Raw genomic sequence first — 72,089 nt, 5'->3', positions numbered from 1 at the left:
TTCTCCTTCTTTCCAACATTGTCCTCCTTCCCACCATTGTCCTCCTTCCCCACCCCCTCTGGTCACTTTCAGTCTGTTCCATGTTTCCTTGCCTGTTTGTTTTATTTTGTTCATTAGTTTATTTTGTTGAATAGATTCCACGTACAGGTGAGATCATATGGTATTTATCTTTCACCAACTGGCTTATTTCATTTAGGATAATATTCTCCAGTTTCATACATGATGTCACAAATGGTAGGAGTTCTTTTTTTCTTTCTTTTTTTAAAATGCAGATTTCATTTATTTATTTAAATGGCAAGATCCATTATAAAATATTAAAAAATTTAAATCCATTATAAAGTCTCAGCAATGAAAACAACATGACACCAGCACAGAAATAATCAAGTAGATCAGTGAAATAAAATGATCATTCTATAAACTAACAGTGTAATATATGATTAAATTGATACTTCAGATCAATGGGGAAAATAATGTTTATTCAACAAATAAGGTGCATGGACCACTATTACTTGAAATAAAACAAATATAGAGCCCAATTTCACACATTATACAAAAAATATTCAGGTGAGTTAAACATCAATATGTAAAATCTAAGGAGTTTTAGGAGAAAATACAAACTAATATTTTTCTTACCCTGAAGTAACATATTCAAACCCAGAAGCTATAAAGTAAAATATTGACAATATATAAAACACTTAAAACTATAAAGTAATATACATATAAAAAAAGTTAAAGGAGAAGTAAAAAATAGGAAAGTATTTGTAACACATCTAAAAAAGGGTTAATAGGTTTGTTTTTTTTTTTCAGGGAAAAAATTCTACAAACATTTAATCAAAAAATGGATAAAGAATACCAAAAAAGTCATTTAAAGCTTTTTAAAAATAATAGAAATAGGCAAGAAATATACAAAAACAGGTTTAGTTTCAACAAATAATAAAGGAACAATTAAAATTACACATCCTTGTCACAATCAGATTAATAAGTATTAAAAATATGGGTAATGTCAAGTATTGGTGACTGTGAAAGGAACTGGGTATTCATAGACTCTTTTTCTTCATCTTCTTAAAGCAGTCCCTTTAGCATATCTTGTAGTGCTGATTTGGTGGAGATGTATTCTTTGGCCTTCTTTTGTCAGGGAAACTCCTTATTTTGCCTTCTATTTTAATTGAGAGCCTTGCTGGGTAGAACAGTCTTGGTTGCAGGCCTTTGCTTTTCATTACTCGGAATATTTCTTGCCATTCCCTTTTGGCTTGTAGTGTTTCTGTTGAGAAGTCGGCTGCTAGCCATATCGAGGCTCCCTTGTATATTGCTACCTGTTTCTCCCTTGCTTCCTTTAGGATTCTCTGTTTGTCTTTGATATTTGCCATATTAAAGATGATGTGTCTTGGAATGGGCCTCATTGGGTTCCTTTTGAATGTGACCCTCTGTGCTTCCTGGACTTCTGTGACTTTTTCTCCCTTCAAATTAGAGAAGTTTTCCATCATCACTTTTTCAAACAGGTTCTCTATCCATTGCTCCTCTTTTCCTTCTGATATCCCTATTATAAGGATATTATTATGTTTCAGGTTGTCCTGCATTTCCCTAAATGCTTCTTCATTCTTTTTGAGTCTTTTTTCATTTTCTTGCTCTTTCTGGGAGCTTTTTTCTACCTTGTCCTCCATCTCACTGTTTCAATCCTCTGCTTCATCTAGGCTGCTTTTGATTCCTTCCACTGTGTTTTTCAATTCAGGAGTTGTATTCTTCATTTCCTCTTGTCTCTCATTGATAGTTTCTATGCCCTTTTTCATGCTGATATAGTTTGCAGTAAGTCCCTCATAGTTTTCCTGTAGTTTTTTTTTAATTCTCTCTGAGCTCACTGAGCTTCCCTAGAATCATCCTTTGGAACTCAGTATCTGATAGTTTACTTGCCTCTATTTCATTTATTTCTCTTTCTGGGGATTCCTCCTTTCCTTTTGACTGGAAGGTGTTTCTTTGTCTTCCCATTATTTGTGAGGCTCTTCTCTTCTGTGTCTTAAATTGATCTGTCTGGAATTCCTATGGTAGGAGATCGCTTTTTTTTTCTTTCTGGATCTGCCTCTGATGATATCAGATGTTGACCCTGTCTGCTCTTAGGCAGTCTGTTCAAGACTTCCAGGAATGTACTGTCTGTGACTGTCTCCTTCAGCTGCTAATCTAGTCACTCTGCACTCAGCAGACTGGCTTAGAAACACCACAGGGCAGAGCAGAGTCCCTCCTGGGGGCAGGGTTATTGGGTCCACTCACGCTGCTGCCGCTCAGGGGAGTGGTCTGCCTGAACCAGATGGCTGCTGTCATATTGGGGAGGAGTCAGCACTGGGATCCAGCCAGGTACTCTCTCCATTCTCTCCCCAAAGCCTCCCTCTCCAGTCTCTCCTCAAGTGTCTCTAGACCACTCTGCTCCCCTTTTAGCCAGGGATCTATTATCTGTGGCTGCCACTCTGCAGTCAGCAGGCTGGCTTAGAGACACCACATGGGGAGGGCCGAGGCCCTCCTGGGGGTGGGGCCATTGGGTCCTCCCACACTGTTGCTGCTCGGGGGATTGGCCTGCCTGAGTAAGATGGCTGTTGCCATCTGGGGGATAAGCCAGCACTGGGATCCCCCTGGCTACCCTCTCAGTTCTCTCCCCAAAGCCTCCTTCCCCAGTCTCTCCTCAGGCGTTTCTAACCCACTATGTCCCCGCTTTTGCCTAAGCCCAGGGTAAGTGGCTGCAAATAAAAATTTATGTGTTGGCCCTATAAATGGCTTTTTGCATTTCCAGCCTCCTGTGTCTGGCAGAGAGCAACCCTGATGTTTTTTGCAGCTGGCAATTATCTGTGTACTTTTTGGGCTCTGGTGCTGTAGGCTGGAGATCCCTTCCTATGGTTTAAACCCCACTCTTCTCAGGAAACAGCCAATGGGCTGTTTCAATATCCATCCGGTGCTGCTGCCTGTGGGCGCCCTGCCACCTTCTCGAGTCTCTACCGCACTCCTTGCCAGTTAGATTGTGCTAAAGCTGATTCTTCTGTCTGTCCGAGCTTATAAGGTTCCTCTCTCGCTATTGTTCAGTTGTTTGTTCCAGGTGATTTCTACACAATTTAGTTGTAATTCCAGGTTGGTCCTGAGAGGGGGTCAGTGTGACTTCCCTTCACTCCTCCACCATCTTGATTCTCTAATAGATGAGCTTCACAGCAGCTTTTTTTTTTTTTTTTTTTCCCTGCAGAAGAGTGAACGAGTAACTTGGAATGTCCAACGAAGTTTATCTATCAGAATACAACTTATAGAGATAACAAGAATGGAAATATTAAAGAAAAGTTTAAGGACACATCCAGACCCTTCAATATATTTTTAATAGAACTTCAGAAGCAGAGGATAGAAGTGAAGAAGTAATACTGAAGCAGTTCAAGCAAGAATGTCCCAAAACTGAAGGGGAACGATTGAATGTTCAAATGGAAAATCCCATTAAATGGGTAGCAGAATAAATTGAGAACACACTCTTAGATATATCATGTAAAATTCCAGAGCATCGGAGAAAAAGCAAACATTCTAAAAGCTATTGGGGGGAAAAAAAACATAGTATCTACAAGGAATGATAATGAGATTATCAGCAGATTATTAAAGGCCTGAGTCAATATGCTAAAGGAAAGTAATTTTGATAAGTAAATCAACAAATAAAGGAAAACACTTTGGGACTCAAAATTCTATATCTAGCTAAATTATCATACAAGTATAAAGGCAAAATAAAGACATTTTCAGACATACAAATACTTTGAAGGTTTACTATCCAAAGATATCTGAAAGAACTACACTGAGGTGTATTCTAGTAGGAAAAAAAAGGGGGTGAATCTAAAGGAAAGATGCAAAAACTCACAATGAGCAAATAAATCATTAAAAATATAGTAGTAGCGACTTCTGGCCAAGGTGAAAGTATAGGTAAACATGCTTTGCCTCTGTGCACTATTACAGCAAAACTTACAACCAGACTACAAAACAGAAAACACCTAGATTCACCAGAAAACTGAGCTGTATGAAAGTCCAACAACCAAGGATTTAAAGAAATCACATTCATCCACACAGGTGCTTTTTCTACAATAGTCTACACTACTAAGACAGGGAGTCAAAGAAGCTCTACCTAGTACACAGAAACACACAGAAAGGCTGCCAAAATGGGAAGACAAGGAAATATGGCCCAAATGAAAGAACAGAACAAAGCTCCAGGAAAAGAACAAAATGAAATGGAGATAAGCAATCTGTCAGGTGCAGGGTTCATAGCACTGTTATCAGGACGTTCAAAGAAATCACTGGGTACTACAAATGGCATAAAAAAGGTCCAAACAGAAATGAAATTGTATTAAGTGAAATAAAGAAAAATCTACAGGGAACCAACAATGGAGGGATGACACTGACATTTAAATCAATGATTTGGAACATAAGAAGGAAAAAAAGCATTCAATTAGAACAGCAAGAAGAAAAAAATAATTAAAAAACAACAAGAATGGTTTATGGAGCCTCTGGGGCATCTCCAAATGAACCAACATCCGAATCATATGGGATGCCAGAAGGAGAGAGAGGAAGAGCAAGAAATTGAAAACTTATTTGAAAAATAATGAAAGAAAACTGCCCTAATTTGGTGAAGGAAATAAACATACAAGTCCAGAAAGCACAGAGAGTCCCAAACAAGTTGAACCCAAAGAAGACCACACCAAGACACGTCATAATTAAAGTGCCAAAGGTTAAAGATAAAGAGAGAATCTTAAAAACAGCAAGAGAAGTTCGTTACCTACAGGTGAGTTCCCATAAGACTGTCAGCTGATTTTTCAAAAGAAACTTTGCAGCCTAGAAGAGACTAGCAAGAAGTACTCAAAGTGATGAAAAGTAAGGACCTATAACCTAGATTACTCTATCCAGCAAAGCTATCATTTAGAATGGAAAAGAAGATAAAAGGCTTCCCAGACAAGGTCAAGTTAAAGGAGTTTATCATCACCAAGCCATTGTTACATGAAATGTTAAAGGGGCCTATTCAAGAAAAAGAAGATCAAAACTATAAATGTTAAAATGGCAATAAATTCACAACTGTCAGCAACTGAATCTAAAAGAGAAACTAAGCAAACAAGCAGAAAAGGAACAGAATCATAGGTATGGTAATCATTTGGAGGGTTATTGGTTGGGAGGGGGAAGGGAAAGAATGAGGGAAAAGGTGCAGGGATTAAGAAGTACAAATTGGTACATACAAATAGACAGGGTTGTTAAGAACAGTATAGGGAAAGGAAAAGCCAAAGAACTTATATGCACGACCCATGGACATGACCTGAGGTGGGGCGATTGCTTGAGGGAATGAGGGTACCAGTGGAGGGAGGCAAAAGGACAAAATTGGGACAACTGTAATAGCACAATCAATAAAACATATTTAAAAATATAGTAGTAAATCAAAATGAATAAGTTTTAGAAATTATGTGTTCAAATACAAGCTGAAACCAAAATTTCAGAGAGTAATAACATGGGCTTTGAAAGGGAGAGTGTGGGGAGAAGTTAAGGTAGGTTAAGTGTCTTACCTTTTATCTTGGAAAACATAGAGACTGAGTAAATTTAGACGTTCAACGAAGTCTAAATATAATTATGTGTTTAAATATTCAAAATTTCCCACTTATACACACATATACATAAAACAGTAGAGGAGGAAAATGTGGAAAGAGAGAAAATGTAGTCAATACCATATAAGGCAGGATGAGATATGAAGAAAGAGGGGAAAAAAGAGGCAAGAGAAGAAAAGACGTAGCCCCAGTGACATCGTCTGAGCCCCTGGATTTAGCCTTGCCTGAATCCCAATACGCTTCTGCACTTCTTATCTACTTGAGGCAATAAATCACCCTTTGCACTAAAGTTAGAGTTGATGGGTTTTTACCACATGCATCCAATTCAGCTTTCCTATTCATTACCCATATTTTTACATCAATTTCTTTATTTCCATGTTGAATTAAATGCTCACACATTTACATAATGTGTTAAAGTCTATTTTTGAAAACTTCCAGGATATAAATAATGAAAATGGAAAACAACCATTCACTGCCTTGCTAGATTCCTCACTCCCCTGACGTTTCAACATCCCAACTTCAGCACCCCCAGCCCTGCACAGAGGTGCTATTTATTTTCCACTTCAGTGTCTGGGCCATCAGAAGCTTACTGGGGGGAAAAAATCACAAAATCTATTGCTTCCAATTTAAATTCATGCAATTTGACCTTTTTTGACCCTGTTTCCTACTAGAGTCACACATGGTGTAAATGTGTGACGTCTAGTGGCTTTACATTTGTGAGCTTTGGTGTCACAAGCTGCTTAATGTCTGTGAACCTTAAATGTATATCTGTGGAATGATGTGGTTCTTGGCCCTTTCCATTAATGCAGAATCCTCAGTATCCCACAATCATTTTGATCTTTCCGGACTTCTTACAGATCTGTTCACCGTTTTTGCTAGGTGTATTAGTTAGCTATTCTGCATCACACTTGATTCCAAACCTTAGCAACTTAAAGATCCTTTATTTACTCATAACTTCTGTGTGTCAGGAATCTCAATGCTTTTGGCTCAGGCCCTCTCACAGGTGTCTGCCAAAGCTACAGTTATCTTAATGTTCCACTGAGGGAAGATCTATTTCTAAGCTCACATGTGTGCCTGATGGTGAGCCTCAGGTTCTTATTGGCTGCTGGCTGGAGATAGTAGTTCTTGCCATTCCCTTTTGGCCTCTCCACGGGGCTGCATATAATAGAGTGGTTGGCTTTCCCTACAGAGAGAGAGAGAGAGAGAGAGAGAGAGAAAGAGAGAGAGAGAGGAGAGGGAAACGGGAGACACAGTCTTTTTATAACATAATCTCAGAAGTGACATCTCATTATTCCTGCCATCTTGTTTAGAGAAGCAAGTCACTAGGTCTAGTGCACACTCAAGGGGGACATTATTACATGAAGGCCTGAAAACCAAGAGTGACCTGGGTTTATTCCAACAAGCCTCTTCACTACTGAAGAGTGATTGAGGGAACAGGTGCCATTTAGGCTGCCTAACAGGCCAGGCAAACCTAAACACATCTGGGAACATGTTAACAGACAAACAAACAACAAAAGCCAGCAAACAGACTCTCCCCTAAAACCCACGTCCCTCTGAAAATAATGACCAGAAGATAACAGGGGCACCAGGATACGAATATGCATGTGGGTGCTTTAAAGTTAGGGACTGAAGTTCCAACCTGACAAGGTGAGTGAAGTCAACAACCAACAGAGAAAGGAAGGGTCAAGGGGACTGTCCTGCAGGCAGATCAGCCAGCCGCAGGCTTTCAGGTTAGATGGAAGTGATGGAGTAAGAGAGCTAAGAGGGTGCCAGGAGGGCTCCCTGTGTTCATCTGGTCCTTTCCCCGGTTTGGCACGCGTACTGATGACCTTTACATTGAACTCTTTATCAGGTAAATTACTTATCTCTATGTCATTAAGGTTCTTTTTCTGGGATTTTATCTTGTTCTTTCCTTTGGAACATATTTCTCTGTTTCCTCATCTTGATTGTCTCTGTCTTTATTTTTTTATATTAAGCCAAGCAACAACCTCTCCCAGTCTCGAAGGAGTGGCCTTATCGTTCAACCTTGCCTTAGTTCTTCATTGTTACTGGAACTTTGTGGCTAACTAAGCAGTCTAATTCCCATAGATCCCAGTTTTCAAGGTTGTGCCAAGCCCTGGCAGTGTTCCAAAGGGTGGACTCTCTGTCAGCATCTAGTTTCAGGCTGATCGGAGGCCAGATGCTTTGGCAGCAGCTTTTCAACTACGCAAATACAGGGTCCAGCAGAAGTAAGGCCTGCTTGAGAGTGGTTGGTAGGGTAATAATATGGGTGTAATAATTTTTAGTGTTAATTTGAACATTTCACCTAAAATGTCATATGGTGTGCCTCAGTGTGATATCGTTACCTTACAGAATTACATGCTTATGATTTTGTAATAAAAGATTTTATAATAAAAAAGATTTGTGCCAGACCCTGTATATACAGTCCTGTGGAACCACAGTCATGATCCATGCTGGCCTCTCGACCTGGTGATGTGGCAGTGGCCCCTTGGTGACAGTTTGAAAAAAATCGGGGCTCCATATGAGTGAGGGCATGGAGATGGTGTCCACCCACCTACATTCCCCGAGAGCGCCTCGGTAGCCTCCGGATGTGAGGTAGACCTGGAGACTGCCGTTCAGGCTGACGTTCCCTGACAAGTAAATAGGCCTTTTTTCCCTCAGGAAGACTGGGGGTATGTTTCAGTCTGCTGTCTGAAGCGTGCCCTGGGGGTGATAGCCTACCAAGAACTGACTCTCTGGTTGTTTCTGTCCCATTGGGTCCAGCAACATGGACCGCCCCGAACCCCCGACACCCACCACCAGAGCCAGGTACTCAAGGGGCATCTCCCTGTGGCCTGCAAATGCCCATGGCTTTGGCTGGTCCGTGGGGATGTCAGGGGTTCAGGGTAAACCCTTTGGTTTTAGTGAGGCTGAGCGGGTAAGGCAGGACCAGAGCAAGCCCTCCTGCTTCAGTGGGCTGAGGCCTTCCCTTCTTGTAATCACTACATGGTTCTGGCAATTCTAGGTCCTTTCATTTCAGCCTCTCCCATTTCCCATAAGATGAGAATCAGGTAATACTAGGACTTGCAGAATTCTACAAACTAGTTGACAATGCCACCTAGGAAGGCCTCTATTGTTGTCAGAAACATCTAAACATGTCCAGAATTTTCATAAGAGTTTATCTGAGCCAAACCGACACACCAGGAAGCAAGATCTCCAGTGTTCTGAGAATGAGAGTTTTGCAGTTCTTTTTACACATTTGAAATGAAGGAAGTTTACAAGAATGTGGGAAAAAGCAAGGCAGGGAAATCTCTATGCTTGGATTACAGGATAGGTAACAAGATTATGTGGTAGCTGCTCTGAAAGGTCTGGAAAAGAGGTGTGTTAACCTAGAAGCACAAGAACAAGTGACAGGGCTTGTTTAAAGCAAAGATAAACTTTTTATAGGCCTGCGATGTGACTAACCACCATAATATGACCTGCCCAGTGAGGAATTTATAATCAGATCATCCTGCGAGGTTATGTTCCATCACTAAACCTGTCAACTTTATCACAGGGCCTTTTTTTTAATTTGTTTACACTATCCTGTGATATTAACACTCTTATAATAATATGAAGTTGGCATTTCAGACTGGATTTGAGGTGCAAAATACAAACCTAGAGTTGGGTGAAGTTGGCTCAGACATTAAACTTTTGACTTCAAATATACTTTGTCTGATCATCTAGTGTGGGTGGGATTCATGATTTTGAACTGGGTCCCACAATTATTGGGTTGATTTGTTTCCTGGATCCATTAAATTAATATTACCCAATGTTATACAGCTACTTCTCCAAAAAAAAATTCAGCATAGATCCAGGTTGGCAATGCCCTTGATGCTTCAATTATATTGGTGTCTGAGTAGCTGCCTCTTCATGCATCTCCACAGTTAAATTGTATGAAAATTCCATTAATTTCTCCTCATCTTTAAATAACTAATGAGTCTACAAGAATGAATGCTGAGTCCTGTTCAGCTGCTCTATACCAAATGATTGTGAAATCAGTTGCCCTCTCTTGTCTTTCATTGAAATAATGAGAAGAAATTCTCTGACATTTTACTTTGAGGATATAAAATTAAAGCAAAAATAAAACATAAGATATGCCATTTATAGTGTCTTCATATCCAGATTGATTTGAGACAATAGCCTGGGGACAATTAACCGTGAAATAAATCAGCTTCAGTGAATCTATTTTCCAGGTTTAATGTCCAAAGTTTCCCAAGCACAGAATTCCCTAATCTGTTTTATTTATATAGGAAGACGCTTCCATTCACATTCATTTTTTCCTGCTGCACTCACCAGCCAGGATTACCTCCTCACCATCTGGAGAATGAAGAATAGTGCCTCTTTCACTGTTTATAGAGACCCTAAAGGCTTTTAAACATCCCACCCTCAGCATTTATCTTAGTGAGTGTGACTGCTGGTTTCTTTCTCTTACTAGATTTTCGCCCCCTTTGGCCAGAGTCTGTAACATGGCGAAGTTTTAGTCCCAGGACAGCGTAGGGCCTGGCTCCCAATGGTTCTCAGGATGAACACTTGCTAAATGGATGAACTGGGCCACATGCTTCCCCCTAAATATACCTCCACGCGTTCCAGCGTCTTTACCTCTCTCTGTACCTCACATGTCCTCGTCACTCCTCCGTACTTACTTACATGTCCAAATCGAACCTTTTCTTCAAGGCCCAGTTCCAGACTTAATTTTTTTCAGGAAGACTTAACAGCCCCACCTCTTCATGACAATAGTTCTTTGATATTTCTCACCACTTAATTCTTGCTTTATTATTATGATTTATTTTATGATGAGGGCTATCTATCGCTAGGCTACCTGCCACCTTTGTGCAGATTAGAAAAGGTGCCCTTTCTGGGCAGATGCACCCAAAGGTGCACTAAGGCACATGGCTTAGTGCCTTAGAGAACAGATTAATTTTAGCCCTTATTCACCGTGCTAGCACCCTGGTGGCCTTGTGCAGTGAATCCCGTGCAGGTCCACAGGAGGAGGCCCTGATACAGAGACTCCTTCCCGAACCAGACCTGAACCAGCAGAGACTTTGTTTGACAACCCCCACACCTTTTAAATTTGCTTTGTTTTGTTTTAAGCCCCTTTTTACACTCTCAGCCTTTCATCTACCACATGCTCCACTATGAGAGAAATGTTGTTGCTGATGGTTATTATACTAATTTGCTGATTCTTGCTAATTATTAGTTTTCCATTAAGTAGGATAGTTAAATGAAATACTGACATCTCAAACACAAGGACAAAATTACTGTGAAGCAAGCATGCTTAATTACTTTTAATAACAGCTTTATTGAGATATGATTCACGTAACATAGTTCACCCTTTTAAAGTGTACAATTCAGATTTTTAGTATATTCATATGGTAATGAAACCATTACCACCATGCAACTTTAGAGTAACTTTCTACCCCCCCAAACCCCCCATACCCGTTAATATCCCCTCTCCTTTCTCCTTTCCTTCCAAGCCTCTGGCAACCATTAATCTTTCTGAGTTTTCTCTATGGGTGTGTCTTCTGAATATTTCATATAAGTGGAATCATACAATATGTGATTTTTTGTGACCATCCCATTTCATTTAGTATAATGATTTCAAGATTAATAAACATTGTAGCATGTTTAAGTACTTCACTTCTTTTAAGGCTGAATAATAGTCCATTGTATGAATTTGCCACATTTTGTTTGTCCACTCATCAGTCGATAGATATTTGGATTGTTTCCATCTTTCGGCTCTCATGAATAATGCTACAAACATTCCTGCAGACATATGTTTCCAACCCTCTCAGGTACACACCTAGGAGTGGAATTGCTCGGTCATGCAGTAAGTCTATGCAAAGAACGGCCCCCCACCAATTCTGTTGTCAGCTAGTGAACCATTACATCTTCAAAACATTTTACGTTCAGTGACAACCAGGCCACCATCAAGTTGACTGCTCTGAACTCCACTGTCATCACATTTTTGAGGCACCCAATTGGCAGAATTATCTGTAGAGTGATTTTTTTTTCATTTTGTGGCCATAAACAGAGGAATTAATATTGTTGCTATAATATTTTAGCACTAACTTGGTGGCTTAAAACAACTCAAATTTATTATCTTACAGTTCTGGAGGCCAGAAGTCTGAAATGGGTCAAGATGTCATTCTGGGGTTGTACTCCCTTCTGGGGGCTGTCAGGGAAAGCCTGTTTTCCTCCTCTTTCCAGCTGCTTGAGGCCACCCACATACCTTGGAGCAGGATCCCTTTCCATCTTCAAAGTTAACAGCATCCGACTGAGTTCTATCACAGTGTATCACCCTTCCACATTTATGGACTTGTGATCGTACTGAGCCCACCTGGGGAATCCAGGCTAATCTGCCTCTCTTAAAGTCAATTGATTAGCAACCTTAACTCTATCTACTGGTTTAATTCCCCTTTGCCATGTAACCTAAGAAGTTTCAGGGTAAGAACATGTCCATCTTTGGAGTCCATTACTCTGCCTACCACAACTAGGCTTCTCTAGATTTGTTTCAGACTATATTAACTTTTCATTAGCACTTCCAGAGAAGAGTGGTGTTAAAAAGAGTAAAATGTTGACATTCATTGATGATTGATAAAAGTTTGGTAAAGAAATGGGAAACACCCAGCAAAAATGGAAACTTGATATTTAATCAATGGCAATTGAATCAAATAGTGTATATGCAACTCTCTACCCCAAGGCACACTCAGTTAAATATTAGCAGAATCTGAAACTGATCTCTGACGTCCTATCTGAGCATGGCTACAAGACTGCAGTCTTCATCTACTTTTGTACAAGTTTGGTTATTTCATAAAATTCCCACTGTCATATTCCCTTCTCTTCCTCATCATCCTTAAAATATTTTGTATTCCTCCTCTGGGCACCAAGAGGAGGAATTTTTTTTTTTATCAAAAATAATTTTTTTTTCAACCAATGTAGTTTATTCAACCAATGCCTTATTGATATACATTTCTGTTACTTATTCTCTTTTGCTATTATAAGTAATGCTGCAGTGAAAATCTTGAGTGTATGTCATTATATTTCGTCAGTGTGTCTTTGGGATAGAGTCCTAGAAGTGGGACTGCTTGTACAATGGGTATGCATGTGTAACTACTGGAGATATTGACCAACTTCCCTCTGCTGAATTATTTTGCATTATACCAGCAGTGTCAGAGTGGCTGTCTCTCTTTAGTCTTGCCAATAAAATACGTTGTCAAACTTTTGCATTTTTCCCATCTGATAAATGAAAGGTGATATCGGTATAGTTATAATTTCCATATCTCTTATTTTGAATGAGGTTGAGCATCTCTTCATATGTTTAAGAATCATAGAAAATACATTTTAATTCAAATATATTTGTTGCTTATGCAGGTATTTTCTCACTTTTTAAAATAAACTGTTTTAAGCTGAGGAAATTCTGTGCAGACAAGACTGAAGAAAAAATGTGCTGCTCAATAAATATTTTTGAGTATCTACTAAGTGCCAGGAATGAGTTAGGTGGTGGCTGAGAATAGGAAGGGTACGATTGGGTATGAAATACTTTCGATGAAAACAGGAAGGGTATGATTAAGTATGAAACAAGTTTATATAGCGGTAAATGTTATAGCCAATGTGTTCCTTAGGGTGGTTAAAGTTCTACAAAGCTTTATTTGAAAAATTGCATGGAGAAAATTTTATTCATGAGATTTTAATTCTGGGACTTTTTAAAAAATTGATTTTAGAGAGATTTTGGAGGTGGAGGGGAGAAAGAGAGAGAGACACTGCTTTGTTATTCTACTTATTTAAGCATTCATTTATTGATTCTTATATGCACCCTGACCGGGGATCGGGTTTGTCCATCAGATTTTAACATGGATCCATATAGTTTCCTTTACAGTGACATAATCCTCACTGAAGCTTTCATCTTCAGCTGAGCATCAGATTTACATACAGATTTTTTTTTTTTTTTAAGAAAACCAATAACTGCCACAGTTGTTATGTTCAGGGCTGTACCAAGAATATTGATATTTTATAATTGTGAGAGGAATGGACAAGCTCTTGAAGTTCCATAAACACAGCCCTATACAACGCCGAGAGCTGGAGCCATCTGTCCCTTCTTACCATGTGTGCGCAACTGGGCCTTCATGGTTCAACTTGAAGGTTACCTTGTTGAGGAAGCTTCCTGACCATCCCAGGCAGACATGAGCATTCTGTGCCTTATTTCAGTACTTGCACAGTGTATTGCAATGATATTAAGGATCTGTCTTCCTCAGAAGCATGTTTCCTGAGATAGGGATTATGTCATTTTTCCAGTGCCTGGCATAAGAGTGGAGCCTTAGTAAATGGTTCGTAGGTGCTTGAAGGTTGAAGCTCAAATTCTAGGCATCATATTCAGATGCATTCTGCTAAAACATGTGTGGGATTACCAACTAGGAGACAATGGATCTCCTGGCTCTCTTTGAAAAGTGCCATCAAAGAAGAGATACTAGAAACTAACCTCTATCTAGAGATCAAAAGAAAACCATAACCCTTTACAATTTAACTAGGGAACAACTCTACCCATTGCTATTTTTTATGATTTTTATGTTGCTGTGATCTTTGACATGGTTGTAACTTGAGTTATTGCACAATTACGTTAAATGCAGCATCTAGGATGAATCATCTTTTGTTAATATTCATAAATAGCTGCAGGGGAAGAAGAGTGAAGAAAATTTGAGCCCCACCTTCCTAGTTTAGCAATGTTCAAACCAGTCATTTAAAAAAGCCAGTTTTGTATGAAAAATGAAGTCACTTTATAAGCTAAAGATACATGTGCTTGGCATATAAGAATATTATACCTTAAAGGATTTCCTTGAATATATTCCAGAGACCTTTTTTCATTATCTAAAAGTAAATAATAATTCCAGTGAATACAGCATTTCTCCACATTTTCCCTCTTTTTTTTGGACAGACCTAGTGATTTCCAAGGGTATCCCATTAGATTGTTATAAATAAATGTGGTATTCTTGTCCCTTGGCTGACCTGCTGTCATCCTGAACTGAAACTCATTTTTAGTGCCAACAAAGCACTACTTCACTGAGAACAGAAATATACCCATTCCCTCTGGTTTTGAGTCGTTTTACCATATCCAGGTTCTTTAGCAATTTTCTTGAAATACCCCAGTAAGGATAATTATGGGTCAATGTCCTTTCCAAAATAACATGTAAATGGCACATGCATAGCTATTTTATTAGTCAATAAATATTTTAGGAATGACTGACAAGCTCAGATTTAGATAATTTCTATTAAGACAAACAATTACCAGATCCAAATGGTAACTCTTCTTTGGTGGAAGTACAAAGGTATAACAGTCCACTCAGGAAACATCTAATTTATTCTTTCATGCTGAGAAAATGACTGATGCAATCTGACGTGTCACTGAGTGCACTGGATAAAACTTTAAGTCAAAAGGAAGTCTGCCTAACAGTGGAATCCTGAACTTCAACCATGCAGTGTGGGTGGTGTCCTGGGAGGCAGAGGAACTTCCTTTCCCTTTAGAAGCAAACGCTTCTTGTGCCTCAACCAGGCTGGGCAGTGGTAAGCACACTGTTGACTCCCTCAGTATGCATGCGGGGAGGGAGGCACATATCACAGGCAGGAACACTGGCTTCAGAGTCAGATTGCTGGAATTTGTCTCCTAGACCTAATCCTCCCTGACCCTGGACAAAGGACTTCTCTCTGAGCCTTACTTTCCTCATCAGTAAAGTGGAAATAATAATAATAATAGCCCCTCATGGGTTACTCTGAGGGTCAGTGAGATTATAGTGAATGATTTAGTCCAGGGCCTCGCGCAGTATGCCCACAATCTGTTAGTTCCTCTTGCTTTTCTTTCTTGCCTGTCAGCATGTCTGAAATCAATGGAACAGTAAGTTGGCATGCAGATGGACAATGTTTCAGCTTCTGATCACAGCTTTCTCCAGGTAGAATTACGTAAGTCCTATTAAAAAGGAGCAGAGATTTACACAGAGAGGGAGGGATGGCAGGGAGTCAGGATTTCAAATGCATTTCTTTTGCCCCTCTCATCCTCTTGGCCCCCTTTCCACCTTAGGTTCTTACGGGAAACAAAAGCACAAAAGACAAAGCCAAGCAAATGCTTATTATAAGACTTTGCCTCCCAGGAGAAACTCCCAACCTCACATGAGAGTTCGTTGGAGAGACCCACAGGGTCCCAGAATGTACACAAAGCCACCCACCAGGGAATCAGCACCAGAAGGGCTTGATTTGCTTGTGGGTAGCGGAAGAAGTGATTGAAAGCGCAGTGAGAGCTGAGCAAGTGGCATAGTTCCCTGTTGCATCCCTCTCCCACATGCAGCATCACAACGCAGCAACCCGGGTTGCCCTGCCCTGGCAAACACCTACAGCTCCACTCCTTACAACTAAACAGGAGTGCCAAGAAAAAGAAATATGGCCCAAATAAAAGAAAACATCAGAACTCCAGAAAAAATACATCTAAGTGATGAAGAGATAGCCAACCTATCAGATTCAGAGTTCAAAACAGTGGTAATCAGGATGCTCACAGAAATGGGTGAGTATAGTCGCAAAATAGAGGAAAAAGTGAAGGCTATGTAAAGTGAAATAAAGAAAAATATACAGGGAACCAACAGTAAAGGGAAGAAAACTAGGACTCAAATCAGCGATTGAGAGCAAGAGGAAGAAATAAACATTCATCCAGAACAGAATGAAGAAACAAGAATTCAAAAAAATGAGGAGAGGCTTAGGAACCTCTAAGACAACTTTAAATGTTCCAACATCTGAATCATAGGGGTGCCAGAAAAAGAAAAGGAAGAGTAAGAAATTAAAATATTATTTGAAAAAATAGTGAAGGAGAACTTCCCCAATATGGCAAAAGCAGTAGACTTCCAGATCTAGGAAGCTTAGAGAGTCCCAAAGAAGTTGGACCCCAGGAAGCACACACTAAGGCACAGCACAATTACTTTACTCAAGATTAAAGATAAGGAGAGAATCTTAAAAGCAGCAAGAGAAAAGGAGACAGTTACCTACAAAGGAGTTACCATAAGACTATCAGCTGATTTCTCAAAAGAAACCTTACAGGAAAGAAGGGGCTGGAAAGAAGTATTCAAAGTCATGAAAGACAAGGACCTACATCCAAGATTCCTCTATCCAGCAAAGCTATCATTTAGAATGGAAGGGCAGATAAAGTGTTTCCCAGAGAAGGTAAAGTTAAAGGAGTTCATCATCACCAAGCCCTTATTATATGAAATGTCACAGGGACTTATCTAAGAAAAATAAGATCAAAACTATGAATAGTAAAATGACAACAAACTCACAACTGTCAACAACTGAACCTAAAAACAAAAACAAACTAAGCAAACAACTAGAACAAAAACAGAATCACAAAAATGGAGATCACATGGAGGGTTATCAGTGGGGAGTGGGAGGGAGGAGAAGGGGGAAAAGGTACAGGGAATAAGACGCATAAATGGTAGGTACAAAATAGACAGGAGGAGGTTAAAAACAGTATAGAGAATGGAGAAACCAAAGAACTTCTACGTACAACCCATGGACATGAACTAAGGGGGAGGGGAATGCTGGTGGGAGAGGGGGTGCAAGGTGGAAGGGAATAAAGGGGGAAAAATTGGACAACTGTTAATAGCACAATCAATAAAATATACTTTAAAAATAAAAAAATTAAGAAAGGAAAAAAGAAAAAAAATGACTTTGCCCCCAAACCCCCAACCGTAGTAAGCTGGGTGGGCCCTTGAGGAAGATCCCTTCTACATGGCTAGAGGCAAGCCTGGGGCCTAAGAGCAAAGGAACTCCTGCAGCCCTTTCCTCCCAAAGCCCATACTCAGGTCGCTCTAGATCTGACTCTTATGATGGCACAAAAAAGGGAGAGCAGAAAGAACTAGCAAGTCAGCAAAGAAGGAACATATTTAAGAAAGGATGTGTTCCTCACCTAGTGTTCACTCCCGGCTTTCTCAGGAGGTAAGTGTGAGCCCGGCATTGCTGGCCCATCAGAGGGAGAGAAAAAGTCAGAAGGCAGAGTCAGAAGCGACCACCACACTTGGCTCAGAACTGTAACTCATTCAGTTCATTCAACATTAATTTGCTGAGCCTCTATTATGTGCCAAGCCCCTGTTCCAGACACTAACATCCCACCATCATCAGTTTAGAAGTCAGTTAGTCACAACCTTGAGAGGATTCAAGGCCTTGACCCAGGCACCTCAAACGTGCCCTCTACTCTCTCAGAGCTTGGCTCCTTCCCTTCATGGTCATGGCCTTACCCTCTAGTCTGACTCATTGTGAGGGCAGGGTGTGACAGAGGGGAAGGAGGGGAGCAGAAGACAGATTTTCGCTTCCAGAGCTAGCAAATAACAGAGGGTGTCAAGACAGGAGATGGATTTGGCTATTTTCCCTGGTTTCACTTTCTTCAGCACTGGGGTCAGAAAGCAGAGGTCCTGCTGACCTAGGTGGGGACTGTTCCCACGAAGCCTCTTTAGATTTTTAATTCAAGGGACAAAAGCCTTAGTCCCTCTCCCTTAGTTCTATGCCATTATAAACCTTATATTTCTGACACTGGACTGTCACTGGTCCAAAACAGAAAATTAGCATTTGATCTGGATTGGGGGAAACGTGGCTTATGCAAGACTGAAGAGATGCAGGTAGATTGCCTGTAGATGTGCACTGAGAAACCATTTTCCTGCCTTATAGCACAAGTAGAAGATTTGAGCATAGGATTAGCTGAGAGCAATAACAATCCCTCAGGTTTCATGAGCTGAGGGGAGGCCAACCGCTAGAGACAATAAAAAAATACTCTACCACATGCTTCCTTTCCAGGCCAATCCAGATCATTGGCTATGCCAAGGCAGGTCCCAAAATGAAACTAGAGGTACAATGAAGAGAGAGCTCAGCATAGGTTCTTCTAAATCATGGTAGGGCTTGATTTTTTGAGCTGTTACTTTAAATTCCCACTAACCTATCCCCATGATCTTTAAAAATTAATTTATGTTAACCCGCTTATATTTTTACTTTGTGGTTTTGAAACTGAACTAATTCAATCAATGAGGACCCTTTGTATTTAAAAACAAAGGATAGAATTCAAAGAGGAAAAAAACAAAAACAAAATCCTCCATACTTCATGATACAAGTGTTTCTTGCTTGTTCTATTACTAATATATCTCTATGGAACTCTCCTCATTTTCCAGATGAAAATAAAAAGGTGAGCTGCAAAGAAGGTAAGTCACCCTCCTCATGTCACATAGCTAATTAGTTGCAAATGTCACAATAGATCCCAGGTTTGTTTGTTGTCAAACATAGTACAACCTTCCTATTGTCCATGGATTGGTGTCTTGAGGACTCTACGATGTTACATGTCAGAACAGGAGCCTGGAGTTCTTTAATTGGCTGAAAGAATGTCACCAGTTTTCTGAGTTTCAGGTTTCATGGCTTATTAAAACAATGTCTTTAGGCGGTTCAGTGAGTAAATGAAGAGCAACAGGGATGAGCCCTCTTGGAGTGCACCTGTGCCCTTCTCTCAGGCACACGCTTTTTTTTTTTTTTTAGAATTCTGGGGGCCCCCAGGGGCCTTACAACCAGGGGAAGAGAGGGCAGCAAAACCCCTAAACCTGTCCCAAAGGCCCCTTTTCTATGACTTTTCAGCGAGCCAATAGCATCTCCACCCTGGCCCATTTCTTTCCTATGTTTCTAAAGAGCCAAAACAGCTCCACTTAGGCTCTTCTGTTTCGTCTACCCTAAGCCCTTCCTTTGTTTTACTGTCCCCGGCTTTCATAAATGTACTCTCAAAATCACCTGGGCTTGTGTTGCAAAATCTTCCCTGCACGAAACCAAGAACCCACACACCACTAGCTGGCCTGAGGCAGACCTGCTCCAGCCTGGTCTCCTCCAGTAACAGTCTGGTAATCCGGATGAAACCTGGAGTTACCTTCTGTTCTTTACTCTCTCTCTAATTCATCTTTCCTGTCACTTATCATCGGTGTAGGGGAAACCTACTCGTCAGCAGCAGAGTAAATACTTCATCAAAACATGCCTCACGAATGCTGAGATGGAAGGTTTTATCTTAAAAAGCCATGGAAAGAAACATTAAAAAAATGGGTGAATGGATTTGTCAGTCCTTTGCCAACATTTGGGTGGCAACCCAATTCTTGAGATCATACCTTTAAACTGGATGAAGATACATAGAACTCTAAAGAATAGCTGAATTGACACTTAGTCCCAAGCCTCACATTCTGGTATTGGACGTCTTGTAATTGGTCACCAGCTCTACTGACCAGGTGAAAAAGAGATGAAATAGGTGGCAACAAAAGCATTCCCCCAAATCGGCTCTAGGTGTCTCTGATACAATTGGGCAACCTTTTAGGGCAAGGAGCAAAATTAAAAATGCCTCTTTCTCTCTCTCTTTTCTTTTTTTTTTTTTGGTAATATTGCGTGGCCTTAATACAAACTAGGGGACAAGGAAGTCTGGCCTGTAAATGTGTCTCTGAATTATAACACTATTTTTCAGTTAAAAAAAAAGCAGCAGGTACTTTTTTGGGGGCGGGGGCTGCCAGGCTGTACTTCCTTGATGATGTGGTCGTTGTTTTTATGACCTAAGAACCGTCCCCCAATGGTCATCTCTTCCTGTTCTGCATCAGGCATATTGCTTACACTGACTGTTCTTCCCAGTGTTCTGAGGTTGTAATAATCATGCAAAAATGTTTCTTCCTCAATTGCTGCCCTTTGCTCTTTGCATAAGAATCAACTGTGTGTCAGAGAGGTTCTGCTTTTGAAACCTCATCTAATCTTTGTTTAGGGTCCCCTGAAAGTGGTATAAGAGCCAGCTCTGCCTGGAAGAAAAATCAGAGAAAATCTCAGCACTCTAGTAAGAAGACTGGATTGGGTGGGTATGGCATATTATGGATTTGATTTCTTGATTCTTCTCTGTGCTTACAATGATAGCTATGAGGCATGGCAGAAACAGTGCTTGAGTAAGAAAGCATAAAAGATGCTTCCAAGTCCCCTACACTACAAATTAGCTGAATGAATATGGACACAAAAATAAGTTGTAGGTTACATAAACTATAGAATTTAGAATTGGAATAAACTTTAAGGACCTTAGTCCAATAGCCTTATTTTACAGATGAGTAAACTGAGGTTCAGAGAAGTTCAATAATTATCCTCAAATTTAGAAGTAGCTACCAATATTAAAAATATATAGTTGGATTTCTAGTCAAGATGACTCAGTAAGTCCATGCTCTGACATACCACTTCTTTTTTTTTTAATTTTTATTTTAATTTACTTTTTCAAATACATTTGTCTTTGCCTACCCCCCACCACTTTCCCTTGCCTCCCTCCTTCCCTCCCTCAGCTCTTCCCCTTTTGACATACCACTTCTGTTCAAATAGTAATAAATAAAATATAAATATCAAAATAAAGAAAAGACATGAAGGGTCTCAAAAACAGGCAACACATTCTATCAAACAGATATTTTCACTGGTGAATTCTAACAAACATTCAAAGAAATTTAATATCTATCCTACTCTAATTCTTAAACAAACAAACAAACAAACTGAAGAGGAGGGGATGCTTCCAAAATCATTTTATGAGGCCAGCATTACCCTGATACCAAAACTGAAAAAAGACACCACAAAAAAGAAAATTAGAGGTCAATATCCCTGATAAACATGGATGCAAAAATCCATAACAATGTACTAGTAAACTGAATTCAACAATACATTAATAGGATTATATACCATGATCAAGTTGGATTTATTCCAGGGATGCAAGAATGATTCAACATTCACAAATCAATCAACATGATATACCACTGGAAGAAAATGAAGGATAAAAATTAGATGATCATCTCAATAGATGCAGAAAAGCATTTGACAAAATTCAACATCCATTTATGATAAAAACTCTCAACAAAGTGTGTACAGAGGGAACATACCTTAACATAATAAAGGGTACATATGACAAATCTACAGTTGACATCAAACTCAATGGTGAAAAGCTGAAAGCATATCTTCTAAGATCAGGAACAAGACAAGGATGCCCACTCTCACCACTTCTATTCAACAGAGTAGTTGAAGTCCTAGCCATAGCAATCAAACAAGAAAAAGAAATGTCATCCAAGTCAGAAATGAAGAAATAAAATTCAAGAAATGAAGAAGTAAAATTCTCACAAATTATTTGCAGATGACATAATAATATATGTAGAAAACCCTAAAGACCCTACCAAAGCACTGTCAGAACTACTAAAATCTGTATAGTTGCAGGATACAAAATCAATATATGGAAATCTATTGTGCTTCCATACACTAATAACAAACTGTCAGAAAGAGATATCAAGAAAAAAATCCCATTTTCAGATGCATCAATAAAAATAAAACCTAGCAATAAATTTAACCAAAGAGATAAAAGACTTGTAGACTGAAAATGGATGAAATTGAAAATGACATAAATGGGAAGATATTCTGTGTTCATGGATTTAAAGAATAATTATTGTTAGAATGTCCAAACTACTTAAAGCAATATACAGACCAAATGCAATCCCTATCAAAATTCTGATGGTATTTTTCTCAGAACTAAAACAAAGAACTCTAAAGTTTGTATTGAACCACAAAAGACCTCAAATAACCAAAGTCATCTTTAGAAAGAACAAAGTTAGAGGTATCATGTTCCCAGATTTCAAACTATACTATAAAGTTATAGCAATCAAAGCAGTATGGTTCCAGTACAAGACAGATACGTAGGAAATCTACAGATATATGGTTAATTATTTTACAACAAAGGAGCCAAGAATATATAATGGTTACAGTCTCCTCAGTAAACACTGCTGGGAAGACTGAACAGCTACATGCAAAAGTATGAAACTAGACTTCTGTCTTACACCATACACAAAAATTAACTCAAAATGGAATAAAGATTCAAATGTATAACCTGAAACCATAAAACTCCTGGAAAAAAACATAGGTAGTAAGCTCCTTGACATTGATCTTGGCTTTGAATTTTTGGATCCACCTCCAAAAGCAAAAATAACTAAAGCAAAAATAAACACGTTGGACTACATCAAATGAAAAAGCTCTGCCCAGCAAAGGAAACCATCAACCCAATGAAAAGGCAACCTAATGAATGTTAGAAAATATTTTCAAATCATATATCTGATAAAGGGCCATTATGTAAAATATATAAAAACTCAAACAACCCAATAGCAGAAAAATAATCTGATTTTAAAATGGCAGAGGATCTAAATAGCCATTTTTCCAAAGGAGACACACAGATGGCCAAGAGGCACATGAAAATATGTTCAACATCACTAATTTCCAGGGAAATGCAAATAAAAAAACCTCAATGAGGTAACACTTCACATCTGTTAAATGACTACTATCAAAAGGACAAGAAGAAATGAGTGCTGGCGAGGATGTGGAGAAAAGGTAATTGTCATTGCTGGTGGGAATATAAATTGGTGCAGCCAGTATGGAAAATGGTATGGAGGTTCCTCAAAAAATTAAAAATAGAACTTCCAATGAACCAGCTCTTCTGCTTCTGGGTATTTATCTGAACAAAATGAAAACATTAATTGGTAAAGATATGTGCACCCCTTTGTTGATTGCTGTATTATTTACAACAGTCAAAATCTGTAACCAGCCTAAGTATCCAATAGATGAATGGATAAAGGCAATATGGGACTCTCCCCCCGAAACTGGAATTTATTTATAAAAGAATTGTGTATTTATTCATACATGTTTAAACTTCAGTCACCTGCAAAATACTCGTCATTTGATGTAATACACTTATCAAGACATTTTTTCCACTGTTCCAAACAGTTTTTGAGCTCGTTGATGTTAATGCCTTTTAGTGTTTCTGTCATTTTTCGTTTCACCTCTTCCACATGGGCAAAACCTTTCCCTTTGAGGACTTCTTTCCCCCCCGGGGAAACAAAAAAGTTACTTGGGGTGAGATTGGGTGAATAGGAGGGTGGGGTGTGGGATCATGCCGTTTTGGTCAAAAACTTGTGAACACTCAGTGCTGTGTGGGTAAGTGTACTCGTAAATCAACCATTATGAAATGGGCAAACAGGTTGAAAGTGTCTTGTATCAGCTGGTCCACTGATACAGATAGGCTCCTAGAACACTCACCAAGCAGGGGAAGCCTGTACTACAAGGGGCCCGCCCTCCAGAAGATAACTGTTTTTTGGGGGCGGGGGAGGGATTCCCCCTTCATATACACTGTGCACTACTACTCAGCCCTTAAAAAAAACGAAATGTTGCCACTTGCAGCAACATAGTTGGGCCTTTGAGGGTAACCTGCTAAATGAAATAATTCAAGACATCGAAAGATAAATACTATATGATTTCACTTGTATGTGGAATCTAAAAAAATTCTTAGATACAGAAAATATATTGGTGGTTACCAGAGGGGAAGGGTTTGGGGGTTGAGAAAATGGGTAAAGTGAGTCGCCTGTGCGGTGATGGATAGTAATTAGACTTTTGTGGTGATAATTTTGTAATTTATACAGGCTCAATTACTATGTTGTACACCTAAAACTAATATTATATACCAATTTTACCTCAGAACCAGCCCTACGTAAAAAGAGCCAAACAAACTATTGAGCTGTCATGTTGTGTTTGCTCTAACACACATTGTTATTGCAATGAGGGTCAAAGTAACACACTCAATTTATATGATGGGGCAGAGATCATTGACGTGGTGCACCATATGCAACTTGCAGCAAATCTTGCTTTTTTCATCCCTTAGAATTCTGCATCATTGATATATGAAGCATCTGCCTGCTGTGTGTTCAATGAGCCTGGTTTTATGGATTCAACTGGTGAGTTACGGGAATGAGGATATGAGGGCTGACGTTAAGTAGCTACTTCATTGAATGAAGCAATAGAAGGGAAAAAAGTATACAATATATTTCCCATTATTCTGAAATTTAAACAATCTAGCATCTCCAACAAGGTCTGAATTGTGCTTTGCTTTGAATTACGAATATGATTCTGAGATACTGTATAATACAAAAATCAATTAACCTGCCCCACCCTTCTGGTTAACTCAGCAAGCCTTCTGCGACAGGTGCATGGTGCAGTCAGCTGAGCCCGGGAGACAGAAGAAATTGATGTCTTGGAAAACGTCATATATGTCCTGCTGAGTGTGCAATTTCTTTGGCTCAGCAGTTACAATCAAAGGCTACAGAGAAGGACAAAGGGTGTCAGGAAATATCAAAAGCATTTTAATTGCAGTGGTGAGCAAAATCAAGGGATGTATAGTTTACAGTGTGCATTACTCAATCTGCACACCAAAGTGCCCAATTGACCTAGGTCCAAATTCCACTTCTATCACTGACATAACAAATTCAATAGAGCTTAGAGTATTAAAAAAACTCATTTTCATTCTTAACCTCAGTTTCCTTCTCTGCCAAATGGGTTTCATATCATCTTCATAGTCTATAATGAAGAAAAATTAAGTGGAAATACAGGTAAAGCGTCTTCTATAGTATTTGACAGGTGAAGATATTTCCCTCACCCAATGGTAACTATTATTTCACACACATGAGTTATAGAGCTAACCTAGTTAACATCAGGTACATTGCTGAGTATTAAGAATCGTAAAATACCTATTACGTTATGACTCTGTAACATGAGATGATCTTTCTCTTAACAGTAGACTTCACACATCTGTGTTGAACAAATATTAACAATACATGTACCCATATCTACAATGGTGCTTTTAAAATACTTAGTAACCAGAGTTTTTAGACCTGTCAAATAAAGCAGTTCTTTGAAGCTCCTATACAGGCCTATGGGTTGGAGAAATCTTCTAGTCAGCCTTTTATTTTTTAAAGAGCTAGGCTGGTAGCAGCTAGACTTGAAAAGCAAGCACAGTTGGCCCCCTTACCCAGCTTCACTTCTGATGGTTTCAGTTACCACCTCTTAACTGAGGTTTAAAACTATTAAATATTTCAGAAATAAAAAAATTCCTAAGTATTAAATTGTGTGCCATTCTGAGTAGCCTGAGATCTCATATGACTCTATTCTGTCCCCCCTGGACATGAACCATCTTTTTGTCCAGTGTATTCACATTGTATATGCTCCCTGCCTGCTAATCACTTAATACCCATTTCAGTTATCAGATCAGCTTGTTGTAGTATCACAGTGCTTATGTTCAAGTAACCACTATTTATTGAATAATGACCCCTAAGTACAATAGTAGCAATGCTGGCAATTTAGATATGCCAAATAGAAGCCATAATGTGCTTCCTGTATATGTATAGGAGAAAACATAGTATATATAGAAGCTTGCAACTAGACTAAAGTGGATGTAAAACCCCAGCTACTTTTGATTCCCTATCTACTTCTGGGATTTCATGTTTTAGTTCTCACTAGGGAAAAGGTAGGGAATTGTTCCCATCTCATTTCTTCAATCTTCTGCCCCCAAATCTCAGTATCTTTCCTCAGACTTTCAGTCATTTAGTGCTAAAGTAGCAAAAGCTGTGACACTCAATTATACTTTTCCCACCATGGATAGCACTGGTAGCACTCCTTAAGGAGACTACAAAACTGTAATAGTCAAATTAGAAAACCAGGCTTTCATCCTAATCTCCATATTGCAGAGTGACGTTTCAGGGAGCAACACTGAAGAGAGAAGAAAAAAGCACTACATTGTCTCATCAAGGCTAGTCTTCTTTCTCAGAAAGGCAAGGAAAAGAAAAAGAAACTAATGGTCTCTCAAATGAAGAGCGACTACAGCTGGAGCAAAATTAGTGTTCTTCGTATCTCCAATTAAGAATGTTTTATTATATATACTTTTTTACCTATATGTATCCAAAGATATATTTCACCAGCATATTTTTATATTTACATCCAAACTGGACTTTTTTCTCCAGGATGAGAATATTTGTTGAAAAGGTTTCCAAAATCACCCAAATTGTTAATATTTGGTCAAAAAACAATCAGAATCAAGGCTGGTGGAATGAACTCTAATGAAAAAGCAGACAGGAACCTCTACATTACCATCTCAACTTAATTTTCAATACTAGCTATTTTAGAAATAGTGTAAAAAAAGTATTCTAATAAAACTGTTCTCATTATACTAGGAGTACTGTTCAATTTGGAAGGCTATCATTTTAATGAACAAATATTTTTCCCCCAGTATAACAAACAAAAGTGGGAACATGAACTGCTTGAGTCTAAATAGTGTTTAAAATCTGGGAATAGTACAGAGGAGATACTGAATTATGAGTTAGTTTTAGAAAAAATAAAATTAAGGATACTATTTTAAAATGTATTACTTCAGCAATGATAGTGAAACAAAGTTTTAAAGTTAACCTCCTCTTAAATTGCCGGGTATGAAGCTCAAACTACAAATATTTTAACTGGAAGAATATGACGTTTTCTTCCTGTGAAATTTTCTCAAAAACACTACTACTACTACTACTATTACTACTACTACTACACACACATACCAATTAAAAAATAGCTTAAGAGATTAATGTGATGTGCTTAAAAGTGAAGTGAGCTGTTTAGTGGAAATGCTTAAGAGAAAAAGAATGATTAGGAAAGAATTAAGTGATCTGAGAATTAAGTTCAGAAGAGTTAGATATAGGCAAATTATGTGGTAACGCAAATATTTATTTTCAGCTTACATTTGGCACAAGACAGTCCAATTTCTAAGGATAAGCAATGAACCACATGAAAAATCATCTTAGAGAAATATATTCCAAAAATCTGTATTTATATATTCTGGTTTAGTTTTGAACTTCAAAAAATTTAAGGGCCTGCATCAGTTCTGCAGTTTACAAAAGAAAAACATTCAAGTAAAGATATCATAAAAGTTGATTATGCCTAGAAAAAAAACAAATTGTTTTTTCTTTACAAGTTGAGTTCTGCTGTCAGTGTTAAAATTAAGACCAAGATCATATACAAAAACAGTATCAAAAGTGAATGATTATGTGTTGGAGAGCAGAAAACTTCAAAACGAAGACTATAAAACCAGTAAGTACAATACACTACACATATCACATTATAGATTAGACAAAAAAATGGCTAATGTCCATAGGATATTTATTAATTGACTACAACATCAGATAGAAGAGTGATTAAATTTTGGCTTAACTGAGTAATCTGGTCAGCAGTTGTGAATGAACTTGTTAGCCAAAGATTATTTTTTGATGTTCAACTTTTTATATATCCTATCCTAGATAAAGACTTAATTTTCATCATGACATTTTTGCTTCAGACATTTCCAAAATGAGAATAATAGCACCAGAATATGTCACAACTTCTGTAACATTAGCAAAAATGAACCACACCCTCCTTCCTGAAATATTTTACATACCAATGACTATAAAGATGACACAGTTCTATTTAACAATTAAACAACTCCTATAAAACTTACATATTCTATAAAAAGTATATGAATCAAAATTATTTAATGTGTCAGACACTGAGCAAACTTGAGGGTATTTTTTTTAAAGAGAACCCCCTTGAAAGAACTAGGTTCATTCAACTATATATGCCCACAGATTGGGTCTAGTGCTTGTACATAAAAAGTACTCAACAGACATTGATAAACTGATGGTATTAATTTCTGACAAATGATCAGGATCAAGAGGTCCTGAAAAACACAGCAGCTAAAATAAATCCCTCATTCCAGAATGATATGCACAGTATGCCCTTTTATGGACTATTTTAAAACTCCAACAATACCACCACAAGTTTCCAGAGTCAAGCACATGATGGAATGGTGGTTGCTGAATGTTTCGCTGGTGGATACCTCTAGGTATGGAGTGAGGGCAACAGCATCAGGGAAGCATCCTCAGATGTTCCAGTTGGGATCTAAACCAAATATTGCAATGTTAATTTTAATAAAACAGGACAACGGGCATGAATGTTCATTATATTATTTTCTTCTTGTCTGCCTATTTATAAATTTCTTTGAAAAAGCAAACACCAGACCTCTTTGTAGGATCAACAGCATATTAATGAAACAACGGGATTTACCAGCTAATCATTTACTTTATGAATATTATTCATTTGAAGATCAATGAATCTATATGCATCTTCGTTTATAATTTCAATATAGTTGTGATAGTTCCTAGATTTTTAAAATGGATGTCCATTTTTTAAGAAAAATTATTTGAGAATATTTCCATTAGAAGAAAAGTGCCTTGTACTGTCTGATTTAGTCAAAGCTGCTTAAAATTCCAACCTTTTGTTATCAATTACTGATTGTTTATCAGTACAGAGACAAAGATTTCTGTTTATTACTATAGTAAACACTTCCATGGTATTTGACAGAATTCAGTACTATTTTTTAAAAAGACTTTAATTATTTATGTTAAGAGAAATGAGAAGGGAGAGATAAAGTACTGATTGATTAGCTACCTCTTGCACACCCCGAACCTGGGACCTGGACCATGACTCAGGCATGTGCCCTGACCAGGAATCAAACCAGGAGACCTTTTGTTTGTGGGGCCATGCCCAATCCACTGAGCCCCACCAGTCAGAAAAGAACTATGACTTGAAATGGGTTCATACCTGTCAAACTAAGCCAGCCAGAATAAAATTTTTATTTAAAAAACAACAAAAGAATTAAAAAGAAATTAAGCAACCAAAAAATATTTCACATAATAGCAAAATATAAAAATAGAAGCAAAGTAACAGAATATTCAATGGATTGAAGAAACTTTGATTCTATACATCTGACAATGCTAATGGTCCTCTGTCCTTCCATTGTTATATATGTAAAACAGGTATGATAATAATTAAAGAGTGGCCTGGCAGAACTTGGTAGAAGGCTAAAAGGAATTATTGAAAAAGTATTGAAATACTTCATAAATACTATTCACAAAAGTATTTATTTTATTTTACTTTTTGTCTTCCTTCAGCAAAAATGTCCTTTTAAATCAGACTGTTCCTTAATATTGTTTCAAAATCTCAGAGAGATGTTAGCTTTCTTCCACAATGATACTCCCAGTGTATCATAGTAATTCTGATTAAGAAAGATAATACCAGATCTGTGCTACTTGAGGGAAAGAGAACTGCAGCACAACTGGTAAAGTTCCTAGACTCAGTTCAATCAAGTTGTGGATCATCCAACTTACGTATTTTGTTACTCTAGCACTTTCAAGCATTGTTTTGAAAACATATTCTCCATGTGAGATTTCTTATATAAATAGGAAGAATTTAATTTCTGTAAACATTTGCAGTACCAACTATTTCTTTGAATAGAATTTTTTCCCCTTAAGAGTGCTGCTCCAGTGAAGAATCATTTCTTACACATCCACATCCAGACTCAAAATCAAACTTTTTCTATGAAAAAGAGAGAAATACCCAAGTAATGTGAAAGCTTTCTGTAATCAGGCATTGCCTACCTATTCCAAGCATGTAATCACTCCCTATAATTTTTAATGAATTAAAAAGGTTCTCCAGTACTCATAGCTCATCAGATGTGTTGTTCACCTTTGGTAATTCACATTCTTCACTCGTATGACAACTCTGAAGGATGTCCTTATAATGGTTCTTCAGATCATCATACAAAGAAACAGTTTCTTGAGAGTGAGCCAATGGTAACACCTTTTCATTCAATAACATCTGCACTTGGAATTCTTCTTTAGGAGTCTTAGCATTGTTACAGTGGTAAAGCACAAATATTAGGTTTGAGGCATAGGGTACGATGTGACCACTTCGGAACTTCCGATGCATTTGTTCCTTGTAATTGTAAGCTGTGAGGGGTTCCTTGTCTTTGAAGTAGCCCATGAGAGAAAGCAGTGGGAGAAGAGTCTCTGCATGGCCAAACTGGAGGATGACTGGAGAGGTAATTGGCTGAGACCTTAAATGAGAAATCAAGAAAACAAAATATGTATTTATGTCATAGAACATAATATCTAAACATAATATCTATACTTAGAAGCAGTATACAATTTTCTAAACAACAGGTGATTATAAGCCTCTCTTCTTAACTGGTATGTATTAATGAGGTCATCTAAAGTATCTAAAACCTCTATTTCCAAGAAGCATCTCTTTAGGTCTGAAGTCACAGAGCAGTACCATTCAGACCATAGTTCTATTTGATTTGATATGCATAAATATTTTTCAATTTTGCTTTATTTGTCAGTACTTAAACACTGGGAAATTTCAGATTTTTAAAAATCCAGATTTTGGCTCCCCTTGAAAAACGGAAAGATCTGGCAATATATATTCCCAAAAGGCAATAATCACCATAACAGGAATGAGTGCTACCCTCCAGATTAGACATATACCTGTTACACAGGACATATGTCACTCCACATTGTTCAACATAGGATGAGTTATTTATTACTTGCCTGATCTCTTTATACATTTGAGTATATGCAAATCAAAGCCAAAACCGCTGCCACAGTGTAAATATAATGGAATTTAATACTGATACGAGTTAAAGAAAAACAAGTAGTAAAAAATACTGTGGTTTGAACTTTAAGTCCTCTAGCCATGAGAGAGTAACTTCAAAGCCAAGAACCACCCTAAAAATCAATGTGTTATACAATTTAAAAATTCTTTCTTTTTAATTTTTGCATTTCACAAAAATAAAAAATTCAGAATTCACTGAATGTCTAGGTTGGGTTTTAAGTGTAAGAAGTAGAAGCTAGCATTCTTGTAAATGAATTACAAGATTTGAAAGGATGTTAAGTATTTTTGCATTAACTCAAAAGTATTTCCATTAAATAATAGCTCAGACTATAAATCACTTGTCTCAAACATAATTTTCTCCACTATTATATTTTACAAGCTGAAATTTAACTTAGTAATCCTTAGTGGTTCAAGTGTTAGAACTAGAATAAATATAATAAAGTTGATCCAATTAAAAAATGGGCAAAGGATCTGGACAGACACTTTTCCAAGGAAGAGATACAGAGGGCCCAGAGACATTTGAAAGGATGCTCAGCATCACTAGCCATCAGAGAAGTGCAAATTAAAACCACAATGAGATACCACATCACACCTGTCAGAATGGCCATCATAAACAGATCAACAAACAACAGGTGCTGGCGAGGCTGCGGAGAGAAGGGAACCCTAGTACACTGTTGGTGGGAATGCAGACTGGTGCAGCCATTGTGGAAAGCGCTGTGGAATTTCCTCAAAAAGCTAAAAGTGGAACTGCCTTTTGATCCAGTGATTCCCCTGCTGGGACTATACCTTAAGAGCCCCAAAACGCCAATTCAAAAAAACTTATGCACCCCAATGTTCATAGCAGCACAATTTACAATAGCCAAGTGTTGGAAGCAACTTAAATGCCCATCAGTGGATGACTGGATCAAAAAACTATGGTACATTTACACAATGGAATACTAAGCAGCAGAAAGAAAAAAATAACTGCTACACTTCATGACAACATGTATGGAACTAGAGAGCATTATGCTAAGCAAAATAAGCCAGGGAGAGAAAGACAAATACCATATGATCTCACTTATACGTGGAACCTAAACAACAAAACAAAGATGCAAGGAAATATGACCAGCAACATTGAAAGAAAAAATTAACCAACAGAGTCAAGAGGGAAGGAAGGAGGGATGGGTGGGGAAAGGGAAGGGAAGAGTCAAGTCTAGGAACGTATATCAAAGACTTATGGACAGCCAAAGTGGGGAAGGACTGAGGGAGGGAGTTGGGGTACAGGGGCAGGGGAAAGTGGTGGTGGAAAGGCAGAGACAAATGTATTTGAACAAAATATAAATTAAAAAAATATAATAAAGCAATCTTCTTCAAGGCTCCTTAAGAAAGTATGAGTAAAATATCTAATTCATAATTATGACAATTAGGCAATGACATTACAAAAGCAATGGCACAAAGACAGTTTAACCAATGATGCTGGAAAAACAGGCATGCAAAAAAAAAAAAAAAAAAACGAATTTAGACACAGACCTCAGACTCTTCACAAAAATTAACTCGAAAAGGATTATAGACCTACATGTAGAACTCAATTACAATACAACTCCTAGAAGGTAACAAAGGAGAAAACCTAGATGACCTTGGGTATGGCAATGACTTTTAGATATACCACCAAAAGCATGATCCTTAAAAGAAATAACTGATAAGCTAACCTTCATTAAAATTAAAATCTCTGCTCTACTGACGTCAATGTCAAGAGAATGAGAAGTCACAAAGTGTGAGAAAATATTTGCAAAAGACATTAACTGACAAAAGACTATTACCTAAAATATATTTAAAGAAACTCTTAAGGCTCAGCAATAAGAAACAAACAGCCCAATTAAAAAATGGATAAAAGTCCTGAAGAGCTCACCAAGGAAGATATACAGGAGGCAAGTAACTATATGAAAAGGTGCTCCACATCATATGTCATTAGGGAATTGCAAACTAAAACAAGACATAACCATATATTAAAATCCAGAACACTGACAACACAAATACTGACAACAGGATTTCACTGCTGGTGTGAAAACAAAATGATATGGCCACTGTGAAAGTCATTTTGGTGGTTCCTTACAAAACTAAACATACTCTTACCACATGATCCAGCAATTGCACTCTTTGATACTTATGCAAAGGAATTAAAAACTTATGTCTACACAAAAACCTGAACATGAATATTTACAGAAGCTTTTTATCATAATTGTCAAAACTCAGAAGCAACCAAGATGTCCTTTAGTAGGTGAATGGGTAAATAAATGGTCGTATATCCAGACAATAAAATATTATTCAGTGCTAAAAAGAAATGAGCTATCAAGCCATGAAAAGATATGGAGGAAACTTAAATGCATATTATTATGTGAAAAATGCCAATCTGAAAAGGCTACAGAGTGTATCATTCCAACTTTATGACATCTCGAAAAGGCAAAACTATGAAGACAGTACAAAGATCAGCAGTTGCCAGGGTTTAGAGGGTAGGGAAGGATGAACAAAGAACATAGTATTTTTAGGGCAATGAAACTATTCTATATGCTACTACAAAGGTGGATACGTCATTATATATTTGTCCAAACCCAGAGAATCTATGACACAAAGAGTGAACCCTAATGCAAACCAGGGACTTTGATGATAATGATGCTTTGATGTAGGGTTATCAATTATAACAAATGTACCACTGTGGTGTAGAATGTCAATAGTAAGGGGGATGGTGAAAGGAATTAATGGGATCTCTCTGTACTTTCTGCTCAATTTTGCTATAACCTGAAACTGATCTAAAGAAGAGTTTATTTTTAAAAACAAAAACAAAAACTACTGCCATAGGAATATATGTGGCCCAAAAGAGCATATTTATTCCAAAGAGTTAATATAATCCCTCTGTTAATATAAACAGCTGCTCATGTTTATACCTGTTTTCCCTTTTAGATGACTGACTTACATTTAAATTTTTCTTTACAAAGTTTAGCAGGATAAGTGCTAAATGGAAAAAAATGTTTCTATTCTAAATTATATCCAAACACCAAAGATGTGGACTTGGATATCTTCAATTAGTGGGGGCTAAAAAGTGGTGGATTTTTTTTTGTTTGTTTGTTTGTGTTAACTCTAAAGATGTCAAAGCAAATATGCAAGAGTATTTACTGGTAGTCCAGTTTTCATCAAACACCATAAAGGGTATGTGCCTGGTTTCTATAAAGTAAATCAGTAATATCTGTTGAGCTGGTTCCATTTCACAACAGAGTAAATAATTGAAGTTGTTATACATCTGCTAGGCACTGATTTACTACAGTTGTGTAAGCCTAATGTCCTTGAATACTATACCCAAGTCTCAAGGATGGCATGAGTACTTTTCTGGGTTTCTTTCATAAGCTTCTTCAAAGCAAAGCCATTCCATGATTAAGCCCAAAATACTGGTAATAGCTAATCGGTGAGAATATGTATATGTCTGAATGAGGGAGTAAGGGAGTTTGTATGAGCAGGAAGGGGTTTGGGGTAAGAATGAAAGAAGACATAATGTATGGGAGGACAAAAGGGAAAAGAATGTTAAAAAGAAGTTACTTACTTTATTCGATTCCCAACATAAGGCCACTGCACATAATTTTGTCAGAAGATTGCTGAGAGTGTAAGATTGCTATATTCCATTCTGTCTATGGTCCCATGTGGCTTTGTCATAACCATTCAATAAAAAGAGCTGTGAGATTCCAGATGCCATACAGAAAGGACCAACTTTTTTATCTTTAACAAAAGAATGAACTCTGTTGGCAGGAAGATGTAAATATATTTTAAAGGAGGAGCTGCCAAGACAATCAATAATGAGGCATATTCAATACTCACAGCAGCTGTAGTTTTTAATGTTGGGGGACATAAAGTCATTTGAAAATATGACTAAAGGAATGGGACTCCATCCAAGAGAAATACATACCCACAGAAACTTAAATACGGTTTTGGGAATTCAGGCTCTCTACATCCCAGGAATCCCTGTGCTATATCTTATATTACAATCTGACATCTACAATTATGTCCTACATTGGCTGCTATCTCCTGCATCACATGTGTTTTGGAGAATACTAATAATTTTATCCTAATGAGTCTTTTATTTAAAATGTCTAGAAAGATTAATTAAATCTATACTTTGTATTCACATATTTAACATCAAATTAAGAATAAATCAGATGTTCTACAATTTGCTTTGAACTTTCCTATTTGTCTCCAATCTTCCTGTTTCTTCTATATTCTGACTCCATGGTCTCATCCATCAATAAATATGGACTTCTATTGGTTACATTTCTCAAGTAACTGATATTCCCCACTTGCAATGATTATACCTTTTGTAAAACTCTTAGCAGAATAATCTCCCAAAGAACAAGGAATACAAAGGCAAGGAATAGGACACCTTCAACTCTACTCTTTCCCTCTGATAAAAATGCATTAAACTTGGTATGTCACATCGTCTGAGAAGTGACAGAATCACTTTTAAAAAGGTATATTTTAGCTGTAAAAAGCAAACAAAAAAACAACCTAGAAAATTTAAAGTATGAATACAAATATTGGAAAACAAATGAATAATCTATATGAATGTATATATAGAAATACACAGTTGGAATCAATGTTTTAGCGTTGAGATCTGGTCAAACCCTCTCATTTTATTATTTTTTAAAAGATTTTACTTACCTATTTAATAGAGGGAAGAGAAGGGAGGAAGAGAATGAGAGAAACATTATTGAGGGTGAGAAAGTAACATTGATTGGTTGTCTCTTGCATGTGCCCTGATGAGGGACTGGGGACTGAACCTGCGACCCAGGCATGTGCCCTGACTGGGAATCGAACCAACAACGTTTCACTTTGTGAAACGACACCCAACCATCTGAGCCACATGGATCAGGGCAAACCCTCTCGTGTAAAAACAAAAGTAAAAGACAAGTAAATTGCCTAATCGTATCTAGCAAGATAAGAACCCAGTTTTCCAAAATTACAGCCCTCTTTTACTTACATAAGTTGGTAAGAAGATTTTGTTAAATCTTCAATTAAAAATGAAATTTAATTTGAAATCTAAAATTATGTTGTTAAATAAGGGTTGATGACTACGTGTATGTTCAAAGTATGTAAAACATCCCCAAAAGGTACTTCATAAAGCTTAACCAGAAAAACAACCAATAATTGCGTGTTTTTCCCCTAAATGTGCTCACCTTTCTAAGCTCTTAATTCCTGTGCTCACACTCAATTAATGTTACACAAAGTGTGTTTTTAAATAAGATCCATATAATCCCCACATTTATTTAAGTGCACAAATAAGCAACATGAACTGCAAAAGATATGCGATGCTTTGGGAAGAAAATTACCAGGAAAAACATTTTTAATCTTCTTATACATCTGATTGAAATATCAGCTTCAATGAGGCATCTGGAAAAGCATGTCTGACATCTTGACACAGATGTAGAGCTAGAATGACTCAAGCATAAAGGTTTTTTTCTCAAGCAAACATACATATAACTTCTGCTTCCATTCAAGATGGAATAACTGGGACTGGATTTACTTTTCTGTCTTGAACTACTATAAAGCCAGACAAAATATATGAAACAGCAATTTTCACACATTTAACAACAGTCAGAGTAAGCGCAAAGGAAAGCAAATGAGGTGAACCTCTACAAGTGTCAGATTGCTGCCCAGAGATTCCAGGCTGCAGCACCGGTAAGCGGAGCCCAAACAGAGCATGGCAATTTTCCTGAGTAGATGAGACAGATCGAGAATTTAGCTGGAATTCTCAGGACAGAGTACCAGAGAAGACATCTCTAGGGACTTCCCTCAAGTTTTCAGCTAGTAATGACCAGCACATGCATGTGAGAAAACTATCCTTACCCAGGGGGAAGAAAAAAAAAACATTAAAAAGGAACAGCTGAAAACATTCCCAAAGCTAACACACGGCCAGGAAGAGTTTGTGTTCCCACAAGTCAAACCTGGAAAACCTCCAAATAGGCTGAGTACTAAATAGATGCTCGGGAAAAACTGCCTCAATAGTGGGGCAAAATCAGCCCATAAAAGACATCATTCTAAAACAAAAGAGCAAACCACAAAACTATGAGAATATATTTGTAAAGCATAAAGCTTACAAAGGAATTGTGCCTAGAATATATAAAGAACTCTCACAACAAGATGATAAACAACCTAATTAAAAAATGGCAGATTCGAACAGAAACTTCGAAGTAAACATACAGATGGTAAATAAGTACATGAAAAGCTGCTCAATATCACTAGATTTTCAGGAAATGCAAACTAAAAGCAAATGAGGTACTACTAAACACCCTTATAATGGCTACCATTAAAAAAGACCTACTATACAAAGTGTTGGCTAGGATGAAGAATAACTAGAACTCTCGTACACTGATGGGAAGAGTTTGGCAGTTTCTTAAAAAGTTAAACATACACCTACATATGGCTCAGCTAATCCATCTCTCTAGGTATTATCTAAGAGAAATGATATGTATATGTCCATATTAAGGCTACAAATGTTCACAGTTTTATTTGTAACAGCCTCAAACTGGAAAACAACCCAAATGTCCATCATGAAGGGAATGGAGAATCAAATTGTGGTGTATCCATAAAAAATAGTGCTCGGCCTTAAAAAGGAATGAACTACTGATTCCCACAACAGCATGACTAAATCTCATAACCATCAAGATGAGTGAAAGAAGCCAAACCAAGAAGATGTACGTATTATATGGTTCCATTATATAAAATTCTAGAAAACACAAATTAATTTATAGTGTCAGAAAGCAGATCAGTGGTTGCCCAGGGTTGGAATGGGGGTGGGGGTGGAAAGTAGGTTACAAAGACTCACAGAGATTTTTGCATTTGATGGATATTTCATTATTTTAATTGTGGTGACAATAGCTTGGGTACATATATAAAAACTCAATAAATTGTATACTTTAAATATGCCCTGTTTACATCAACTATACCTTAATAAAGCTGTTTAAAAAAAATCAAAACAAGTATTAAGGGCTGATATGCTGAGGTTACTGAAGGAAGTTTTCACTAACCAATTTCAAAGACTCCTCTCTCCCATAAAGCCTTTACCAAACTCCACAGTTCAAATTAACTCTTCTTCAGCACTTTTTTGTTTTAGTGCTGTTTCACATATATCCTCCGAACTAAACATGAGTCCTTTGAGACAATATATTAAATGTATTCACCTTTTGTATCCCTTTATTGCCTGCATTAGCTTCCTGGAGTGGAATGGGAGTAACAGTGAAATCAGGAAAGCATTTAGGGAGGTGCCAATCTAGGAGAGAGAAGATGCTAGCTAACATGAGTGAGCTGGTAGCAGTGTGGGTGAAGAAAAGTGGAGTGCACTGAAATAAAACTGGAAACTGAACAAAAAACCCCCCACAATATAAGTAGATGTAGAAGATGAGAGAGACAGTAAGAAATGATGTACAGGTTCGTGGCTTGGATATCTGGAAGGATGATGGCGGCACTGACTAAAATAAAAACTACAGAAGAAAAAGGATTGTGGATATTCCTTCAATACATATACTGAGCACCACATGCATCCCATGCTTGTTCTTAGGCACTGAGGGGGAGAGCAGTGAAATAAACAAATTTCCAGGTATCACAGACCTACAGTCCACAAAGAGTCAAAAAACGTGTCTTTCCAGAAGGCAGCTGGACATTTGAATCTGAATTAGGAGTAAAAATGCTAGTTATATTAACTTTTACCTCATTTCACCAGTTATCTTTCAATAACACTGAAAGAGACTCCTGGTACAATGAGTTAAAATTCCGTGGAACACTGACTCCAGAAAATTAACAAAAAGACAAGCAAGAATAGGTTCTGAGGACTTATAATCTGTATACATTTCTAAGAACTTTAAGTGACAAAGCTCTCCCATTACCATGGTCTAATTAACCAAAATATTGCAATTTTATGCATTTATTTCAATGCTGCCACCTTATGTTAAAATATGGAACTACACAACTTTAAAAAGCCATACCCTTGTTCAGTGAAATCTGAAAATACCAGAGATTCGAAAGCCAGTGAAAAGGTAGAAGATGATGATGAATTATTTAATGACAATTAGAAATAGTATTAATTTTGGTGTCTGAGAGTATTCCCTACAAAATAGAAGATTTCATGAGGCAAGATATTATATTCCAGAATATAAACCTTACTTTGAAAAAGCAGGATGAAAATGTATTAACAGAGATAATGAGGAAGAAAAAGTTGAGTAAAATCCAGTTATATCTCATTTCTCTACTATATTAATTCTGCTAATCACAGCTGCTTAAATAGCAATAGCTGGTTAAATACAAATTTACTGGTTAAATCTTAATCCCATCACTATAACAATGGTTTAAAAAGGAAAATAAAAGTCAAGAGCCTAATAAGAGTCAAGGACCCTTGAATTTGGAAGGCTAGTTATATTTAATCAAAATGTTGGTACTTGTTAATTAACATTTGCAATCTTCAATTTTTCTGTGAAGTAAATCATGCAGTTAAAATTATGCTGAAAAGTATTCAGAAATACTGAAGATTATGTCCGATTTAATGTTAACATAAAAAGATAACAACCTATGTATTTGTATAATCTCAATGTAGGGTGGAAAGATGAAGAAGGCAAAAAGTAGCCTCAGAACTCTAGAATGAAGTGAAAAGTATTTCCTCAAACAATATCACTGACAAAATATTGTTGATATGTATACATGTATAAACACACTCACTTACAAACCCTAAATCCAGATTTAAAAAAAAAAAGGATTTTAAGAGTGATGACGAAAAAGGTTAATGTTTTGATGAACAGATCTGAAAAGATACAAAAAATAAAATACTCTATTAAAATATTATTCTACCACACTGCTGTGTGATATTAATGTGGTGGTGGTGGGCGCTATGTATCTGGAAGAGGGAATGGCATCTGGAAATCTGTAACTTACACTCAATTTTGTTCTGAACCTACTGCTCTAGAAAATAAAGTCTATTAATTTTTTTAAAATCCTAGTATTCTCTCTTTGCTGAGCATATGTTGGTTTTCTTCAGAATTACTCTTAATTTTGGCACTGCTCATAAAATTGGCTTCAATCTGTTTTCTGGAGAGAAATCTGGTAGAAGTCTCTAAATGTACTTTCTTGCTTTTACCTATTTAAGTAGATTTAATTTTGATTCAACTAAATACATTTTTTAAAAAAACCCTAATCAGCCTTTTAGTACAGACATAACAAGTCCTTGAAAAGCACCTTCCAGTTTCTTCAAAATCACTACTGATTCTCCTTCCTCAGGAAAGGAGGATGTGGCCAAAATGATTCCCTGTCTTAAAAGGTCAAACTCTCTGTCCTCTAACTTTTTATACTGTTTCATAATCTTACATAAACAGTTAAACCAATGACCCATAGCTTTTATATATATTTTTATTTTCTCTAGATTGTAAGAGTCACAAGTGCAATGACTTTTTCTTACCACTGTATTCAACTCCTAAAAACACTGCGTGACATGTACCATAGTAGGTGTTTAAAATATTGTTGAATGAATCTTATTTTCAGTTTACAATAAAAAAGTAATCATTCAAAAGGAAAAGAGATTTTTGTCCATCTTGCCAATGAAAAGGCAATTAGTTTAATAAGCTATAGACCACGGAAATTTGAAGAGAGTATGTCCTACAAAAAACTTGTTTCTATAGTTTGAATAATTATGAGGGGAGGTGTATGAATGTCTAGGAGAGACATTAAGAACATATTTTAGCCAAAGAACACTCATATACTGGGTTACCCAAAACGTCTGTGTTTTTTCTTTCCATAAAATAAAAGACACATTTTTCATTTTTACCAATAACTTTATTGATTTGGATATTTTAAGTATGACCATTATTTCCTTCTATGGGCTTCTAATGGGTAGAGGCCAGGGGTGCTGCTAAACATCTTCCAGTGCATAAGACAGCCCAAGAGCAAAGAATTATTTGGCTAAAATGTCAATAGTACCAAGAAACTACGCAAACCACTTGACACATCTGACCAGTCACAGAACCTTTTGCATACACTGCACAAATCTTTTCTGTTCCAGTTGCATTTTTACCGTTCTTGAAATAATAAAGCGTAACATGCTGAAAATGCTGTATATCTTCTTCCATCTTTGATACTAAAAAGGCTGCACAAAAATTCACCAATTTTGATTTTTTTTAAAAAAGCAACCTGTCAGTCGGGTGAGATAGTCTACTTTTTAGAAGTGATGAATCTGCAGCATCAATAAAGCAGAACTAGGACTGAACCCAAATCCAAGTATCTGCCAACTACATCACATTGCATCTGTCCACAAGCCATGCATGAAAATTGGTCTATTATTAACTTCTAAGTATATAAAAACACAATCAGTTACTACCTAACATAATGAAGTACTCAATTAGTATCTGTTGACTTTAACACAGAATGATACTAAATCCAACAGGGAAGTTAAACTGTATGGATCTAAAAATTTTTTTCCTATTTATTTATTTTTAATCTTATTGTTCAAATATACTTGTCTCCATTTTTCCCGCCACCACTTTTCCCTGCCTCCTCTCTCCTACCTCCCCGCCTCAATCCTTCCCCACTTTGGCTCTGTCCATGGGTCCTTTCTACATGTTTCTTGATTTCACCCTTCCCCCTCTTCTCCCCATTACCCCCACTTCCCTCTCACACTGTAACAACTAATGCCTATCAACTAATGGATAAACAAAATATGGTATATTTATACACTGGAACATTATTCAGCCATAAAAAATGAAATACTGATACATGCTACAAGGTGGAGAAACCTTGAAAATATTACGCTAAGGCAAAGAAGACAGCCACAAAGAACCACATACTATATGATTCCATTTATAAGAAATGTTCAGAAAAGGCAAATCCGTAGAGAAACAAAGTAGACTAGTCATTGCCTAGCACTGAGAGGGCTTAGGATAAATGGAAAGGGACTGCTAATGGGCATTGGGTTTCTTTTTCATGTAATGAAAATGTTCTAAAATTAAATAGTGGTGATGGTTGCACAACTCTGTGAATATACTAAAACCCACTGAACTGTACACTTTAAATGGGTTAACTATATTTCTCAACAAAACTACTTTTAAAACATTAATTCTGGTATGAAATTTTGATAGTGGGGAAGGATCTGTATATGTGGGGTAAAGAGATATATTAGATATCTCACTCAATTATACTGTGAACTCAAAAGTGCTCTAAAAAATAGTCTTAAAAAAAATTAATGGCTCTATGGGACTACAAGAGCCCTAATTTTAAAAAAAAATAAAACATTTTTAACACATGTCGTAAGCATTTTGGGGTCATCTTATTAAAAAACCCTAAGAAAAGATTCCATTTTTTTGAATTAGTAAATTCCTTAAAAATTACGTCCACTTTTATCACACTATTATTTCATTCCTTTCTTCCTCTTTTCCTTTTATTAAATAACCATATTGTTTTCAAGGTTTTATTCATGACTAATGTAACAACCATAAAATTAATCTATTTTAATTAAGCTAGATTAATTTTATTTAGTCCAACTAACAGTTGTGTATGTAATCTTCACAATCCGGCTTGGGAATGATTCTGTCACCCTAAAAAGCTGCCTTGGATCCTTTTCCAGTCAATTTCTGCTCCCATGTCCAGATCCAGGCAACCACTGATCTACTTCCACATGTAAAGAGGCCTGCCTTTTCTCGAAATTTCCAATAAACAGAATTACTCAATATATTATCTTATGTCAGTCAGTTAATACAATGTTTTTGAAGTCATTCATTTTGTTGTACCAATCAACAGTTAATTCTTTTTTACTGCTGAGTGGTAGTCCATTACATGGACTACTACAATGTGTATATGCATTTATCAATTAGTTGATGGATATTTGAAATGTTTACAGTTTTTGGCTATCATGACTAATATTGCTGTAAACATTCCCAGAGAATCCTGTATAGATATATATTTTCACTTCTTTTAGGTACTTAGGACTGGATTTGCTAAATCATATAAACTTTTTAAGAAGCTGCCAAACTTTTCCAAAGTGGCTGTACAAATTTCAATTCCCAGTAAAATGTGTAAGGTTTCCAGTTTCCCCAAATCTCACCAACGCTTAGGGCAATCTGTTTTAAAAATTTTACCCAGTCTATAATAAAAACGCCCAGTCTTTTCCTCCTGCTTCTTCTTTACTCTCACACTACCACAACTCCCAACATTTCTGGATTTTTTCCCATACCAAGCAATTCTCTGTGCCACCACCTACAACTTAACTCAGTTCTGATACTGGAGATAGAGTCAAATCCCACAGATTAAGGGCTCAGTCTCACGAGACTCCCCCTACATCCAGTGTTAACTATAAGAAGTAGGTCCCCAAGTTACCCATGACTCCTGTCCAATTTGGCTACAAATCAACGGTTCCCACAACCCCATTCTTAGGTTCAATTAAGGACGGGTGATATACAAAGGGTAAGATATGTGGGAAAAGGCACAGAACTTCCATGCCCTCTCCAGGCATACCACTCTCTCGGCAACCCAGAATCTCTCAGAACCCCTTACTTTTTGAATTTTTATTGTGGCTTCATCATTTAGTCATGATTGATCATAAACTCCATTTCCAGCCCTTCTCCCTTCTCAAGAGAATGAGGCTAAAAATTTCGAATTTCTAATCATGACTTGTTCTTTCTTGCAAGCCCTTATCCTAGAGCCGTTCAGGAATTAACTGGGAGTTGCATTATTAGAACAAAAGACATTCTTATCAACCAGGTAAACAAGGGTTTCAGGAGGCCTATGTCAGGAATCTGGGGCAGAGATCAATATATATTTTTTTCTATTATTTTACAGCCAGTTTAGGAGATATATTAGTAGTATTTCAGTGTGGTTTTAATAGCTAATGATGTTGAACATCTTTTCATGTGCTTATTTGATATCCATACATCTTATTTAGTGAACTGTCTGTTCAAATGTTTTGCCTTTTCAAATTGCAATGTCTATTAGTGAGATGTAACTTGTCTGTATAGGCTGGATTAAAATCATACACGTGCACACACACACACACACACACACACGTACGCACGCACGCACACGTGCGCCTTAGAAGTATTTTCTCCAAGTCTATTGCTTGCTTTCTCATTTTTAGAAGTGCCATTTGAAGCACAAAGACTTTAAATTTTGAAGAAGTCTACTTTATCATTTTTTTCATAGGCCATGCTTTTGATGGTGTATCTAAGAAATCTTTGCCTAATCCAAGATCATAAAGACTTACTCTTTTAAGAACTTCATAATTTTAGGTCATACTTAGGTCACAGGTCTTACATTTTCTTCTAGAAGTTCTCCAATTTTACATTTTACATTTAAATCTATGATCCATTTTTGTGTATAGTGTGAAGTAAGGATCTATATGTCATTTTCTAATGTATGAATATCCAATTATTTCAGCACCATTTGTTGAAAAGACTACCCTTTTCTCCAATGCACTTACCTTGATATCTTTGTCAAAAATTGACTTATGAGTTTTTTTTCTTGAGTTTATTCTATTCCATTGATCTATTTGTCTATACCTACAGTTTTATAACTTTTAAAGTCAGGTATTTATAAATTCTTTTGTTGCTCTTTTTCCAAATTGCTTTAGCTCTTCTAGGTCCTTTGTATTTCTGTATCAATTTTAGAATAAGCTTCTCAATTTCTACAAAGAGACCAATTGGATGGTGATAGGGATTGCACTCTGTCAATAGATGATCCATCCGAGTTGTCCAATACATAGTAACAGCATATTTCTGCATTTATTTGGGTCATCTGTAATTCCTCTTTGTGATGTTTTCTAGTTTTTAGTGTACAGACATACACTTATTTTAAAACACCAGTAACAGACTTCTTACTTAAGCTTTAAGTCTGGTACCAAATTGCAATTGTGAACCTTGCAGAAGTTAATTAAGAATCATTCTGACACAATTTTAAGTTTGCCATACCTTATTCAAAATGGGATGAACAATGAACAGATAGTAAAGCTCTGTTATCTCATAAAGCCCAAGAATTTTAAACCATTCATAAAATTAAGTGGAAAAGAAGTTAATGCCTATCTCAAAGACAAAACTTGTCTTGACTATTTTCCCCCACAAAGGTGGTAATAGAAAACTAAGTAATCTGGTTTTCTTTCCTACCTCCTATTGAACCCAAGAAAATTCCATAAACTAATCATATTGAACACGAAAAATTGCTCTTTCTACATACACACACACATATGTGTATAAAATTAATACTGCAAACACAATCTAATACACTATCTTCAGTCCTTCTGATACAGTCTTTACAGCATGACTTTTGTCTCCAACTGTAAATGTATAAGCTTTCATGGAAGTATTATTTGTCAAATAAAATGGGGTTTAGATTTTATCAAAGGTTCATTTTATTAAATTTTTTTAAAAAGAACCTTGAAAGCTATGAATGTTAAAGAAAGGCTTTTCAATGAGAAACTCTTATTTAAAATGAAAATATTTTGCAATTCATAGTAGGAGCCATGTATAATTGCACAATTTGTAACAGCAAAAAAACAGAAACTGCTCAAATGTTCACTGACAAGAGAAGACATTATAAATTGTGGTATTTATTTACTGCATATTGCACATTATTGAATATTGTACTACACTAAAAATGAATAAATGGTAGCATATGCAACACGATAAATATTGTAAATGTAATATTGAGGGGGGGGAAATGAGTTCCAGAAGATTATTGTTTGGGCACACACGTACATTCATATGAAAAACTATTTTTTTTAGATTTATTTATTTATTTATTTTTAGAGACTGGAAGCCAGGGAGAAAAAGAGGGAGAGAATCATCAACGTTTGGTTGTATCACATGTGCCCCCTGTGGGGGACCTGGCCTGCAACCCTGGGAATTGAACTAGCGACCCTTTGGTTCACAGGCCGGTGCTCAATCTACTGAGCCACACCAGTCAGAGCCTCCATTGAGCCAAACAAGCTAGAGTCTATTTTTTAAAGAGGCAAGAGATAATACACACTACATGAGGATAGTAGTTACAGGGTGTAGGAATAAATAAAAATTCAAATTATTAATATTATTCTAGTTCTCAGGTTGAATGGAGGGTTTATATGCTTTATTACTTACATATGTCATCTAATTTTTTCTAAATATAGTTATTATATTACAATATTTTTAAACACACAAGCAAAATCTATTTTTAAAAATCAACTATTATAAAACATTTTACAGGAGCTTAACTGAGCACTCAGAATATACATCAAAAAAAAGTTTTTAAGTTTTTACCTTTTTTTCTGTTCCACTGCTTTGTCCAAGTGCTGAAAAATATCCTGAAACAGGGTGCAGCTGGATCGACTATTAATAGTATAACCATATCCTCTTTTCCAATACTGTTTCAGATCATTTAAATATTCTAATACCTAAAAATAAAAATTTCAAAAATCATTACTATTACACTTTTATGCACGTTACAGACTTCCTAATTCACATTTGCCATTTCAAGTATTTACTAAGTGGACCCAAAGATTCATGACACAAAGACATATTACGTTGATACACAAATTTCAATTGTGGGAATGTAGAGGATGGCATGCAAAGAGCAAGTTAGGACTCACAGCCAAAAATCCAGCATCCATCCTGGTTGGTGTGGCTCGGCTGGAGTGTCTTCCCATAACCCAAAAGGTTGCAGATTTGATTCTCGGTCAGTGCACATACCTAGGTTGTAGGTTCAGTTCCCATTCAGGGCACATATGAGAGGCAACCAATTGATTGATGTTTCTCTCTCACATTGATGTTTCTCTCCCTCTCTCTTTCCCTCCCTTCTCCCTCTCTAAAATCAATAAGCATGCCCTCAGGTGAGGATTAAAACACAAACAAAAAAGAAACACCAAAATCCCAGCATTTGTGACAGTTCAGAACAATAGGTTATTAAAGACATGTGCCCCTTTCTTCTAAAATTACATTAAGAAGGTAGAAATCAGATAGAAAATGAATTGCTTTGGTTCATGTATCAGTTTGGCAAAAACAAAAAGGAATAAAGGTAGACCAAGGATATGGAAAACTGGTGCTGCTGAAAAGAATGTTTATTGGTGTAGATATTCTAAAGGACAAATTGGCAAAATCCATAAAAACACACATCTCTAAGGCCCATTTAATTCCATTTCTAATAAAGTAATATTTGCAGAGGAACACAAGAGAATGTACAAAAATGTCTTAAAGCAGCACTGTTTATATGATTAAAAAAATTACTGAAAATGCCTAAGTATCATTATATAGGTATGTGATTAAATAAACTATAGTATATACATACTATGGAATACTATGCAGTTATTAAAAGTTAAATTGTAGATATACTAGTACTGACACAGAGACACTACGTAGTTTACATTTCTAAGAATGATACACATTATAAATAGCGTAAAAAAAGGTTGAAAGGTACAAATAAAACTGAAAGCAGTGATGAATCTCTGTAGAGTGGCCTTGAAATGGAGTAGGTGATTAAGGGAGCTTTTATCTCAATGTTAAACTTTTTACTCAAGTGTCATTTGATCAGATAAACACCAAAACTAGAGAACTAAAACCTGTAACCCAATAGGGGTACATGAGAAGCCTATGTAGTAGTTATGAGCCATTCTTCCCAAGAGTCCCTAGAAAAACTAAGTACAAGCCGTAAGTTTAAAAGCACTTAAAGAGGCAATTAATTCAAGAAGTTGGCATAAAAGTCCAAAGCAAACATTTTCAAAAAGGAAAAAAAGAAATTAAAAACAAAGCTCTATTAAGTTTATTCAAGAAATGAAAATGGTATCAGAAATGAAAAAGGGACTATAACTGGAGATTTAAAAAAAAAACATATCTGCATACCGTTAAAACTTTATATATCAGAAAGACTTGAAAATGTATGTGAATGAAATGGGCGGTTTTTCTAGAAAAGTATAAGTTACCTAAACTGACTATACAAAATAGAGTCAAAGGTCTACCTGAAACATACCAAGCATAGTTGGTTTTAACCATGAGTTCTACCAAGCCTTCAAGGAAGTTAGTTGCAAATATTTAAATTATTCCAGAACACAGAAAAAGATGGGGAGCTGCTTAACTCATTTTAGGTGGCTAATAGAAGCCTATTACCAAAACTGGAAAAAGAAAGCCCAAAGAAAAAGGGATGAGAGGAGAAAATTCAGACCACTGCACTGCAAGAGAGTTAGCACCCCATACTCTCACCCCCTAAATGCCAACAGTGATTCTTAGTCATTATTACAAACAAAAATTCCCCCTTACCTTTCTAACCCCCGCAAAGGGAAAGAAATAGGGCCAGGTCAGTAGTATCACTCACAAATGATAGCAACTGCTATAAACCAACCTCACTATAAACATGATTTAATGAATTTGAAGTGAAACATAACTGAATAAAATTTAGCAGTATACTAAAAAGGATGTTATCATCTGTCATAATGAAATAATTGATTCTAGTCATGCCTTTCTCACATAAACAAACAGAAAATGGAACAAAATAGCCCTAAAGTGAAAACAACCTAAATGTCTACAAACAAGATAATGGATTTAAAAACCAATAATTCATACAAGAGAATACTATACAACAATGAAAGTGAACTACAATTATGCACTGCATAACGTTTAAGTCAACAACAGATTACATATATATCAGTGATTCCATGTGACTATAATGAAAAATTTCTATTGCCTAGTAACATTGTAGTCATTATAACATCACAATGCAATGCATTATTCATGTGTTTAAGGTGACGCTGGTGTAAACAAACCTACTGCGCTGCCAATCACATAAATGTACAGCACATTCAATTATGTACCACACAATACTTGACAATAATAATAAATGACTATCCTACTGGCAGATATATTTAATATACTTTTTATTATTTTACAGTGTACTTATTAAAAAAGCTTGCTATAAAACAGTATGCTGTATGACGCTGGCAGTAACCTAATATACCTCATGTTTACAGGTCTCTGATTACATCATTTTCTCTGGTGTTTGAGAGTGCAGAACAGGCTATACAGGCTTATAGCCTAGGAGCAACATTCTACACCAAGCAGCCTAGGGGTGTAGTTGGTTATACCATCCAGGTTTGTGTAAGTGCACTCTGTGATGTTCACACAACACCACACTCACCTAATGACGCATTTCTTATTAGTGAAGTATATTCCTGCCATTAAGCAGTAAATGACTGTATAGTTATATGCAGCAGCATTACAGATAATCTTAAAAGCATAATGTTGAACAAAAACTAGGTACAGAAAAATACATATTGAGTATATTATAAATGTAAATTATATATTATTATATAAAATTCAAAAATAAAATTAAGTTTTTAAAAAAATAATTAGTAAGCTAATGTAATAAACTAAACTAATGAAGAAACTGTAGAAGCCCAAACATACATGTAAGTAATAATGGAGAAGTAATCTCAGAAACAGAGGGAAAATATTTTTTTAAACATGAGATAAAATTTACAAAGCTCTACAAATAATTCTGAAAACCCAGATGATATGAATGACTTTTATAAGAAAATATTAAATACCAAAATTGACTCCAGAAAATACAGGAAATCTAGATATACTCATTACAGTAAAAGATACACACAAAGTTGCAAAAAATTATCTCACAGAAAATTAGTTCATGAGTCATTTCTTTTGTATTTACCTACCATTAAATCAACTGCCTCCTTTATATATTACTATACCATGTATATTTCTATTATAGCCATCCCACTGTCTTGCAATCGTTTATTTGAGTCTTTCACTCCTTGTGGCATTCTTTGAGGATGATGCCTACCTAATGGTAGTAGCTTCAGTTCAACCAAGTACCTAGCACAAAGCAGGCACTAAAGCATATTTGCTGAATGAAGGCATACATAGTCCAGCATTTCACAAAGTCTTGGATACCTAATAATCTCCATAATTCTCAGAATGTCATGTCTATTCATTTTTACTTTAAAAAATTTTAATAAAGAATTTGAAACATATAAAAAAGAGGACAGTAGTGTAATAAACCCCTGTGTACTCACCATCCAATTTCAACAATAATTGTCATTTGACCACTTCTGTTTCAGTTATACCCCTACCACCACCACTGGATTATTCTGAAAGCAAATTCTAGACACCATTTTATTTAATCTGTAAATATTTCAGAAATATGTAAATCAGAGAACTTTCTATTTTTAAATGAAGACTAACTTATTTGCTTTTTATATAGAAGAAAAAGGAAACTCATATGCAATTAATTTAATAAACATGTATTTCAAATTTTCAAGTCATGATCAATTAAATGAGTTCTTTATTTACAGAGGAAAAGGTACCTCCACAATGCAGAAATCTGGCAGGCATAACTTTAATCAAATAATTAAACATATTATCGTCAATGATGTGACAAACTGACATCATTCCTTCTGATGTGATGCACTGAGGCAGATACATCACTTATATAGTATTTTTAATTTTCTTAAATTTTATTTATTGATTTGAGAGAGTAAGGGGGAGAGGAAGAGAGGTAGAAAGGAGCGGGGACAAGAGGGAGAGAGCGACAGGGGGGACAGAGACAGCATGGGGGGAGAAAGAGAGAGAAACATCGATTTGTTGTTCCACTTACTTATGCATTCATTGGTTGATACTCGTATGTGCCCTGACTAAGAACTGAACCCTTAACCTTGGTATAATGAGATGATGCTCTAACTAACTGAGTTACCTGGCCAGGGCTACAGTATTCTTGTCAAAAATGTATAAACCCCAGTTTCTAGTAAATATGGTGAAGTAGGTAACTGCGGTACTCATATCTTCCCACGACCCCATCAAAATTACAATGAAACTACAGAACAACTGTCATTGAGAACTGACTGAAGTCTAGCTGAGCATAAGTCCTACACCTAAAGATACACAGAAGCCACAATGCAACTGACTGGTAAGAGGAGTAGAGACTTGGAATTAGCCTGTCCCATACTCACCATACCCATGTGCTGCAGTTGACAATTGGAAGGGTACCTTGGCTGTGAAGTTCCTTGAGGAACAAGGAGTCCAGGCCCACACTAGGTGCCCAGCCCAGGGTTCCAGTGCCAGAAGGAGAGGACCCCATAACGTCTGGCTGTAAAAACCAGCAGAGATTGTGCCTGAATGACGCAGAGGGCTACTTGAAGTTTGATGTGTTCCTCTTAAAGACTGTCCCACAGACTTAATCAGACTAATTCTCTCTGAGAATTCTCTCAGCAATAAAATAGCAGCTAGAAAGGTACCAGGAACATAGAGGAGGAACTGAATTGTCTAGCTTCCTGGTGAGGGTCGGAGGGACAGCTTTCTCCCAGGCAGAAGTGCTGGCAGAAGCCATTGTTTCTTTGTTGAGCCCTTCCCCTTCTGGGCGGGGTGATAAAGGTGAAGGGATTAAGAAGCAGGAACTGGTAGCTACAAAACAGTCATGGGGATGTAGAGCATAGGGAAAACAGTCAATAGTATTGCAATAACAATGTATGGTGCCAGGTGGGGACTAGATTTATCAAGGTGATCACTTTGTAAGTTACAGAAATGTCTAATCACTAGGTTGTACAACTGAAACTAATTTAATATTGCATGTCAACAGTAATTGAGAAATAAAAAATTTATAAATGTTTAAACCCCAATCTAATCATAAGTAAAAACTCAGACACACAAGTTGTCAGTTTTTAGAAGTAAGGGACCACATGGATAGAGCCATTCAAAATAAGAAATGGGCAGAGAGCAGGAGGCCAGGTGAGCACATGCCAGATAGTCCTACAGCTACAGTAACTTGGGCAAATATGTTGTTCTTATGTTAAAAGGCAAATTTCCTTTTTGCGAACACCCATCAGTCATTTACACAATACTGAAAATTACTTCAATTCTGTTTATTGGCTTTCTTCCACTGAGCAATCTGAGTAGGGAAAAAAGGGAGGTGAGGTATTTTGACAAATGTGAATGGTGACCATAACTCCCAGTTTATACCTATACTAGCATACTTACTAATGATGCTCATTTCACTTTATTTTTAAAAAAGATTTTCTTTATTTATTTTTAGAGAGAAGAAAAGGGAGAGAGAAAAAGGAGATAAACATTGATGCAAGAAAGAAACACTGATTGGTTGCCTCTCATATGTGCCCCAACCGGAGACTGAACCCACAACCCAGGCATGTGCCCAAATGGGGAACTGAACTGGTGACCTTTTGCTTTGGGAGATGACCCCCAACCAACTGAACCACACTGGTGAGGGTTCATTTTACTTTAAAAATATCACAATTTAAAAAATAAATTTTATGATCATCCTAAGCATAGGGCATATCAAAGGAGGGTACACCAGAAAGTTTCTGAGGTGATTAAGTTAATGGACAGTTAAGAGAAAAGAAGGATATTGAGTACCTGAGACAAAGAAAAAGCAGACCATCAGGAAATTCCAGAGCACAGAGGGGAAATACAATACACCTATTACTACTGGTGCTCAGCATCCTTGAGCAACCATCCATTGAGGGCCCTTTCCCCTTCTTCCAATCCACCCACTAAGCCTTAGTCCCGTACTGGAACACCACCACCTTTAATCTCCTTGCTGGTCACTTAAGCCTTTGAGGAACAAAATAAAGCACTCACTTACCTTCAAATGTACATTAGCTCTCACCTGAAAGGCCTACAAATACTACACTGCTTTTTAAAAATTAAAGTTAAATTTTGAACTTAACGTATTTTCATATGGAATACTGAAGGTTTCATATGTATACGAGGAATGACTAAGGTTTCAAAAGTTCATACAGCTGAATGATCCATACATATAAAACATATCCTACTTTCATCCACCAGAATTCTGTCCAATGCCGCAATCCGCAATACTTAAAACTTAACTGTCTCCTACCTCACCTGTCTGGCTTCCAACATCCCAGAAATGACAACAATTTGCCTCTCTCAAAGTCACCAGAGGCCTATCTGCCCTTCTCTTTCTGCAGTCTAAAAGTCTACAAAGAAAGTATATGAATGAAGGGAAAAAATATGAAGTAGATGGACAAAATGTAGGTGAATTACTACCATCATCAGGTGGAACAGAGCTCAATTTATCATGAAAACTGTTATAAAAGAAATAGGTATTTGAAAAAACATTCATGTTCTCTGAGCCTTGGCATCCTATAAAAAAAGAATTTAAATGGTATCAGCTATATAATCCTTTCCAGGAATAAAGTCTGATGTTTGGTTAAACAGGTTTTTAACTGGGTAGACCTAGAAAGCAAATCACAATGGAAAAATGTTTTCCAGAATTTTATGAACCCAAACCAGTTATAAGTAGGTGGGCCCTATCTGAAAAAGCAATCTCTTTAGGTATGAAAAATTATGAGTTAGTCAAAGACAGTTAGTATTCTCTATTCTGCTAATTTTTTTGAGAAACTACTTCAAGTAACAACAGCACAAAAAAAAATCATCTGAAAAAGGCAAAGAAACTGCAAAATTAATACTTACTTTTGCATCATCTGTGTCAAAAACATCACACCAAGGAGATTTAACACCTTTAATTGCCAGGTCAAATGAACAAGTGAAAAAAGCTACCTGGATTAAATCTGGGGGGGAAAAAAGGTAAAATTTGTCGGTTACTATTTCTGCAATTTCCCAAAGGCTAAATATCTATAAAATGCCATGTACAGTACAGCTGAATAAACTGGGTAAACACAGTTTGAAGGGCAGACTATTTGGTTTCTTCCTTGCTATCAAAGAATTAAGACTTATGCTATACAATCCAAAGGGAAGGAACTGGAAACTTCTGGAGAAACTATGATGAGGTGTAAGTTTCAGCCAAATGAAACTAAATAATTTTCTCCATGAAATGGTAATTATTTTTCTGTTTTTAAAAATAATATATTTGTTAAGTGCATGCTTGCCTGCCAAACCCAACAGAAAGTTTAACTCAAGGACTTACTATTGTATATAAAACATAATTTGACTTTAATTTTAGAGAGCTGGAGGAAGGAAAAATTATAAAAAGTTTTAATCTCCAAGTTGAAAATGAAGAATGACAAATTAAATTTCCTGAATAGTTCTTACAGCTACACAACGATTCATATCATAACTATTAAAAAAAAAGCAAGTACAGAGAAGGTTATGAAATGGCAGAAGAGTGCAGAAGGTAGAAAGGGAAGAAAGGTCAGAGTAAGTAAGGGGTACGAAGGAAGATGAAACAAAGAGTCAAGAAGGGTCAACAAAGGGTTAAACAAAACAAAACAAAAATCATACACTGAAGGAGAGAGGCTTATAACAACATGTGTTTTTCAACCTTGGCTGCCCAATCAGGCCTTGGATTTCAGAATAAGGTACCTGGGATTTTTACATTGCTTAACAGCTGATTACATTACTTTTAGTTGCATACGGGTTTTGAAGAGAAGGGATAAGGGAATAAATACTTAGGCTACAAAAGGTAGCCTCTGTTAGCACCAAATAAAAATACTGCTCTTCATTTAAGGGCAAGTAGGTGGTATTTAATGTTACACAGAGAGCAAAGAAGTCAACTGCAAGGGTTTGACTCCATTGCTTTAATTTTTCTTTAACTTCATTGCCTTTCTTTTCCAAGGAAAATGGAGCAAAAAAAAAAAAAAAAATTGATCTTACATGCTTTTTGCACTAGCTTTGAGTTTGCAGTACATAGTACAAAAAAATATTTATTTGGGAATATACAAAAAAGCCATTAAAAAGGTTGCTTATATAAGTGAAAGGGTTTATAACCCTAATATCCAATATAATATAGTGGCTTTTAAATACCATTTATATTTGATGGAAGATCACAGATTCTCACACTCAAAATTCTAGTTATGAAACTATGAAAGTCAGTCTACATGGTATATTGTTTAACTGGATGGGAGCTGACTAGAAAAAAGTTCACCAAAAACTCTTAGAAGTATTAATACAGGGCGAAAAAGCATAAGATAACTGAGGCTATGAAACCTGAATCTGCCACTAGTTAGAAAAATCATTCTAGGTTCTTTGGGTCTCAATTGTCCCACCTGCAAAACAGGGAGTTTTGACAAATAAATAACCTTTTATGATGAGCTATGGCTCTGATGCATCTATTACATTATTCTGACATCTGGTCAGTTTTTGGAACCTCAAAAATATTTCATATGAATTAGAGATTTAAACATTAAAAAAATTAAGTAAAGGAAGACATAGGAAGATATAATAATGTTGGGGTAAGAGAGAATTCCTGGGCAAAATACAGCACTCAGAAGCTATAATGAAACGACAAACATGGCTATGTAAGAGATGTAAGCTTCTGTATAATTAAAGGCATAAAAGACAAGCCACAGCTTTTTAAAAATGCCCCAGAGACTGGTTTGTGCTTCTCTAATTGAGACTCTAGGCTCTTGGGCTATTTCTGGTGCTGGCACGGCTTGACTAAGGGATGTGCATTTGCTACTAGCTGTGATGGAGCCACAGCACCCCATCGCTCTGCAGTGCCCAGCAGCATCGCTCTCAGCAGTCCGAGCGCACGTTGCAGCCCAGCGGCCGGCAGAGCTTGCGCACCCCAGCCATCACTGCTCCACCTGCCGTGTAGATAGATGATGAGTGAGTTGAGATCCAAGTCAAGCCAACGCTTGGCCTTCAAGCAAGAAAAGGATGGCACTGAGAAGCGATGCCAGAGCAGGCCTCACAAGCAGCCTCTGAAGGAGCCCAGGGAAGTGCCAAAACCTAAGAGACCTTGGGGATGACCAAAGGGGAGCAAAAACAAGGGCACTGTCAAGACCTGGAAAACCACCATGACTCCAGGGAGGAAACAAAGGGGCAGACTCAAAAAACTGGAGAAGGAAGAAGAGGGCATCGTGCAGGAGTCCTCAGAGCAAGAGTAGTGACTATACTGCAGAAGAATTTCCTTCTGGGACTGGACATTTTTGCTCCAACTGCCCCACAGTCACCACCACCCTTCTACCTTCTACCCCCTACCCCTGTACCCACCAGTACCACCACACTACCCAGCACACCAGTTGCTGCAGGGCCCCAGTGGCCCAAGTGGGGAGCAGTCTTTCTGTGGTCGGAGTTCCCAGCGACCCATTTCAACCATCCACGTGCATTCACTTGCCCTCCTCCAGCAAAGCTTACTTCCCGTTTAGCCATACCCTGTACTTGCTGCTGCATTCCCTCTCCCTCAGAGGTAGGGACATTGCTGACTGGGTACCCCTAACCTTTAAGGCGTCCAACTTTTCTCTGACTCAAGATGCCCTGACCAACCTGAATCTCAGCAGGAGCAGCTCATACCCACTACACTTTCTCCCCTGCCTTGCCTAGTCCCTGCACTAGGCTGGACAGTCCCCCTTGGGGCAGAGGAAGAAAGACAGAGGGGTGTTCGCCTGCTTCCACTCTAGGCCTCAAAATCCCCCTTCCTTCACATGGGGCACTACTAAGAAGGAGCTAGCCTTGCACCCCCCCACCCACGACTCCCCACCGCACAAAGTTCTGGTCCCATCTTTCCTCTGTTCACAAACTACCTCTGGACAGTTGTTTTTTGTTTCGCTTTTCCCACTTAGACATCTGTCATTGACATTGCTACCAGCGCCAAATGTTTATCCTTATCACTTCCTATCTAAGATGCTCTTGGGAAGGGGCTGGGAGGCCTGTTTTGACCACTGAGAATGTAAGGCCACATTTTCTCCCTGTTCTGCAGGGAAAGGGGAATGAGGTAGCCTTATTTGTTACAGCCTGGGATTCCCCTCTGGTTTCCTATTTGTGGTTAACAAATATGTGGTTAACACACACATACACACACATGCCCTCCCCCCCACACCCCGCCCCGCTTTCTGGAAAAAAAGAGAGGCAACAAATTAAGAGAAAATGTTAGCAAAATACAATAGGCAAAGGATTTATCCTTCATCAAGCAAAATTAAGGGATATATATTATAATAAATATATCCCTAACACATATGGACATAAGACATGATCAGTAAGAAAACCATAACAATAGTTCAACAGAAAGTGGACAAGGTATAAAGAGACAATTTTCAAAAGGAATGAAAATAGCTAATGAACGTGAAAAGAAGTTCACCTTCCCGAGTAATCAAAGAAATGCAAATTAAAGCTAGATAGCATTTCCTGTTAATCAAATTGGCAAAAGTCAAAATGATTAATATCTACTATTGAATGAAATAAGGGAAAATGAGCATTCTCATCTGTTATTCATACAAATTCTTCTACACTTTCAAAGAACAATTTGGAAGTTTATGTCAGGATGTAAAATATTCATGTTCCTTAACGCAACAATTCCACCTACAGTTATTTAACTTATAAACTCTTAAGTGCAAAAACCAAACTATAAGAATGTTCACTGTAGTGTCATCTGAAAAAGTTAGAAAATGAGAAAACCTCAGTAGCAAAATGATTTCCTATAAAAAGAATCTGGACTCTAATAGCTCCAGCCCTTCCCACCAGTAAAATTTGATGATGGGTTGAGTACTTAAGTTTTTAACTAGCACTGACCTTTAAATTAAAGCATATATCCTATGAAACAACATAGAATTTAAAAGAATGAGACATATATTGCTAAGTTTACAGAAATTACATACAGCATCACCTTTCTATGTAAAAAAAAGGCATTTAAACAGCTAAAATATTTTTGAGCAGTTATTGTGTGCCAGGTACTGTGCTAATATTTTGCAAAAATTAATCTCAACTTCTGGTATATGTAAAATACACTTCAAGAGTGGAGGTATAGGTAAAAATGGCTCACCCCCTTGCACAACCAGAGCAAATGTTACAGCTAGACTACAAAACAGTTATCACTCAGAATCGTCAGAAAATCAAGCTGTATGAAAGTCTGACAACCAAGGAATTAAAGAAGCCACATTCATCGACATAGGTAGGAGGGGTGGAGATGTGGAGATGTGGAATGGGTGGTCCCACAACCAAATATGGTAGATAAAAATCAGAAAGATACCTTGGGAGAGAGGGATCCCAGCCCCATGCCAGACCATCCACCCCAAGGTCCCAGTCTCAGGAAGATAAGTCCTCATAACTTCTGTCTGTAAAAATCAGTAGGGGTTGGGGGAGTGAAAGAAGCTGTGGAGATATCGCTCAGGCATAAGGGAATCAATTAACCTGCCTTTTGTGCGCTCTGCACACACCTTGGGCATGTGAGCTGGGGGGCTGAGTGCAGACTGGCTGGGAGAGCCTTGAGGAGGGACTGGAGACGGAGGCGCTGGGGAAAGAACGGGAGGAGGAACCGGGGAGTAACGACTCCCTCCCCGTTCCGTAGTCTCCATTGTGGGCTGGAAAGGCGCGACCCCAAAGAGGCAGAAGCAGGGCGCGCAGGAACAAGACTGCCTGCGATTGAAACGCAGGCAGCACAGGTGGTGGATCCTTGGCCGAAGGGGACACAGAACTTCCCAGAGACCCCTGAGGAGAGACTAGAAATGGAGGCGTTGGGGAAAGAACGGGAGGAGGAACCGGGGAGTCCCGACTCCTTCTCCTTGCTGTAGCCTCCATTGCGTGGGAAGAGGCCACACCCCCAAAGAGCCAAAAGCCGAAAAGCACACATAGACACCCCTAAAACATCCAGTGCAGGCGCGCACACTTGCGCCGAGTGACTGGCGAGGGTTGGTGAGCATGTGTGTGACACCCGCGGGCGAACGCTTGCACCGGCTGGCAAGGCCTCCTACAGACTGGCACCCATACGGCCTGTGAGGGAGTGCACAGAGGGGCAAGGGCAGGCGTAAATTGACCCGCCCGCCCGCGATTGTGGAGCGGCCCACAAAATTAGTAGATCCCCGGCAGAAGGGGTCACAGAGCTGCCCAGAGTCCCTGGAGGAGAGACCGGAGAAAGGATTAACAGGAGATTCCTGGAGCTGACTTCCTTCCATTTCCGTAGTCCCCATTAGGCGAGGGCAAGCAATGCACCCAAAGAGTCAAAAGCGGGGAAAACACACAATAGAAGACCCTAAACTGACTAGTGCCTGTGAGCTTGCCGGCCAGGGGGGCCAGATGAGTACCCGAGGTCGCGAATAAGCCCCCTGGTCTGGGGCAAGCACATGCGAGCCCAGGCAGGCGGGGGATCCTGCCGCCTGGGGAGCCGCCCTGAGCAATCCCCAAAAATAGCCCAGCCCTGATGGAAGGGGTCACAGAGCTGCCCCAAGCAGGAGTCAGACACAGACAGTAGATTCCTGGAAGGCTCAAACAAACAACCCAAGGTCATATAGGGTCAACAACTGACATCATCAGAGGCAGGCCCAGAAAGAAAAGGACAAAAATACTTAACAGACTCTCACAAAAATGGGAAGAAAAAGAAGTTCCCCCCAAATGAGTTCAAAAGGGGACTCCCCACAGAAAGAGCTAAATGAAATAGAGGCAAGGGAACTATCAGATATGGAATTCAAAACAATGGTTCTAAGGAAGCTCAATGAGTTCAGCCAGCTCAAAGAGAACAATGAGAAACTGCAGAGAAACTATCAGGATCTCACAGCAAACTATATCAGCCTGGAAAAGGACATAGAAACTATCAAGAAGACACAAGAGGATATGAAGAATACCATTTCTGAATTGAAGAACACAGTAGAAGGAATCCAAAGCAGGCTAGATGAAGCTGAGGATCAAATCAGTGAGATGGAGGAAGAGGTAGATAAAAGCTCCCAGAAAGAACAAGAAATGGAAAAAAGACTAAAAAAGAATGGAGAGTCATTTAGGGTCATGCAGAACAACCTGAAACGCAATAATATCCGTATAATAGGGATACCAGAAGGAGAAGAAGAGGAACAAGGGATAGAGAACCTCCTCGAAAAAGTAATGATGGAAAATTTCGCTAATTTGAGGAGAGAAAGGCTCTCATGGATCCAGGAGGCACAGAGGACCCCACTCAGGAGGGACTCAAGGAGGTCCACTCCAAGACACATCATCATTAAAATGGCAACTATCAAAGACAAAGAGAGAATCCTCAAGGCAGCAAGGGAGAAGGAGAAAGTAACATACAAGGGGGCCCCGATACGCCTAGGAGCTGAATGCTCAACAGAAACACTACAAGCCAGAGGGAATGGCAACAAATATTCCAACTCATGAAAAGCAAGGGCCTACAGCCAAGGCTGCTCTACCCTGCTAGGCTCTCAATAAAATAGAAGGGGAAATACAGAGTTTCCCAGACAAAAGAAAGCTAAAAGAATACATCTCTACCAAACCAGCACTCCAAGATATGCTAAGGGGACTGGTTTAAGCAGATGAAGGAAAAGAATGAGAGAGAGAGGAACACAGGTACAAAGAGAAAAGATGAGTAAGTTTCTATCAGTGATATCTCTCAATGTGAATGGACTAAATGCCCCAATCAAAAGACACAGGGTAGCTGAATGGATAAGAAAACATGACCCACACATATGCTGCCTACAAGAGACCCACCTCAGAGCAAAAGACCTACACAGATTGAAAGTAAAGGGATGGAAAAAAATATTCCAAGCAAATGGGCATGAGAAAAAGGCCGTGGTTGCCATACTTGTATCAGACAAAATAGATTTCAAAACAAAGGCCATAAAGAGAGACCCAGAGGGGCACTTTATCATACTTAAAGGAAGAATCTATCAAGAAGACATAAACATTGTAAACTTATATGCTCCCAATATAGGAGCCCCCAAGTTTATACGGAAATTGTGGGATGACTTCAAAAAAGATATAGACAGCAACACACTGATAGTAGGGGATTTCAACACCCCACTGTCAAAAATGGACAGATCTTCCAAACAAAACATCAATAAACATATTGTGGTGCTGAATAACACACTGAATCAAAGAGACTTAACTGACATATGTAGAACTTTATATCCCAAAGAAGAAAAATACACATTCTTTTCAAATGCTCATGGCAGTTTTTCAAAGATAGACCACATGATATGACACAAAGCAAACCTCAGCAAATTCAGGAAAATTGAAATAATACCAAACTTCTTCTTGGACCACAAGGGATTAAAACTGGAAATCAACCTCAAACAGAAACTTCAAAAACTTGCAAACTCATGCAGACTGAACAGTAGACTATTAAACAATGAATGGGTCAATAATGAGATAAGAGAAGAAATAAAAAAATTTCTGGAAACAAATGAATATGAACAGACAACAGTCCAAAACCTATGGGACACAGCAAAGGCGGTCCTGAGAGGGAAGTTCATAGCAATACAGGCTTACCTAAAAAAGATAGAAACATTTCTAATAAAAGACCTAACACTACAACTTCAAGAACTGGAGAAACAACAACAAATAAATCCCAGAGCAAGTAGAAGGAAGGAAATAGTCAAGATTAGAGCAGAACTTAATGACATAGAGACAAAAAGAACAATTCAGAGGATCAACCAATCCAGAAGCTGGTTCTTTGAAAAGATTAATAAAATTGACAAGCCTTTAAGTAGACTCATCAAGACAAATTTGGAGAGGACCCAAATTAATAATATCAGAAATGAAAGAGGAGAAATAACAACTGATAACACAGAAATACAAAGGATCATCAGAAACTACTATGAACAATTATATGCCAAGAAATTTGAAAATCTTGATGAAATGGACCAATTTTTAGAAAAGTATAATCTTCCAACACTGAAGGAGGAAGAAACAGAAAGCCTGAACAGACCGATAACAGCTGGGGAAATTGAAGCAGTAATCAAGAAAACTCCCAGCACACAAAAGCCCAGGGCCGGACGGTTTCACAGGAGAATTTTACAAAACATTTAAGGAAGAGCTAACCCCTGTCCTTCTCAGACTATTCCAAAAAATCCAAGAGGAGGGAAGACTCCCAGACTCTTTCTATGAGGACAGCATCACCCTGATCCCAAAACCAGATAAAGACCCTACAAAGAAAGAAAACTACAGGCCAATTTCGCTGATGAACATAGATGCTAAAATCCTCAACAAAATACTGGCAAACCGCATCGAGCAATACATTAAAAAGATTACCCACCATGATCAAGTGGGATTCATCCCAGGGATGCAGGGATGGTTCAATATACGTAAATCAGTAAACGTGATACATCACATAAATAAAAGAAAAGACAAAAACCACATGACCATCTCGATAGATGCAGAAAAAGCATTCGATACGGTACAGCACCCATTTATGATCAAAACACTCAGCAAAATGGGAATAAATGGGGCATTCCTCAACGTAATAAAGGCCATATATGAAAAACCTACAGCCAATATCATACTCAACGGGCAAAAACTGAAAGCTTTCCCACTAAGATCGGGAACACGACAAGGATGTCCGCTCTCACCGCTTCTTTTCAACATCGTATTGGAAGTCCTAGCCACAGCGGTCAGACAAGAGAAAGAGATAAAAGGCATCCAAATAGGAAAGGAGGAAGTAAAGCTATCATTGTTTGCAGATGACATGATAGTGTACATAGAGAACCCTGTAGACTCTACGAAAAAATTCCTCAACCTAATAAGTGAATTTGGCAAAACAGCAGGATACAAAGTCAACATTCAGAAATCAAAGGCATTTTTGTACACCAGCAATGCAATAGAAGAAGAAATCAGAAAAAAATACCATTCAATATAGCAAGAAAAAAAATAAAGTACCTAGGAATAAATTTAACCAAAGAGGAAAAAGACCTGTACACAGAAAACTATACAACATTGAAAAAAAGAAATTAAGGAAGACACAAATAAATGGAAGCATATACCGTGCTCATGTATTGGAAGAATTAAAATCCTTAAAATGTCCATACTACCCAAAGCAATTTATAGATTCAACGCAATCCCTATTAAGACACCAATGACATATTTGAGAAATAGAACAGACATTTCAAAAATTTATATGGAACCATAAACGACCCCGAATAGCCTCAGCAATTTTGAGAAAGAAAAACAAAGTAGGAGGGATCACAATACCGGACATCAAACTCTACTACAAAGCCACTATACTCAAAACAATCTGGTACTGGCACAAGAACAGACCCATAGACCAGTGGAACAGAATAGAAAGCCCAGAAATAAGCCCAGGTCTCTATGGGCAGCTAATATTTGACAAAGGGGGCAGAAGCAAAAAATGGAGGAATAATAGCCTCTTCAACAAATGGTGTTGGGAGAGCTGGATGGCTACATGCAAAAAATTGAAATTGGATCATCAGCTGACACCATACACAAAAATAAACTCAAGATGGATAAAAGACTTAAATATAAGTCGCAACACCATCAAAGTCCTAGAGGAGAATATTGGCAGGAAACTCTCAGATATCCCACGCAGCAATTTTTTCACTGATATGTCTCCTAAAGCAAGGGACGTAAAGGAAAGAATAAACAAGTGGGACCTCATCAAAATAAGAAGCTTCTGCACCGCTAAAGAAAACATCAGCAAAATGAAAAGGGAGCCAGCCCTATGGGAAAATATATTCGCTAATGATACAGCAGATAGAGGTTTGATCTCCAAGATATATAAAGAACTCACTCGACTCCATTCCAAGAAGACAAACGATCCAATCAAAAATGGGCAGAGGACCTGGGCAGACGCTTTTCCAAGGAGGAGATGCAGAGGGCCCAGAGGCATTTGAAAGGATGCTCAGCATCACTAGCCATCAAAGAAATGCAGATCAAAACCACCATGAGGTACCACCTCACACTGGTCAGAATGGCCATCATAAACAGATCAACAAACAACAGGTGCTGTCGAGGCTGTGGAGAAAAGGGAACCCTAGTACACTGTTGGTGGGAATGCAGATTGGTGCAGCCACTGTGGAAAGCAGTGTGGAATTTCCTCAAAAAGCTGAAAATGGAATTGCCTTTTGATCCAGGGATTCCCCTGCTGGGACTATACCCTAAGAATCCCAAAACGCCAATGCAAAAGAACCTATACACCCCAATGTTCATAGCAGCACAATTTACAATAGCCAAGTGTTGGAAGCAACCTAAATGCCCATCAATAGATGATTGGATCAAAAAGTTATGCTACATATACACAATGGAATACTACACAGCAGAAAGAAAAAAAGAACTACTAAACTTCGCAACAGCATGGATGGAACTGGAGAGCATTATGCTAAGCCAAATAAGCCAGGGGGCGAAAGACAAATACCATATGATCTCACCTATAAGAAGAACCTAACCAACGATACAAAGATGCAAGGAAAATAAGACCAGCAACACTAAAAGGAAAAGAAACCAACAAAGACAAGGGGGGGAGGCGGGGAAAAGGAAGGGAAGGGGAAAGTCAAAGAACATATAGCAAGGACTCATGGACAAAACCAAAGGGGAAGAGCTGAGGGAGGGAAGGAAGGAGGGGGCAAGAGAAAGTGGTGGGGGGTAGGCAGAGACAAATGTATTTGAAAAAATAAATTAAAATTAAAAATTTTTTTTAAAAATTAACTAACTAAATAAATAAAGAAGCTGTGGAATTTTCAGAAGTCTCTTCTTAACGGGCCTGCAACGGACTTAGGACTTACACAGACTCACTCCCTCTGGGCTTTAGCACCAGGACAGCAGCTGGAAGGACACCAGTGTCATATGGGGAGAAATTGAAGTGACTGGCATGAGGACGAGTGCCAGAAGACAGCTCCCTCCCAGACAAAACTCCAAAGGCCAGGCAGCAGCTCTGTGCCCTCTCTGAGCCCACCCCCACACACAGAGAAGTGACATGGGTTGCCTCGCCCTGGCAATTACCTAAGGCTCTACCCCTTCCAACTTACAGGTATACTTTTCTACAACAGGCCATGCTACTAGAAGACAGAAGTCAAAGCAGATCTACCTAACAAACAGAAACAAACAAAGGGAGACTACCAAAATTAGAAGACAACGAAATATGGCACAAATGAAAGAACAGAACAAAACTCCAGAAAAAGAACTAAACAAAATGGAGATAAGCAATCTATCAGATGCACAATTCAAAACACTGGTTATTCGGATGCTCAAGGAACTCATGGGATACTTCAACAGCAGAAAAAAGACCCAGGCAGAAATGAAGATTACACTAAGTGAAATAAAAAAAAAATTTACAGGAAACCAACAATACAGTGAATGAAGCCAAGACTCAAACCAATGATTTCGTACAGAAGAAAAAAAAAACATTCAATCAGAACAGCAAGAAGAAAAAAGAATAAAAAAAATAATGAGGATAGGCTAAGGAGCCTCTCGGATATCTTTATATGAACCAACATCTGAATCACAGGTGTGCTGGAAGAAGAGAAAGAGCAAGAAATTAAAAACTTATTTGATAAAATAATGAAAGAAAACTTCCCTAACTTGGTGAAGGAAATAGATATGCAAGTCCAGAAAGCACAGAGAGTACCAAATAAGATGGACACAAAAAAGACCACAGCAAAGGCACATCATAATTAAAATGCCAAAGGTTAAAGACAACAGAGAATCTTAAAAGTAGCAGGAGAAAGGAAGTTAGTTACCTACAAAAGAATTCCTATGAGACTGTCAGCTGATTTCTCAAAAGAAACTTTTCAGGCTAGAAGGGACTGGCAAGAAATATTCAAAGTGATGAAAAGCAAGGACCTGCAATCTAGATTACTCTAAAAGTAAAGCTATCATTTAGAATTGAAGGGCAGATAAAGTGCTTCCCAGACAAGGTAAAGCTAAGGGAGTTCATTATCACCAAGCCATTATTATATGAAATGTTAAAGGGATTTATTTAAGAAAAAGATCAAAACTATGAACATTAAAATGTCAATAAATTTACAACTATCAACAACTGAATTGAAAAAACAAACTAAGTAAACAAGCAAAACAGAGAGAGAATCACAGATATAGAAATCATTTGGAGAGTTATTAGAGGGAGGGGGAAGGTGGAGAATGGGGGAAAAGGTGCAGGGATTAAGAAATACAAATTGTTAGGTACGGAACAGACAAGCGGATGTTAAGAACAGTATAGAAAATGGAGTAGCCAAAGAACTTAACATGCATGACACATGGACATGGACTAAGAGGGGGGATTGCTGGAGGGAATGGGGGTACCATTTGGAAGGGGGTGAAGGGAGAAAAACTGGGACAACTGTAAGAGCATATTCAATAAAATATATTTAAAAAATTAATCTCATATAATCCTTGCAATAATGCTAAAGGCAGGTATAACTCTTATACCCATTTTACAGAGAAAGAAACTTTGGCAAAGAGGTATTAAGGAATTTGCAAAAGATCACAGAATTAGGCAATAGTATTACAGAGTCAAGATTTAAATACAAATAGTCCAATTTCAGAACCTATCATTTTAATCACTATAGTTTTATTACCTCCAAAAAAAAGTTGTTCTCAATTACCCCACATTTAAACATAGATAATCTTTGTTCATTTAGAGACTGAAAGTAGTTTTCTAAAAAAAAAACCTTCTTCAACAATCTAAATACCCACTAAAATAACAACAACTACATACTGGTATAGTTTATCAAATTCTGTACATAAATTTAAAGTATAGTACTAGAATTATATATGTTAAATCAAAAACACAAAGTTGAATTCAAATAAAATATGACTGACATCACTGATGCCATTCTTAAATATTTAAAAATCTGCAAAACAATATCCCATTTATGTATAGAAACATAAATGTAAATATAAAAACTGGCATGGAATAATTTAAGTGTTCATGACAATGGTTACCTCTGAGGAGAAAAGGAGACAGATGAGATCCTGCAGTGGGACCAAAAAACCTCAATATTGTCAAAGCAACTAACTGAAACATAATTTTAAAGTTTGATAATACTAAGCTGTGGGTATACCAATGTTCATTATATTAGCTTTTATTATTATCTATATGCTTCAGTTGTTTCCTAAAAAAATAAATCACTTTTAAAGCTTGACAGGTGACCCCAATGCACAACCAGTTTGGGGAAAGAGAAAAAAAATTAATTTTAAATGCTAGTCTAGTCCAGGCATTTTCACTTTTTTGATCTTTTAAAACAAGCATTCAGGCTCCATGAATGAGATTCCAGTCTACATTTCCACCTTCTCCTCCACAACATCTCATACTTCTAGTCTTTTGGAAATTTATTCACAGTATAATGAAACCCACAATCTTTGTATGTCTATTTGTCAACACTTACTCTATGAATTATAAAATCCTAGAAAATAGAAAATGATTTTATTTTATTTTTTATTAACTTCCCATTTCTGGGTGACCACATGTCCTGCTTTTCCAGCATAATTATTAATCATGCCCCTTTCACCCTCAAAAGTGTCCTAGGTTGCATGATAAATTGCAATCAGCCCATCTCCACTGCAATACCTTATGACAGACACGACTGCCCATTTCCTCAGCATCTCTAGGTTTAAAGCCTCAAAAAAAAAAACCCCAAAAAAACAAAAACAAAAATCCACACTACTTTGCCTTTCACTTTCTAAAACTTATCTCTTTCAAAACAGTAACATGTACTTCTCAACTGCCTCAAAAGCTAAATTTATCTGACTTTCCATTTGTGTTACTTTGAGGAGATAACACAGAAAAGATAATTTTTGCTTTCTAAATAATGCTGAGAGAAGCTTTATATACTTCTGCCCTCAAAATAATTCCACAATATAGCAGGAATTTACATAAAACTCAAAGAATTTGAACCTAAAACACAGTAAGCATGAAGTGTACAGTTTTCTTGACCTAGAACATATTTTCTTAATGTAAAATAAATTGTGGGCCTTTAAAAGGAATAACTTTATGCTTCCATATGTTTTCATTTTCAGAACTCAAAAACCATTTAAACTATTTCAGAATTCAAATGAAAGATAACAGGAACACTACCTGCATTTAAATTGTTGACTGGTACTTGCAAAGCAGCTGCAACTTTTCTTAAAATGTTTTGCATTTCTGGTCCAGTTTTGAAGGCTTCCACATGATAAAGAGCCGTATCATTCTTTTCTACTTCAGTTAAAAACTTCTCACAATGATCAAAGAACCTCATTAGTTTATCATTAATTCTTAGAGGTCCACATTCCATGTCTGAAAGGGGGGGGGGGAGAAAAAATATATATATATACACACATACAAATACACACAGAGACGCGTGCGATGTAAGTGACAATTTCATATTATTGAAAATTTTGTTTCAGGTGTGAAAGGAACACTAACAACCTACTATTCAAAGACACATTATTCAAGATAGACAGGGCAAAAAACTATTCCCCATTTGTAACAGTAATTCATGAGAAGATATGCTAGAAAAAACTAATGAAACACAGTATCAAAGATAAAATGTGTTATAGCAATACTACACAATAAAATAAAGGTAACTGAAATGAATGTTTTCTTAAAGAAAGTAAAAATAATTAAACATAAAAGTCATAAAAAGTACAAACTGTGTTATGTCAGTACAGTTTATGCTTGGCACAGAAAACTTGAAGAACAAACTAAAAACTAGGAAAATTTCCAAATACAAGGTGAGAGATAACTCAACAGATAGAACCTATTTTTCTCTTCTAAGCCAAAGTCTAAATAGAGTATTTTGTTTTTTCAATTAACTTTTCAACCCTGTTTACTTTACAAAAGACTTGAGTTGGGACAAAACTACTGACAACAGCACAAAATAGATTAACGCTTTTGTTTTTCATTGTGCTATGTGCTTCTGATTTGGTTTGTTTCCTAACTGAAGCTCCCAAAGAATTTAAAAAGTTGCATAATTTCCCCTCTTTGGCAACAAATATGTATGGGAAAAGCATTCATATTCATGTATGAACTACTGGGGTGCCTTTTAAGTTTTTTCACAATCACATTCAAAACATACAGATTTCAATCATCATTCCTCCAATAATTTACCATGAAAATATGAACTACACTATTTCTGTCTATAAAAGGAGAAATCTAGTTATACTGTTTTGCTTAGACGTGTGTAGGAAAACATGTATCTATCTGCATCCATCCTGAAATGGATAATTCTGCCCACTTTAATTGCAGATTGGATTACAGTTGTTAAGAAAGCATCCTAACTAGGAAAGTGCTCTGTCATCTTTTTGTGGCCTCAAAATACAATTTTTCAAGTGGATCTGGATATTTCATCCTTGCTATCATCAAATTACTGTTCTTTAAACAGAAACAAAAGCATTGTTCTGTTTCTGTAAGAATACAAAATCTAATTCTGTGTACTCCCTCAAAAGCCCAGATGGACACAACAGGCAAAACAACTATCTTTAGATAATAATTAACTAGTTAGACAAAGGGGTTTAATTTGAAAATGGTGAGGGGTGGGCTTATTTTAACTATTCTGATCCCTGGCTTTGTACTTTGAGGCCAATGCTAATCCCCACAATGCCACCTAGGAGGTCCAATGGCCCCTTTTTGGTAGACACTATACAGGGTGGGACAAAAGAGGTTTACAGTTGTGCGTATGCAAAACAGTTTCTTCTTTTATTACTATTATTGTACTATTTTCCATACAAACAACTATAAACTCACTTTTGCCTCGCCCTGTATATACTGTGCTATACTTAAGTATACTCTACTTTCAACATTTAGTTAATTCAACAGATTTGTGGAGGATTTTCACTCATATTACCAGAAAAAGCCTAACTGTAACTAAAAAGCACAGTTCAGCCAACAGAATTACCCACACAATAACAACATGACACACAATCCATGGAAGGATCCTGGGAGATGGCTGAACTGCTTAAGAAAGGACGTTATTGGAGAAATGACAAACCAGTCCACCTCATTTTCCGCTTGTGCTCTGAAACTAAATGACGTCTCATCTCAACTCTGACCTTAAAACTGACCATGCAAGTATTAGCATTCGATCATCTCTATGGCACAAAATTTTTTTTTATTCTTATCTTAGACGGACAGAAGCTATATAATGTAATGGTTAGGAGAGTAATCAGATTTCCTGGGTCCATACACGTAGCTATATGAATTCAGACATTATTTAGTGTTTGTTTCTCAATTTCCTCATCTCTTAGATTGGGGGAAAATACAATCAGAGTTGTGGTGAGGAGTTAGTGAAATAAATGTGAAGCATGACCGGCATATGGCAGGTATTAAGTGTTATCAGTCTTAACTGTGTCTTTTGAACATTTTCTGAGGGGGAAAAAAAGCACTGTTCCGGGAAACAGAAGAGCTGGGACTCTGGGCCTTACTCTAGTTCACAAGGCGTATTTGTGGGCTCAGCTGCCCCACCTCTATATGAAAGAGCCCCACGAGATGATGTCTCAAGTTTTGTAAAAGAGTAAGTAATGGAATATATTAGTAAAGCACTGCGTGTTACCATGGACCACAACTACAACGAGGGTCACTCTATGGTACACGCGTACATAAGAAGAAAGCAGAGAAGAAAATTTGAGAGTAGCTTCTTAAAACAGGAGGTAGGTGTAGGACCAACATCTGAAAATTGAGAAGTAAAAAAAGAAAATAAATAAAAACCCAAATAGCATCAGAAGCAAAGCCCGAGGAAGAAAGTCCTAGACCGTATTTAAAGTGTGCTCCACTGTAGAACTGGCAGCCAGGGAGGGAGGAAAGGAAGGGTTTGTTGCTCAAAGAGGGTAAGTCGATTTGGGAATGGATGATCCAAAGCGGCCCTTGTGTGTCTCTTTTCCTGTCGAATCCCCCCCCCCCGCCCCGCCAACGTCTACTACAACGTCATGCACATATAATGTGCTAAATTCATAACTGAGGAATGAACAAACAAGTATATGTATGAGGAGAAAGGAGATAGCCAAGTCCAGACCATTCCACGGGATGGGGGTCGGAGGGATTGGGGATGGGGAGAGAGGGTAGTGAGAGGAAATCCGGGATAGGGAGGGGGATCGGGGGTCAGGGGTCGGGTCGGGGGGCAGGCGGGGAAGAGGACCGAGGCAGGGTCCTGGCCCGGTGGTCACCTGCGACGTCGGGCGGCGGCAACCCGGGGTAGTAGTGCTGCCACAGCCCGTTCAGGAAGGCGGCGCAGCTCTCCACACAGCGGTGCTTAGAGCTGGTGACGAGCTGCAGGCGGCTGTAGTTCTCGCGGTTGAAAAGGGCCGGGAAGAGGGAGGCCAGGCGCAGCGCCAGCTGTCGCATGTCCTGCCGCCCCTTCTCCACCAGCTGCCCGTCCATCCAGTCCGCGTACCACAGCGGCCAGTCCGCCAGCGCGGCGCCGAGGTTTCGGCCGCCGGTGGCGTCGGCCCGCTCCTCCATGGGCCCGCGGGCCTGCAGCAGCCCATGCAGCTGCCGCAGCTTGCGGATCTGTTTGGCCGTCGGGTAGCGGGTGCCGTGGCGGATGAGGGCGACCAGCTGCACCGGGCTGCAGGTCTTCTCCAGCAGCTCCGGGTCCCGCAGCGGCGCTTCGAGGTCCGGCAGCAGCCCGGGGTTGGCATCTTCGTAGCGAGTTTTGGTGCCGAAGTAGGGGCTGAGCGCCGAGACCACAGGGTCCCCCGGCTCCAGGAGGGAGCTGCGCGAGAGCGAAGAGAGCAGAGCCACAGCCAGGACAGCGGCGGGTGCTGAGGCAACCCTCAGGAGGCTGCTGGCGCCGCAGGGCATGGTGTCGAGCGGCCCGCCGAGGGCGAGGCTGTAGTCACCAATTTCCGGCTCCGGCAGGCAGGGGGCGGGCGCGGAGATCGCTTCCGGCCTGTGCCCCCGACTCACTGAGAGGAGGTCGCTACGGTTGGATGGAGACAGTGTGTGCTGACGGAAAGCTCCGAGGAGCCGCGTAAACCTGTGGTGTAGATGACGCTGGCAGAAAATCAGGAGAAGCCTTAGAGGCCTGTGATTTAGGTAGAGCAGGCGCAGGCTGGCCTGGAGCGTGGGCGAGTTCCCTCATAACAGGCGCTTCGGGGACTGACGCAACGACTTCACCACGCTTTTAATTTTCTAAGGTGTGAATAAGCCCGGACTAAGCCTTACCCTCCAAAGTGGCCAAAACGGAACACCGCTTAACAGCTAACTCATGTATCACCATCCTTAACCCGTTTAACCTGTTTTCCAACATAGCCTTTGAACCATCTGGATCAAATCCACCTGAGGCGGTTGTTGAAAATGCTGATCCCTGGGCCCTGCCCCAGCATGCTTTCTAAAGTCCAAGGTGTTTCGTCCATTAGTGCTTGAAAATAAACTGTATGCAAGGCAAAGAAGAACCTGGAAAGAGGCTCAGGACTCCAGGAAATTTAATTCCTGAACCTTTGGTAGCTTCTTGAACCAGACTAAGCTGATTTCAGTGAGACTGCACCCCGCAAGTACTGTGCTTGTTGATACCGAAGGTTTAGAGTGTAAGACATAGCAATCTTG

At 38.0% G+C, this 72,089-nt stretch overlaps 1 protein-coding gene across 2 annotated transcripts; it reads right to left on the bottom strand.

Moving 5' to 3' along the window:
* Positions 1-27,205: 27,205 nt before the first annotated feature.
* On the bottom strand, positions 27,206-71,378 carry MINPP1 (multiple inositol-polyphosphate phosphatase 1). 2 transcript variants are annotated; one of them, XM_054572800.1, is made up of 6 exons: positions 70,709-71,378; positions 67,647-67,844; positions 53,438-53,535; positions 46,250-46,383; positions 30,051-30,420; positions 27,206-28,424 (listed from the first exon to the last, which is right to left on the bottom strand). In XM_054572800.1, exons 1-6 carry the CDS (start codon positions 71,343-71,345, stop codon positions 28,365-28,367), a joined length of 1,497 nt encoding a protein of 498 aa, XP_054428775.1. In that variant the 5' UTR covers positions 71,346-71,378; the 3' UTR covers positions 27,206-28,364. The 2 variants fall into 2 exon arrangements, with proteins under 2 accessions (XP_054428775.1, XP_054428776.1); XM_054572801.1 differs by lacking the exon at positions 27,206-28,424 and having other exon boundaries at positions 28,432-30,420.
* Positions 71,379-72,089: the final 711 nt, after the last annotated feature.

The sequence above is a fragment of the Pteronotus mesoamericanus genome, unplaced genomic scaffold, assembly GCF_021234165.1.
Source record: "Pteronotus mesoamericanus isolate MK-2021 breed Mesoamerican mustached bat unplaced genomic scaffold, CSHL_Meso_final contig_24, whole genome shotgun sequence".
Lineage (NCBI taxonomy): Eukaryota > Metazoa > Chordata > Mammalia > Chiroptera > Mormoopidae > Pteronotus > Pteronotus mesoamericanus.
The sequence above is the reverse complement of the archived record's forward strand: the minus strand, read 5'-3'. Positions and strand labels throughout refer to the sequence as shown.

Coding starts and splice junctions, on each gene's coding strand:
- MINPP1 (XM_054572800.1), bottom strand. CDS start 71,345: ATGCCCTGCGGCGCCAGCAGCCTCCTGAGGGTTGCCTCAGCACCCGCC. Junction 67,845..70,708: donor GCCGCCGCCCGACGTCGCAG/GTGACCACCGGG, acceptor CCCCCCTTTCAG/ACATGGAATGTGGACCTCTA. Junction 53,536..67,646: donor AGTCAACAATTTAAATGCAG/GTAGTGTTCCTG, acceptor TTTCCCCCCCAG/ATTTAATCCAGGTAGCTTTT.